General features: G+C 43.0%; 1 protein-coding gene and 1 non-coding gene across 2 annotated transcripts; both read left to right on the top strand.

Moving 5' to 3' along the window:
• Positions 1–50290: 50290 nt before the first annotated feature.
• Positions 50291–51221, top strand: LOC123163119 (uncharacterized). Its single transcript, XM_044580876.1, has one exon. It carries the CDS (start codon positions 50362–50364, stop codon positions 51022–51024), a length of 663 nt encoding a protein of 220 aa, XP_044436811.1. The 5' UTR covers positions 50291–50361; the 3' UTR covers positions 51025–51221.
• A 131-nt stretch (positions 51222–51352) lies between these two features.
• TRNAF-GAA (transfer RNA phenylalanine (anticodon GAA)) lies at positions 51353–51425 on the top strand. The gene has a single exon. It is a non-coding gene; the product is annotated as a tRNA-Phe (tRNA).
• The last annotated feature ends 20664 nt before the right edge of the window (positions 51426–72089 follow it).

Here is a 72089-nt window from a genome sequence, read left to right as displayed (position 1 = left end):
CGTTCAGCTCGGTGACGTCCCACGAACTCACGATCCAGTAGAGCTTCAAGGGAGAGTTCCCCCAGCATGACGGCGTGATGAAGGTGTTGATGAAGCTACGGACGCAGGGCTTCGCCTAAGCACTGCTATGATATGACCGAGGTGGATTATGGTGGACGGGGGCACCGCACACGGCTAAAGATCAATGATCAACTAGTTTCTTGGGGTGCCCCCCGCCCCCGTATATAAAGGATCTAGGGGGGAGGCGGCCGGCCAGGAGGAGGGCGCGCCAAGGGGGGAGTCCTACTCCCACCGGGAGTAGGACTCCTCCTTTCCTAGTAGGAGTAGGAGAAGGGGGAATGAGGAGAGAGGGGGGAAGGAAAGGGGGGCGCTGCCCCCCTCCTTGTCCAATACAGACTAGAGGGGGAGGGGCGCGCGGCCCTACCTTGGCCGCCCCTCCTCTTCTCCACTAAGGCCCATGAGGCCCATTATACTCCCTGGGGGGTTCCGGTAACCCCCCTGGTACTCCGGTATATTCCCGAACTTGCCCAGAACACTTCCAAAGTCCAAACATAGTCATCCAATATATCGATCTTTATGTCTCGACCATTTCAAGACTCCTCATCATGTCCGTGATCATATCCGGGACTCTGAACTACCTTCGGTACATCAAAACACATAAGCTCATAATACCGATCGTCACCGAACGTTAAGCGTGCGGACCCTACGGGTTCGAGAACTATGTAGACATGACCGAGACACGTCTCTGGTCAATAACCAACAGCAGAACCTGGGTGCTCATATTGGCTCGTACATATTTTACGAAGATCTTTATCGGTCAAACCGCATAACAACATACGTTGTTCCCTTTGTCATCGATATGTTACTTGCCCGAGATTCGATCGTCGGTATCTCAATACCTAGTTCAATCTCGTTACTAGCAAGTCTCTTTACTCGTTCCGTAATGCATCATCCTGTAACTAACTCATTAGTCACATTGCTTGCAAGGCTTATAGTGATGTGCATTACCGAGAGGGCCCAGAGATACCTCTCCAACAATCGGAGTGACAAATCCTAATCTCGATCTATGCCAACTCAACAAGTACCATCAGAAACACCTGTAGAGCACCTTTATAATCACCCAGTTACGTTGTGACGTTTGGTAGCACACAAAGTGTTCCTCTGGTATTCGGGAGTTGCATAATCTCATAGTCATAGGAACATGTATAAGTCATGAAGAAAGCAATAGAAACATACTAAACGATCAAGTGCTAAGCTAATGGAATGGGTTAAGTCAATCACATCATTCTCTAATGATGTGATCCCGTTAATCAAATGACAACTCATGTCTATAGCTAGGAAACTTAACCATCTTTGATTCAACAAGCTAGTCAAGTAGAGGCATACTAGTGACATTCTATTTGTCTATATATTCATACATGTACTAAGTTTCCGATTAATACAATTCTAGCATGAATAATAAACATTTATCATGATATAAGGAAATATAAATAACAACTTTATTATTGCCTCTAGGGCATATTTCCTTCAGTCTCCCACTTGCACTAGAGTCAATAATCTAGATTACACAGTAATGATTCTAACACCCATGGAGTCTTGGTGCTGATCATGTTTTGCTCGTGAGAGAGGCTTAATCAACGGGTCTGGAATATTCAGATCCGTATGTATCTTGCAAATCTATATGTCTCCCACCTGGACTCGGTCATGGATGGAATTGAAGCGTCTCTTGATGTGCTTGGTTCTCTTTCAAAATCTGGATTCCTTTGCCAAGGCTATTTCACCAGTATTGTCACAAAAGATTTTCATTGGACCCGATGCACTAGGTATGACACCTAGATCGGATATGAACTCCTTCATCCAGACTCCTTCATTTGCTGCTTCCGAAGTAGCTATGTACTCCGCTTCACAAGTAGATCCCACCATGACACTTTGTTTAGAACTGCACCAACTGACAGCTCCACCGTTCAATATAAACACATATCCGGTTTGTGATTTAGAATCGTCCGGATCAGTGTCAAAGCTTGCATCAACGTAACCATTTACGATGAGCTCTTTGTCACCTCCATAAACGAGAAACATATCCTTAGTCCTTTTCAGGTATTTCAGGATGTTCTTGACCGCTGTCTAGTGATCTACTCCTGGATTACTTTGGTACCTCCCTGCTAAACTAATAGCAAGGCACACATCAGGTCTAGTACACAACATTGCATACATGATAGAGCCTATGGCTGAAGCATAGGGAACACCTTTCATTTTCTCTCTATCTTCTGCAGTGGTCGGGCATTGAGTCTGACTCAACTTCACACCTTGTAACACATGCAAGAACCCTTTCTTTGCTTGATCCATTTTGAACTTCTTCAAAACTTTATCAAGGTATGTACTTTGTGAAAGTCCAATCAAACGTCTTGATCTATCTCTATAGATCTTGATGCCCAATATATAAGCAGGTTCACCGAGGTCTTTCATTGAAAAACTTTTATTCAAGTATCCTTTTATGCTATCCAAAAATTCTATATCATTTCCAATCAACAATATGTCATCCACATATAATATTAGAAATGCTACAGAGCTCCCACTCACTTTCTTGTAAATACAGGCTTCTCCAAAAGTCTGTATAAAACCATATGCTTTGATCACACTATCAAAACATTTATTCCAACTCTGAGATGCTTGCACCAGTCCATAAATGGATCGCTGGAGCTTGCACACTTTGTTAGCATCTTTTGGATTGATAAAACCTTCAGGTTGCATCATATACAACTCTTCTTCCAGAAATCCATTCAGGAATGCAGTCTTTACATCCATTTGCCAAATTTCATAATCATAAAATACAGCAATTGCTAACATGATTCAGACGGACTTAAGCATCACTACGGGTGAGAAAGTCTCATCATAGTCAACTCCTTGAACTTGTCGAAAACCTTTTGCAACAAGTCGAGCTTTGTAGACAGTAACATTACCGTCAGCGTCAGTCTTCTTCTTGAAGATCCATTTATTCTCGATGGCTTGCCGATCATCGGGAAAGTCAACCAAAGTCCAGACTTTGTTTTCATACATGGATCCTATCTCAGATTTCATGGCCTCAAGCCATTTTGAGGAATTTGGGCTCATCATCGCTTCCTCATAGTTCATAGGTTCGCTATGGTCAAGTAACATGACCTCCAAAATAGGATTACCATACCACTCTGGTGCGGATCTTATTATGTTTGACCTACGAGGTTCGGTAGTAACTTGATCTGACGTTTCTTGATCAATATCATTAGCTTCCTCACTAATTGGTATAGGTGTCACAGGAACCGATTTCTATGATGAACTACTTTCCAATAAGGGAACATGTACAATTACCTCATCAAGTTCTACTTTCCTCCCACTCACTTCTTTCGAGAGAAACTCCTTCTCTAGAAAGGATCCATTCTTAGCAAGGAATGTTTTGCCTTTAGATCTGTGATAGAAGGTGTACCCAACAGTCTCCTTTGGGTATCCTATGAAGACACATTTCTTTGACCTGGGTTCGAGCTTATCAGGTTGAAGCTTTTTCACATCAGCATCGCAGCCCCAAACTTTAAGGAACAACAACTTTGGTTTCTTGCCAAACCACAGTTCATAAGGCGTCGTCTCAACGGATTTAGATGGTGCCCTATTTAACGTGAATGCAGCCGTCTCTAAAGCATAACCCCAAAACGATAGCAGTAAATCAGTAAGAGACATCATAGATCGCACCATATCTAGTAAAGTATGATTACGACGTTCGGACACACCATTACGCTGTGGTGTTCTAGGTGGCGCGAGTTGCGAAACTTTTCCGCATTGTTTCAAATGTAGGCCAAACTCGTAACTTAAATATTCTCCTCCATGATTAGATCGTAGAAACTTTATTTTCTTGTTACGATGATTTTTCACTTCACTCTGAAATTCTTTGAACTTTTGAAATGTTTCAGACTTATGTTTCATTAAGTAGATATACCCATATCTTCTTAAATCATCTGTGAACGTGAGAAAATAACGATACCCACCGCGAGCCTCAATATTCACCGGACCACATACATCAGTATGTATGATTTCCAACAAATCTGTTGCTCACTCCATTGTTCCGGAGAACGATGTTTTAGTCATCTTGCCCATGAGGCATGGTTCACAAGTACCAAGTGATTCATAATCAAGTGATTCCAAAAGTCCATCAGTATGGAGTTTCTTCATGCGCTTTACACCAATATGACCTAAACGGCAGTCACACAAATAAGTTGCACTATCGTTATCAACTCTGCATCTTTTGGTTGCAATATTATGAATATGTGTATCACTACTACTGAGACTCAATACAAATAGGCCACTCTTTAAGGGTGCATGACCATAAAAGATATTACTCATATAAACAAAACAACCATTATTCTCAGATTTAAATGAATAATCGTCTCGCATCAAACAAGATCCAGATATAATGTTCATGCTTAACGCTGGCACCAAATAACAATTATTCAGGTCTAAAACTAATCCCGAAGGTAGATGTAGAGGTAGCGTGCCGACGGCGATCACATCGACTTTGGAACCATTTCCCACGCGCATCGTCACCTCGTCCTTAGCCAATCTTTGCTCAATCAGTAGTCCCTGTTTCGAGTTGCAAATGTTGGCAACAGAACCAGTATCAAATACCCAGGTGCTACTGCGAGCACTAGTAAGGTACACATCAATAACATGTATATCACATATACCTTGTCATCCTTCTTATCCGCCAAATACTTGGGGCAGTTTCGCTTCCAGTGACTAGTCCCTTTTCAGTAGAAGCACTCAATCTCAGGCTTAGGTCCAGACTTGGGTTTATTCTCCTGAGCAGCAACTTGTTTGCTGTTCTTCTTGAAGTTCCCCTTCTTCTTCCCTTTACCCTTTTTTTTGAAACTGGTGGTCCTGTTGACCATCAACACTTGATGCTCCTTCTTGATTTCTACCTCCGCAGCCTTTAGCATCGCGAAGAGCTCGGGAATTGTCTTTTCCATCCCTGGCATATTATAGTTCATCACGAAGCTTTTGTAGCATGGTGGCAGTGACTGGAGAATTCTGTCAATGACACTATCATCAGGAAGATTAACTCCCAGTTGAATTAAGTGATTATTATACCCAGACATTCTGAGTATGTGTTCACTGACAGAACTATTCTCCTCCATCTTGCAGCTATAGAACTTATTGGAGACTTCATATCTCTCAATCTGGGCATTTTCTTGAAATATTAACTTCAACTCCTGGAACATCTCATATGCTCCATGACGTTCAAAACGTCGTTGAAGTCCCGGTTCTAAGCTGTAAAGCATGGCACACTGAACTATCGAGTAGTCATCAGCTTTGCTCTGCCAGATGTTCACAACGTCCGGTGTTGCTCCTGCAGTGGGTCTTGCACGTAGCGGTGCTTCCAGCATGTAATTCTTCTGTGCAGCAATGAGGATAATCCTCAAGTTACGGGCCCAGTCCCTATAATTGCTACCATCATCTTTCAACTTAGGTTTCTCAAGGAACGCATTAAAATTCAACAGAACAACAACACGGGCCATCTATCTACAACAACATAGACAAGCAAAATACTATTAGGTACTAAGTTCATGATAAATTCAAGTTCAATTAATCAAATTACTTAAGAACTCCCACTTAGACAGACATCCCTCTAATCATCTAAGTGATTACATGATCCAAATCAACTAAATCAGTTCCGATCATCACGTGAAATGGAGTAGTTTTCAATGGTGAACATCACTATGTTGATCATATCTACTATATGATTCACGCTCGACCTTTCGGTCTCAGTGTTCCCAGGCCATATCTGCACATGCTAGGCTCGTCAAGTTTAACCCGAGTATTTCTGCATGTGCAAAACTGGCTTGCACCCGTTGTAGGTGAATGTTGAGCTTATCACACCCGATCATCACGTGGTGTCTCGACACGACGAACTTTGGCAATGGTGCATACTCAGGGAGAACACTTATACCTTGAAATTTAGTGAGAGATCATCTTATAATGCTACCGTCAATCAAAGCAAAATAAGATGCATAAAAGATAAACATCACATGCAATCAATATAAGTGATATGATATGGCCATCATCATCTTGTGCCTTTGATCTCCATCTCCAAAGCACCGTCATGATCACCATCGTCACCGGTGCGACACCTTGATCTCCATCGTAGCATCATTGTCGTCGCGCCAACTATTGTTTCTACGACTATCGCTATCGCTTAGTGATAAAGTAAAAACAATTATAGGGCGATTGCATTGCATACAATAAAGGGACAACCATATGGCTCCTACCAGTTGTCGATAACTCTGTTACAAAACATGATCATCTCATACAATAAAATTTAGCATCATGTCTTGACCATATCACATCACAACACGCCCTGCAAAAACAAGTTAGACGTCCTCTACTTTGTTGTTGCAAGTTTTACGTGGCTGCTACGGGCTGAGCAAGAACCGTTCTTACCTACGCATCAAAACCACAATGATATTTCATCAAGTTAGTGTTGTTTTAACCTTCAACAAGGAACGGGCATAGCCACACTCGATTCAACTAAAGTTGGAGAAACTGACACCCGCTAGCCACGTGTGTGCAAAGCACGTCGGTAGAACCAGTCTCGCATAAGCGTACGCGTAATGTTGGTCTGAGCCGCTTCATCCAACAATACCGCCGAATGAAAGTATGACATGCTGGTAAGCAGTATGACTTGTATTGTCCACAACTCACTTGTGTTCTACTCGTGCATATAGCATCTACGCATAAACCTGGGTCGGATGCCACTGTTGGGGAACACAGTAATTTCAAAATTTTCCTCCGCACACGCAAGATCATGGTGATGCATAGCAACGAGAGGGGAGAGTGTTGTCCACATACCCTCGTAGACTGTAAGCAGGAAGCGTTATGACAACACGGTTGATGTAGTCATACGCCTTCACTATCAGCCAATCCTAGTACGAAAAACACGACACCTCCGCGATCTGCACACGTTCAGCTTAGTGATGTCCCACGAACTCACGATCCAATAGAGCTTCGAGGGAGAGTACCATCAGCACGACAGTGTGATGATGGTGTTGATGAAGCTACCGATGCAGGGCTTCACCTAAGCACCGCTAGGATATGACCGAGGTGGATTATGGTGGAGGGGAGCACCGCACACGGCTAAAGATCAATGATCAACTTGTGTCTTGGGGTGCCCCCCACCCCCGTATATAAAGGATCTAGGGGGGAGGCGGCCGGCCAGGAGGAGGGCGCGCCAAGGGGGGAGTCCTACTCCCACCGGGAGTAGGACTCCTCCTTTCCTAGTAGGAGTAGGAGAAGGGGGAAGGAGAAGAGAGGGGGGAAGGAAAGGGGGGGGCGCCCCCCTCCTTGTCCAATATAGACTAGAGGGGGAGGGGGCGCGCGACCCTGCCTTGGCCGCCCCTCCTCTTCTCCACTAAGGCTCATGAGGCCCATTATACTCCCCGAGGGGTTCCGGTAACCCCCCCGGTACTCCGGTATATGCCCGAACTTGCCCGGAACACTTCCAAAGTCCAAACATAGTCATCCAATATATCAATCTTTATGTCTCGACCATTGCGAGAGTCCTCGTCATGTCCGTGATCATATAAGGGACTCCGAAATACCTTTGGTACATCAAAACACATAAACTCATAATACCGATCGTCACCGAACATTAAGCGTGCGGACCCTACGGGTTCGAGAACTATGTAGACATAACCGAGACACGTCTTTGGTCAATAACCAACAGCGGAACCTGGATGCTCATATTGGCTCCTACATATTCTACGAAGATCTTTATCGGTCAAACCGCATAACAACATACGTTGTTCCCTTTGTCATCGATATGTTACTTGCCCGAGATTCGTTCGTCGGTATCTCAATACCTTGTTCAATCTCGTTACCGGCAAGTCTCTTTACTCGTTCCGTAATGCATCATCCCATAACTAACTCATTAGTCACATTGCTTGCAAGGCTTATAGTGATGTGCATTGCCGAGAGGGCCCAGAGATACCTCTCCGACAATCGGAGTGACAAATCCTAATCTCGATCTATGCCAACTCAAAAAGTACCATCAGAAACACCTGTAGAGCACCTTTATAATCACCCAGTTACGTTGTGACGTTTGTTAGCACACAAAGTGTTCCTCCGGTATTCGAGAGTTGCATAATCTCATAGTCATAGGAACATGTATAAGTCATGAAGAAAGCAATAGCAACATACTAAATGATCAAGTGCTAAGCTAACGGAATGGGTCAAGTCAATCACATCATTCTCTAATGATGTGATCCCATTAATCAAATGACAACTCATGTCTATGGCTAGGAAACTTAACCATCTTTGATTCAATGAGCTAGTCAAGTAGAGGCATACTAGTGACATTCTATTTGTCTATACATTCACACATGTACTAAGTTTCCGGTTAATATAATTATAGCATGAATAATAAACATTTATCATGATATAAGGAAAATATAAATAACAACTTTATTATTGCCTCTAGGGCATATTTCCTTCACACTGGTGCTTTAATTGAGAGTTCCGCCGCGTCGTCACTAGAAGGTTTTGATGGCTCCATTAATCATCTAGAAGGATGCAGTCTAGGGTGAGGTTTTTCTCCTCGGACAGATCTTTGTATTCGGTGGCTTCGCACTGCGGGCCAACTCGCTTGGCCATCTAGAGCAGATTGACAGCTACACCCCTGGCCATCAGGTCAGGTTTGGAAGCTTGAATTACTTTGCCGACATCTGAGGAGACTTGATCTTCGACAGATTCGAGCCCATGACAGCCGTTCCCTGCCGCCTCAATGAACATGACCTAAATCTGTCATTGGGCCGTGCCCAGATAGCGCCTGTAATTGCCCCGGCCCTAGGTCCGGAGCAGTCTGCATCGCCCGAGGACGGGAAGCTCAACCCCGCCACAGAAGCCGCAGACTCATCGGCGTCAGAGCCACACACAGATCTGATCTCGAGCGGGGCCTGTGTTACCAGAACCTCGGATTCGTGTTCGGCCATAAGTTCCGAACCGTGTGCGTTCGCACCCATCGAACCTGATCAGGTGCCAACCGTTGAGTTCAGCTCCGCGGATATCTTCTGGCACTTGCCTCTAGGAGATTTACTAAGCTCGTTAAAACCCTCTCCTTAACGGGAGGCTCTCAGCCGAACTATATCCGGCTTAAATTGGAAGCGGATGACAAATTTTTTTGCTTCCCACCCACCACCCACTTCATAGCCACTATCGAAGATTCAACCGATCTACTTGACTACGCCTCCGAAGACTTTGATGGGATGGACCTCGAAGCCAGAAAAAATCTAGACCAAAACCCACCCGTAATCGGGCGGTGGACGGCTACGTCTTCATACGATATATATATGGTGGACACACTTCAAGAGAAGAAGGCCGGTGGTGATAATGATAAGCCTGTCGATGAACCTCCCAAGCAACAGCGTCAGAAGCGCCGACCTCGATCCAACAAAGGAAAAAATAGCAACATTGTCACTAACGACAGTGATAATCTAGACCAAGCAGAAGACCTCACAGACACAACGATGGAGCAGGACAAGCAAGAGGACTACATGCACAGTCCGGGGTTGTGGTCCGAACACAGCGACACCTAAGAAAGCAATTATCAACCTGTCTCCGAAGAGGAGATCAGCTCGGGCGACGATGAATTCGTCATCCCAGAAGAACCCTTAGAACAAGAGCGCCTACATCGGAGGCTCATCGCCACCGCAAGGAGCCTGAAGAAGTAGAAGCAGCGCCTTAAAGCCACACAAGATACACTCAATGATAAATGGAACGAAGTGCTAGACGCTGAGGAAAAATATGGCTGTAATCGCCAAACAAAGGGCTATCCTAAGCGTAAATTGCTGCCCGAATTCAACGACGAGGCTGTTGTGCCCATGCCACCGAAGAACAATACCGCTAACAAGCTATACCAACCACCTCGTTGATGGGACAGAGTGGCTAGCAATGGCATACACAAGCCCGCACCCCCTCCCCGTAAAGGAAGAGAGGCCGTGGCTCAGGGCCAGAAACACAATTTACGTGAAGACCTGAACGAAAAGGATGGCAAAGCCAAATCCATCTACGGATCTAGGGACCGTGCCCCCATGTGGGACTGTGGTTATCAAGCCAAATATGCCGGCATATACAAGTTCAGAACCGATGCCGAACATTACAACCGTCAGACCCACGCCATGACACAACCAAATACAGGGGTGTCGTGCACCTCCTGTGCTTCACCGATGAGGTGTTGGATCACGAATTTCCAGCAGGGTTTAGACCCGTAAATATTGAGGCATATGATGGAACGACAGATCCTACTGTTTGGACAGAAGACTTTATTCTTCACATCCACATGGCTCGCGGAGATGATCTCCACGCCATCAAATACTTACCCCTCAAGCTGAAAGGGCCAGCTGGGCACTGGCTGAAAAGCCTCCCAGAAAACTCCATTGGAAGTTGGGAAGAACTTGAGGATGCTTTCAGGGCCAACTTTCAAGGGACCTATGTCTGGCCCCTGGATGCTGACGATCTAAGTCACATAACCCAACAACCCGGGGAATCAACCCGAAAGTTGTGGAATAGGTTTCTCACCAAGAAGAACCAAATCATCGATTGCCTGGACGGCGAAGCCTTAGCGGCCTTCAAGCACAGTGTCTGGGGTGGATGGCTAGCTAGACACCTCGGCCAGGAAAAGCCAAGGACAATGGCAGCCTTAACCACACTCATGACCCGTTTTTGAGTGGGCGATGACAGTTGGTTAGCCAGTAGCAGCACGAGTGACCTTGGCACATCCGAAGTCAGGGATGGCAATGGAAAGCCACGACACAACAAAAACAAACGTCACAACAATGAAGGAAGCCCAGATGATACAACGGTAAACGCCGGATTCAGCGGCCCCAGACCCAGTCAACGGAAGAAGCCATTTAAAAGCAATAGAGATGGTCCATCCAGCCTGGAATTTTTTTAGATAGGCCCTGTCAGATCCATGGCACCTGAGGGAGTCCCGGACTAGGGGGTGTCCAGATAGCCGAACTACCATCATCGGCCGGACTCCAAGACTATGAAGATACAAGAATGAAGACTTCGTCCCGTGTCCGGATGGGACTTTCCTTGGCATGGAAGGCAAGCTTGGCGATACGGATATGTAGATCTCCTACCATTGTAACCGACTCTGTGTAACCCTAGCCCTCTCCGGTGTCTATATAAACCGGATGGCTTTAGTCCATAGGACGAACAACAATCATACCATAGGCTAGCTTCTAGGGTTTAGCCTCCTTGATCTCGTGGTAGATCTACTCTTGTAACCCACATCATCAATATTAATCAAGCAGGACGTAGGGTTTTACCTCCATCAAGAGGGCCCGAACCTGGGTAAAAACATCGTGTCCCTCGTCTCCTGTTACCATCCGCCTAGACGCAAAGTTCGGGACCCCCTACCCGAGATCCACCGGTTTTGACACCGACATCACCCCCGCTAAACCTGTGAACCATACCAACCGCAATTGTTGGGTCTTCAAGCAGGCTGACAAGTTTACCACCGAACACAAGGGGAAGGGACCTCGGAGAAAGGATGAGGATGAACCTCGCCAGCCGAACACAGGTGGGGGGGGGGGGGTAGAAGAAATTTGCACCGGAGATCAAAACAATGAACATGATCTATGTCACTCATATCCCGAAGAGGGAGCGCAAACGCGCACTCCGAGATGTCTATGCCGTTGAGCCCGTTGCCCCCAAATTCAACCCATGGTCGGCCTATCCGATCACCTTTGATCGCAGGGATCATCCGACTAGCATCCTTCGCGGGGGTTCGGCTGCCCTAGTGCTCGATCCAATAATTGACGGATACCACCTAACTCGAGTCCTTATGGATGGCGGCAACAGTCTCAATTTGATATATCAGGACACTGTCTGCAAAATGGGGATAGACCCGGCAAGAATCAAGCCAAGCAGCACGACCTTTAAAGGAGTCATATCGGGTGTAGAAGCCCGCTGCACGGGCTCTTTAACATTGGAGGTCGTATTCGGCTCTCCCGATAACTTTCGAAGCAAAGAGCTCATCTTCGACACAGCTCCGTTCCGAAGTGGCTATCACGCACTACTCGGAAGAACAACCTTTGCCCGCTTCAATGCAGTCCCGCATTACGCTTATTTAAAGCTCAAGATGCCTGGACCGCGTGGCGTAATCACAGTCAATGGAAATACGGAGCGCTCTCTTCGCACGAAGGAGTACACTGCGGCCCTAGAGAGGCTGTGACTGTGATTACAAAGCGTCCTATTTAAGCCGAATAGCTCATCGATCGTTAAGACCGCGAACACAGCTAAACGTGTCCAGCGCCCGCCTCAGCGCGGCAGCTCAGATAAATCCGAGCTTGATTAGCAGTTATGCCCCCATCGACTACCCCATAAGGCGATAGCATACGTGCCTCGTGTACACGATTATATCCTTAAAATTCCTTGGGCGGTGCTGGGGGTACACTGCATAACAATAGTCGATAGTTCGGCTTGACCCTATTCGGACTCTAGAAATTATCTTTCAAGGTTCATCAAATGAACTAGCTCTGTTTACGGCCACACTGGATTCCTTTTACAGGTTTTTCCTTTTTCTACAGACGGCCATCACATCCCCCCCCCTTCAAGGACTCATCACAAAGGAGAAAACGGCGCAAACGTGCAACAGGGCCCCACACTAAGGTTTCTTTTTAGATCAAGACCCTGTGTAAACCTTTTGTCTCTTTTTGTTTCACACTTTTCTGGCACTTAAAATGTCCAAGGAAGTTATCAGCACTATCTGTACCGGAAGGGCATATTATGGAAGCAACTTGGTTCATATTGTACTTGGAGTTTTATTCTCTCACCATCTGCGTTCTCCCCATGTCAGATTGCCGACTGTGCCTTGACACCAGGGTCCATTACCAGGGGCTGTATTCAGCCCGGTATATGTTGAAAAGTCCAGACACCTATAGGGAGTGTTTGATGTCACGAGTTTGGCCTTATATGCATCAGCTCCGAATCATGTCTTTGGGCAATAGTTGGGTTACCCGGCTCCTGTGCTTACTACCTTACGTTCCGCTCGATCGGCTAGGGTAGTAAATGGAGAACTACTGCGATTGTGTCCTGATTCGTCCGGATGAGCACCTCAGTAGAGAAAGCCAAAAACTGACTGTCATGATGCAGCAAGAGCTGGTCAACCACTCGAGGACTCACCGGAATCTTCGCAATTCCTTCCGTATTACACGAAGGACCGTTCTTTTGGTCATGTATGAAAATGCGCTGTATTCGGATAACTGCATACATACCAGGAGCTATATCATAGCCCCATCGTCAAACTCCTATGGCTAAGTGAAAGTGTTAAAGCCCTATAGTCCGATTGCCTGGTTCGCCGCATTGACACCTCCTTAATGGACCAAGACGTTGGGTCAAGAGTGATCAAGTGCTTTTTCCAAACACCCCTGTGTTATATGCGAGGGGGCTGAAGTCGATGACTGGTAAACTTTTAGATTATATATATAAAAACGGCCACACAGGAGGCACTAAAAACTTTTTAGGCAAAAGTTTAAATATCCCTAATATATCATAGCATTGTTTTTACAATTTTGATACATTTTACTCGAACATAATATCTTTCGAGCACTGACCCTCTATCAAGCGGGCACCCTGTAAGACATCTTCAAAGTAATGCTCTGGCATGTCCTTGCCCTCGGGTGGACTCTTTGTTGCAATATCGGTGGCCTTCATCTTCGCCCAGTATGTCTTGACGTGGGCAAAGGCCATCCGTGCACCTTCTATGCATGTTGACCGCTTGACAGCGTCGATATGCGACACCGCATGAACAAGTCGTTGCACCAAACAAAAATAACTATTCGGAATTGGTTCTCTAGGCCACAACCGGACCACAACGACCTTCATGGCAAGTCTGGATATCCTGTGGAACTCTGCCCATTGGGCCATCTGTTTGTTCAGCAACAGCGTATGCTTTGGCATGCTGAATTGCGACCAGAAAAGCTTTTCTGCCGCATGTCCTTATTACACTTGGAAAAACTGTGTTGCATCAGAAGCACTCTTCGACAAGTCCAAAAACGCGTCTCGAGAACTCCACATTCGATCAAGCGGTGCATACGTCGGATCGCCGAATTTAGTTTGCAATAAGAAGGGCTTACCAGCCACGATCTCCCCAGCTTGCCGGATCTCCTCCCGAGCCGCTCTAGACTCGGACCGTGCTTCCCTCGCCTCTTGTAAGGCCTTCTCAAGATCGGCCACTTTGGTTTGGCTATCTTTCTCAAGAATTTCGCATCGGCTAGTGGTATCCTTTAGCTCAAGCGCCATAGTAGATATTCTCTCCTCGCACTGGCACTGAGCAGCCTGTTCGGCTTTTAATTCAGCAGCTGCCTTTTCGGCAGCCGCATTACTCACCCTGGCTTTCTCCTTGACTCGGGAAAGCTCATCCCGAAGGGTCTCAACGGCGGCGGCACCATCTATAGTTACACATATTACAATTCTCAGCGTCATGCTCATATTTATAATACTTGCATATACTGACTGCCCCGAAGACATACCTTGCGCCTCGTCGAGCCGCCTGTTCATGAGCATGATGTCATCATCCGCCACATCAAGTTTCCGCTTCAGCTCGACAACCTCTGTAGCTCGGGCAGTTGCCAAGGATGAAACAACTTGTGTTCCAATTAGTAAAATCATTTCTTGAGCATATCAACCTTTTTTGATCCTCTGATTGCCTCCATTTGGATGTCAACCAGAGTCTCAGGGGCTACTATCTATACACAGGCGCATTTTGCGTTTACACCATAATTAAAAATATTACATTACGCACCTTGAAGCCCCTTAGCAGGCTTGTAAAAGCTTCATTAAATCCGCTTTTCGCGGATAGAACTCTCTCAACTACCGTACCCATCAAGGTACCTCTGAGACAGGCGCATGTTGCAGTGTGTCCATCAATGTATCCGACGCCTCCGGATCCCTGGAAGCAGCTGTAGGGATACAGACTCCCTTCAATGGAATATGTTCACTTGACCTTTGAGTCATCTCTGGCTGTATATCGGATAGTCCGGGGCTTCTATTGTTCGTCCCCGTGGGAGCCGAACACCCCGGGCCCTGGGCGGCCGAAGTATCACCTTCTGGCCTAGTCTTCATTATCCCTTGCACCACTTGTTGACTGGGAGAGATCCTTCGAGATGACACCTCGGGGTCGTCCACCCTATGGGGCGGGGAAATCTGTGGAGGCGCTTCGCTCTCCATCATCTCCGGAAGAAGATCCCCCGAGGAAGAGGACTGTTGAGGGAGGCTGCATGCCGAACTGCAAAACATATATTTTAAATATTACCATTGCAACCAGGAAAAGAACGGGGTATGTTTAAAACACCTTTATTCACTTACGATTCAGCTAAAGGCTTGTCCTTATGGAGGAACTGCGTAGCAACATCACCTCCCGAACCAGAACCCCCTAACAGGGATTTCTTCCCTCGCTTGGAAGCCTTTATCTTCAAGTCTTTAGAGGCGGTCCTCCTCTTACCATGGGGAGAGGGGATGTCAGTTTCCCCTTCCCTTTCATCTTCGGAAAAGGGAGTTCCAATCTCCCCGGATGCGGTGCTTGGTGTACCTCTAGAATGGGGGCCACTACGGACCTTCTTACTCCTCTCCTTGTCTTCCTTCGACGGCACTTGATAGGGTGCCGGAGCCAGCATCCTTGTTAACACCGGATTTGCTGAGTATTCGGGAAGAGGGGCAGAACACCTAATTCTCCCTGCCTTCTTTATCCAGCCCCGACCGAGTATAGTTTTCTCAGTATATTGTTATGAGAAATTTAACTAAACTGTGTTCCGGAGTCGAGTGCTTACTGAGGTATCCAGGTGGTTGCAGTCGAGGCCTGCATCCTTTGTAGTGTCTGGAGACTGTTTTTGTGATCCGAAGAATATTTTATACATCCCTTCGAGCGTCGTGCCGAAGAAGTGTTGACGGGTTCGCGGTCCTTCCAGATTGAACTCCCACATGCGGAGAGGCTGTCGTTGGCATGGTAGGACCCAACGGACTTGCATTACTTGGATTACCTTGATAAGACTGGTGTCCTTCTCAGTAAGGCTCTGAATGCAGCTTTGCAATGTATGCACTTCATCAAGTGATCCCCAGTCCAGCCCCTTACTAATCCACGATGCAAGCTGTAATGGAGGACCAGATCGGAATACGGGTGTAGCCGCTCACTTTTTACCACGGGGTTCCATGATATAAAACCACTCCCGTTTCCATAGGTCGGAAGTTTCTGTGAAGGAACCCTTTGGCCAAGAAATATTGGTAAGTTTGCTTATTGTAGCACCTCTGCACTCTGCGTGTCTCCCGTCGACCACCTTCGGCTTCACATTAAAGGTCTTGAGCCACAAGCCGAAGTGTGGGGAAATACGGAGGAAGGCCTCGCACATGATAATAAATGACGAGACGTGAAGGAAGGAGTCCAGAGCTAGATCATGAAAATCTAGCCCGTAATAGAACATGAGCCCTCGAACAAAGGGATGAAGAGCAAACCCTAGCCCTCGGAGGAAGTGAGGGATGAATAGAACTCTCTCATTGGATCTGGGAGTAGGAATAACCTGCCCTTGAGCAGGAAGCCTATGGAGGATTTCTGCGGTCAAGTATCTTGCCTCCCGGAGCTTTGTGATATCCTCCTCTGTGATAGAGGAAGCCGCCAACTGACCTTGAAGGCTGGGTCTGGACATGATTGGGAGGCACAAAGCAATTGGATTGAACCTTGGGTGCTGGAGCTTGAGGTGGGAGAGGTTGAGGAAAGGATTAGCGTAGAAGAGAAAGGACGGGTCTTAGCCCCTTTATAGAGGCAATGAATATCAAGCGCCCCCTCTTAGGCCTTAAAAACTGCCTATTCCCAAGGAATCTTGCCAACAGAAACGGTTGGGTTATCCACACCTGTATTGATGAGAATCCCGCAATAAGGGGACATGATCTCTGCTTTGACAAGACGTGCCAATGAAACCGCCTCTCGAAAGATGGAGCGGTGGGCTAAAAACGGTTCAAATAATAACCGAGCGGCGATGTGATGCCATGCTACAAAAAATTGTCAGGGGATTGGACTCGTGAAGTATTATACTCTCTACGGTTGTGTGTGGTATTTGTTTTGCAGAGCCGGACACGTTTCTTGTGTTCGAAGGGAGACTTGGAGTATTCGAAGGAGGAACCCGCCTTGCAATGCCGAAGACAATCTGCATGCCGGACACCTCGTCATTAAAGCCTGGTTCAGGAGCTACTGAGGGAGTCCCGCATTAAGGGGTCCTCGGACAGCCGGACTATTTACGTGGGCTGGACTGTTCAGCTATGAAGATACAAGACAGAAGACTTCGTCTCGTGTCCGGATGGCAATCTCCTTGGCATGGAAGGCAAGCTTGGCGAACGAATATGAAGATTCATTTCTCTATAACCTACTTTGTACAACCCTAGTCCTCTCCGGTGTCTATAAAAACCAGAGGGCTTAGTCCGTAGAGGGGGAGATATACACAATCATAATCATACAAGCTAGACTTCTAGGGTTTAGTCCTTACAATCTCGTGGTAGATCAACTCTTGTAATACTCATATTCATCAATATCAATCAAGCAGGAAGTAGGGTATTACCTCCATAGAGAGGGCCCGAACCTGGTTAAACATCGTGTCCCCCGTCTCCTATTACCATCGACCTTAGACACACAGTTCGGGACCCCCTACCCGAGATCTACCAGTTTTGACACCGACAGCAGGTCTGTGTCAGCCTCGAGCTTGACAGCGAGCGGCCCGAGCTCCTCCGGCTCTCTCTTGACTGGAGTGAGCCGCGAGCTCAAGGCGCCCGCGGACGAGCTCCCCGCGGCAGAGGTGCCAGAGGAGGCACGACAATGGACCGCGAGCTCACGCTCGTACTCGTTGAGCTCGCGGCGTTCGAACGCCGATGACGGCTGATTGCTTGTATCTGCGTTGGTATTTCCCCCAAGAGGGGAGGATGATGCAGCACAACAATGGTATATATCCTCTGTTATGAAATCAAGGTATCAATCCAGTAGGAGAAACCACCCATACTATGTAAGCAGTGCCTTCACACAAATAACAAAAATTTGCAACCCAACACGTAAGAGAGGTTGTCAATATCTCCTCGGTATTGAGATAGATTAAATTGTATAAGATTGGATAAATAGATCTAACAGAAACACAAAATAAAATAAGTAAAGAAAAAGTGCATCAAGGTATTTTTAGATTAATAGATCTAGAAATAATATTATAGGAAATAGAGCCGGGGGTCGTAGATTTCACTAGAGGGTTCTCTCGGGAAAATAGCATACGGTGGGTAAACAAATTACTGTTGGGCAATTGATAGAATAGAAAATAATTATGACTATATCCAAGGCAGATCATGTATATAGGCATCACGTCCAAGATTAATAGACCGACTCCTGCCTGCATCTACTACTATTACTCCACACATCGACCACTATCTAGCATGCATCGAGTGTATTAAGTTCATGACAAAATGGAGTAATGTAATAAGAACGTTGACATGATGTTGACAAGATCTATTCATGTAGGAATATACCCCATATTTTTATCCTTAATGGCAATGATACATGCGTGTCATGTCTCCCTGTCACTGAGATTGAGAACCGCAAGATCAAACCCATCACAAAGCATCTCTTCCCATTGTAATAAAAATAAATCTAGTTGGTCAAACTAAACAAAGTTTCATAGAAGAAATACAAGGCTATAACAATCATGCATAAGAGAGTTCAACAAAGACTCAAATAATATTCATAGATAGGTGTAATCATAAACTCACAATTCATCGGATCCCAACAAACACACCACAAAAATGAGTTATATCAAATAGATCTCCAAGAACATCGAGGGCAACATTGTATTGAAGATCAAAATGAGAGAAGAAGCCATCTAGCTACTGCCTACGGACATGTAGGCCTGTGGTAAACTACTCACGCATCATTGGAGGGGGAAGGGTGTTGATGAAGAACCCCTCCGTAATCATTGACCCCTCTGGCAGGTGTCGGAAAAGGCTTCTAGATTGGATCTTGTGGTTCTAGAACTTGCGGTGGTGGAAACGCTAATCTCTCGACTCCCTTAGGGTTTCTGGAATATTAGAGTATTTATAGAGCTGAGAGGCGGTGGAGGGGGTGACTGTGGGCCCCACTACCAACCAGGGCACGCCTGGGGGCCCTGGCGCACCCTGGTTCCTAGTGGGCCTCACAGGGCCCCTTTGGTGCACATCTTGGGCCTCCCGGGTGTCTTCTGGGCAGAAAAAATTCTCCAAAAAGTTTTGCTGCATTTGGACTTCGTTTGATATAGATATTCCGCGAAGTAAAAAAACAAGCAAAAATAGCAACTTGCATTAGGCACCATGTCAATAAGTTAGTCCCAAAAAATTATATAAAGTTGCTATAAAATGAATATAAAACATCCAAGATTGAAAATATAATAGCATGGAACAATAAAAAAATTATAGATACGTTGGAGACGTATCAGCGGCCGGCTCCCATAGTTGAGCCACTTCCGTGCCACCCGCTTGCATGTGCTGTTGGAGATGCGGTGACGGCGACACTCCGCGTCATCCCCACCACTGCCGTAGCCGTCCATGGGCCAGTTAGGGTCGCTAGGGCATTTTTTAGGCTCATCGACGGCGAGAAATTGGGGTGGAGGGGGAGGGCAATCGCGGCAGAGCGGCGGTGGAGGCGTATAGGGTTTGACCCGTATCCAAGCGGTGAAACCGCATAAATAGCGGTGGAAAGGGTCTTTTTCTGGGCCACGGTAAAAAAATTACGGTTCGGGCTGATACATCTCCAACATATCTATAATTTTTGATTGTTCCATGCTATTATATTACCTGTTTTGGATGTTTATGGGCTTTATTTTACACATTTATATCATTTTTGGGACTAACCTACTAACCGGAGGCCCAACCCGTATTACTGTTTTTTGCCTATTTCAGTATTTCGAAGAAAAGGAATATCAAACGGAGTCCAAACGGAATGAAATCTTCGGGAGCGTGATTTTTGGAACGAACGTGATCCAGAGAACTTGGAGTGCAAGTCAAGAAGCAATCGAGGCGGCCAGGAGATAGGAGGGTGCGCCCCTATCTCCTGGGCCCCTCAAGCAGCCACCGATGTACTTCTTCCTCCTATATATACCTACGTACCCCGAAAACATCCAGGGATCCACCAAAGAAATATTTCCACCGCCGTAACCTTCTGTATCCGCGAGATCCCATCTTGGAGCCATAGTCGGTGTTCTGCCGGAGGGGGAATCCACCACGGAGGGCTTCTACATCAACACCATACCCCTTCCTATGAGTTGTGAGTAGTTTACCACAGACCTTCGGGTCCATAGTTATTATCTAGATGGCATCTTCTCTCTTTTTGGATCTCAATACAATGTTCTCCCCCTCTCTTGTGGAGATCTATTCGATGTAAACTTTTTTGCGGTGTGTTTGTCGAGATCCGATGAATTGTGGGTTTATGATTAATTTTATCTATGAGAAATATTTGAATCTTCTCTGAATTCTTTTATGTATGATTGAGTTATCTTTGCAAGTCTCTTTGAATTATCAGTTTGGTTTGGCCTACTAGATTGATCTTTCTTGCCATGGGAGAAGTGCTTAGCTTTGGGTTCAATCTTGCAGTGTCCTTACCCAGTGACAGAAAGGGTTGCAAGGCACGTATTGTATTGTTGCCATCGAGGATGAAAAGATGGGGTTTATATCATATTGCTTGAGTTTATCCCTCTACATCATGTCATCTTTCTTAATGCGTTACTCTGTTCTTATGAACTTAATACTCTAGATGCATGCTGGATAGCGGTCGATGTGTGGAGTAATAGTAGTAGATGCAGGCAGGAGTCGGTCTACTTGTCACAGACGTGATGCCTATATACATGATCATGCCTAGATAATCTCATAATTATTTGCTTTTCTATCAATTGCTCGATAGTAATTTGTTCACCCACCGTAATACTTATGCTATCTTGAGAGAAGCCTCTAGTGAAACCTATGGCCCCCGGGTCTATATTTTATCATATAAGATTTCAATCTACTTTTATTTGCATCTTTACTTTTTGCATCTATATTATAAAATACCAAAAAATATATTTATCTTATCATATTATCTCTATCAGATCTCACTTTCGCAAGTGGCCGTGAAGGGATTGACAACCCCTTTATCACGTTGGTTGCGAGTTCTTTGTTTGTTTGTGTAGGTTCATGGGACTTGTGAGGAGCCTCCTACTGGATTGATACCTAGGTTCTCAAAAACTGAGGGAAATACTTACGCTACTGTGCTGCATCACCCTTTCCTCTTCAAGGAAAACCCACGCAAGCTCAAGACGTAGCATGGGCCCAAGATACGAAGTCTGTTCTGGCAAGAAAAACGGGCCGAACCTGTAAACTCATTGGAATTATACGGGTTCAGCCCTTTTATGGGGTCTGCTAGAGATGCTCTTATCTACTTGATTGAGTTGGAGGGCGTTTATACTCAGATTCTGTATGTGATTTCTTCTCCTTTTCTTTATATATATTTAGTCACATACAACAATCATCTTGCATGGTTCATAAAAAGGACACGCTCTTGATTACTACAGGTCCCCAACCCCCGCCTTTGGCCATCGGCCATCGGTGGCCACCAGCCATCCCTGGTGTGTGCCACTCCGACAGCACCAGCCACCTCTCCCCTTGCGGTCCTTCAGTTCTCATAGAAGGTGGTACCAAGATGGCGCTCTCATACCTTCATTTTCAGCTAGGACTTGAGTTTGAAGAAAAGTGCGCAGAAGCTTTGGGTCTCAGGTAAATCATCTTGAAGGTGGATCATGTAGAGAATTCTTTCTGGTGGCTCAGTTTTCCCATTCAAAATTGCGATTAAATATCGATTCTGTTGGCTTGATCCTCCAATCTTGTTTAGGAGGGAATGCGACTCATTTTAATGTGGTTTTCTTGAGGCAATGGAGTTTCAAATTCTTAGTGGCATCTTAAGATGTTGGTTTTGCAATTTACAATGGAGGAAATATTGCAAATAATTTGTTCAATGTTTATTTCTTCCTCTGGGGGAACAGAGGTCCAAATTTCCAGAGAGAATTTGATCTTTACTATGAAGAACAGGAGAAAGAGTGGACTCAAGTAATGCATTCCAAAGCTCAAAGAAAATCTTTTGCAGAGGTTGTTCGATCTCCAAGATTTTTCAAAGATCAAAATCTGGATCTGAATTCCAATTCAAACGTGATTATTTTGCACAACCGCAATAATATTTCAGTTTTCAAGCGTCTTGAATTCCCCAATAATGAGACGCGTAATGGGTCTTCAAATTTTGACCCCAAGGCGGGATCAAAGGGTTTTCAAAATTCTGGGCTGCAGCGCTTAGGTCAGCCTTAAGCCCAAAAGGCCTTCTACAATAGATGTATGATGACGGGCCATAGAAGACCCAGCTGTGGGAATAAAATTCGTTGTAGACACTATAGTGGTTGGGCCCATATTGCTGCTAACTGCTGGTCAAAGATTAAAGATGGTAACAAGACCTCCGCCACGGGAAATCCTAAATCATATGCGGGAATTCCAATTTCGTCATTAAAGGAAAAGTTTCCCATTACTTAGAAGTGGCAACTGAAGGTTACAATTGATTTGGATGAGCAAGTGTGCATTCAAGATTGAGAGGGTATCTCACGTAGCCTAATTAGGGGAAAGCAAGGGGTGGCCTCTTCGCATTCTACTCCCCTTACCGCACCTACCAGAAACCCGTCTCTGCTCTCCTATGCTCCACCGCCTGCTCCTTCACTACTGCAGGATGCTGCTAACGCGACACTACGATCAGAGACCCTTTGACGAAACTGTGTGCGACGCATTAATCGTAGACGGTGGTGTAAAAGAACCATAGCAAAGGTGCAAAACATTTGCGATTGCGGAGCCATCAAACACGGTTCAGATTTTAGTTACGTGTGCGATGAAGGGCACACAGTTAGTCCATTTGAACTGTTTGCGATGAGGCAGAACAATAGAAACAGGCAGCCATATGAATGTGTGTGCGATATACGGCATACAGTTCGTTCTGATGAACTATTTGCTATTAGGGAGTGCAACATAAACAGTTAGCCAGATCAAGGTGTGTGTGATATACGGCATATGGTACACTCGGACAAACTGTTTTCGATTAAGGAACACAACAAAAACGGTTCAACTTAACAAGATGTGTGTGCGGCATACAGTTCACATGGATGAACTGTTTGCGATGAGCAAAAGAACACAAATGAGTCCTGTAAACAAGATGTGTGTGATACGTGGCAAACAGCCGACTCGTATGAACTGTTTGTGATGAGAAATTACAACACAGACGGTTAATACTGTAAGTTCCTGTGCGATTCTGCATGTATAAAATACTTTGAAAAATGCAAACTAGTTGCTTGCGGTGGCTAGGATTATCACGCACAATGCGTCTGCGAGTACTCGTGTGCGATGATTAGTAAGTTACACATATATTTCCTTATGTTAACATGTGTGTGAATTTACAATATGGACAGTTAATATGCAAATGCCTTCTAGACATCGGGCACACGCTTAAACTCAAAGAATTGTGTACGATACTAATACTTTCCATGAAAATTTAACAACTTTGCTAACAGCATTTGAGTAACATATATATAGTGGTTACACTATTTGACAAAAGGAGGATCTTCGTAACACGGTTTTGACAACCATATGGTCCATATCTAGATACTTAACATAGTAACAACTATCACATTTTAAGAGGCTAACGACCAACAACTATATGGTCCATATCTACATACTTAACATAGTAACAACTAGCACATTTCAAGAGGCTGAGGGCCAACAACCACAACTATCCGCTGGAAGCAGCTTGATCACGGCGACTCAACATCTCGTCAATGAAAAGGAAGAGCCCTCCTGCGCCTTGATAGAGCATGAGTAGAACAGTGTCTCCAATTTTCCAATATGGATGCATTGCCATGATAAGAGAGAACTTGTTAATTTGAATGGTTCCATTTCTGCGGGAAATACAGTACCTTGCAATCACTTTGGCGTTATTAGCAGGCACAAGTATAATTCGACCACGCCGGAAAATCGAACCAGGAACTGCTACAGGGGGCAATATCTGTTGAAATGTAGAATAGAAACCAATTGTAACATATTGTTGAAGATATATATAGTTTATGAGCATCAACATTAAAATAAGACTTTTTACCAGCGTTTTGTGCACACAATTGGTCTTGTTCAATGTGTGCACCATATGTATAATTAATCCCATCCAAAATTGAGCATTCATATGATGTGCTATCTCTGTCGGATTATCAACAAAGTTTATGACATGCTTCAAGTCCTTTCAGTGAAATTTGGTACTCTTAGTAACATACTGATTGTTCACTATGCATCCAACATATCCCGCTTAAAAGGTGGAAAGGTATTATTTATTCAGAACATAGTAGAAGAATATACAGTGCGCATAATTTGGTAAATTGAATTTGTTACTGCCTAGGAATGGAGTTAGAAAATTAAATCACAATTGGTTGCTTAAATATTGATTAATTAGTCAGAACAAATACCCTAGTTTTGCTAAGTAACATGACATCATGGAGAAAGTTGAAATGACACTAACTCGATCAGACTTTTATTGACTGATGCCGTTGGGGAAGTAAACATCCATGTTAATTAGACCAGGCTGTGGTGCATGCACTAGAATTTTATTGCCAACTTTCAGTTCATAACACTTAGACATTTTTCTCCAAAGGTCTGCATTAAAATAGGAGTGACCATCTTTATCAAGTTTTACGCTAACCGTCATTTTATGTCCATGCTGCGTTGTCAATATGACATCCTGGGAGTCATCAATAAAGTAAAGCCCAAGATTTCCTTCTACTCCTGTTCTTGCAAAGCAAGGGATGTAGTGCTTGAAATGAAAATTAAGATCACAAATTAGATATATTGAAATAACAGAGCAAGATGCAAATATGGGAGTAACTGATAGAACAGATCAATATATAGATGAAAGCAAAGTACAAATATATAAAATTAAAAATAGATAATGTAACAAAGATTTGATGCAAATATATAGATAATGTAGCAATGGTATATGTTCACAAATTTAGGCCATGCCGACCTTGGTAGGTTGAGATTGAACATACCGAGCGCTCCCTAAAGTCATCTGGAATGGTGAGATAGAACTTCATTTCCGACTGGCCATGACCACACTTGCCCGATTTGTGCTCGCACTGTGGGCACATGAATGAACACCCACAAATCAGCTAGAACAAAAATGATTCCACAGCGATTTCCGTTGGTTGATTAACAACGACAGACGAACTACGATAAGAGATGAGTGAATATTTCACTAAGTTGATTAGCTTCTCCATGAGAAAAATTCCCGGACCAATCCCGCAGAAAACCCCAGTCGACCAGAGTCTAGAATGTTGGTGTAGATAGGCGGAAAAAAGAAGTAGGGGCGAAATCTCGTGCCGTTTGGAGCGCGACATCCGCCCGCCGACAGCAGCGCCATTGAGCTTAGGGTGGTCGCCGCGATAGAAGTTGATGAGGTGCAGAGTTGCGGAGGAGTCCGTGACGAGTGGGTGGGGACGGACGGGGCAAGGGTTTTCTTTTTTCCTTTTGCATGTGTGAGTGAACACACATGGTTCGCAGAGGCGACGGAGATGAATTATGTGCGATACTAAATCACCGTGATTGAATGGGAATCCAAATTTCCTTTGTCCTTTGTCCATGAGTTTTTTTCTACGATGAACATAAACCCTGCTAATCACCGTGTTCAAATTTGGCACTTTTCCGGGTTCATTTACAATATTTAGGGGATTATGTGCATTTTCTAGGCATTAATGCACATAATTTAAATTCAAACAATCGGTGCTTGAAAAGATGCACAGAACGGTCTGGAAAACCATGATCGTTCTATTTAGTAAATTCTCATGCCTTTTACAAGGAATGGGTAGATATTTCAAGGAAATGTGTTTACTGGGTACTATACAAAAATGAAATACATGCTTGGGAAACATGACCCCTGGTGTGGTGCCATGGTATGGCCTCACCATGCCCTGGTAAAAAATTGAGAATGTATGTCTTATCTCGTCATGCACGCCATTCATAAATTGAAGCATCACCAAGGAAATTTCATGGTTTCGAGTGGAATCAGCAAGATTGAAGGGGCCGGGAATCCAAATTTCCTTCCTAGCTTGTCATTCAGTTTTTTCTACAATCAACATACCCCCTCGAATGCAACGTTCTCAAATTTGGCATTTTTCCGGGCTCATTTACCATATTAGGGAATTATGTGCATTTTCTAGGCATTAATCCACATAATTCAAATTCAAACAATCGGTGCATGAAAAGGTGCACACGAACGGTCTGGAAAAACCATACTCGTGGTATTTAGTAGATTCTCAAGCCTTTTACAGGTAATGGGCAGAGATTTCAAGGGAATGCGTAGCAATAGTCAACCACAAACGCGTCATTTAATGGGTTAGCAACTATAAAAAATGAAATACGTTCTTGAAAAACATGACTCTTGGCATGGTGCCATCATGGTATGGCCTCACAGTGCCATGGTTAAAAGCTGAGAAGGTTTGATTAATGTCGTCATGCACGCCCTTCATAAATCGAACCATCACCGAGGAAGTTCCATGCTTTCGAGAGGGAAATCACCAAGATTGAAGGGGAATCCAAATTTCCGTCCTAGTTTGTCATTCAGTTTTTTCCAACGATCAACATACTGCCTCAGATGCAACGTGTTCACGTTTGACATTTTTCCGAGCTCATTTACCATATTTAGGGGGTTATTTGCATTTCTAGGCATTAATGCACATAATTCAAATTCGAACAGTCGGTGCATGAAAAGGTGCACAAGAACAGTTTGGAAAACCATGCTCGTGCTATTTAGTACATTCTCATGCCTTTTACAAGGAATGGGCAAATATTTCAAGGAAATGTGTGGCAATAGTTAACCATAAATGTGTCGTTTACTGGGTTAACAACTATACAAAAATGAAATACGTGCTTGGAAAACATGATGCCTGGCGTGATGCCATGGTATGGCCTCACCGTGCCATGGTAAAAATTTGAGAATGTTTTCCTTATGTCGTCATGCACGCCTTTCATAAATCGAACCATCACCAAGGAAGTTTCATTGTTTCGAGGGGGAAATACCATGATTGAAGGGGGATCCGAATTTCCTTTGTCCTTTATCCATGAGTTTTTTTCTACGATGAACATACACCCTGCAAATCACCACGTTCAATTTGGCACTTTTCCGGGTTCATTTACCATATTTAGGGGATTATGTACATTTTCTAGGCATTAATGCACATAATTCAAGTTCAAACAATCGGTGCATGAAAGGGTGCACAAGAACAGCTTGGAAAATGATGCTCATGTCGTTTAGTAAATTCTCATGCCTTTTACAAGGAATGGACAGATATTTCGATGAAATGTGTGGCAAGAGTCAACCACAAACGTTTGTTTATTGGGTTTTCAACTATAGAAAAAATGAAATAAATGCTTGAAAAACATGACGCCTGGCATGGTGCCATGGTATGACCTCACCATGCCCTGGTAAAAATTTGAGAAGGTTTGGCTTATGTCATCATGCACGCCCTTCATAAATCGAACCATCACCGGGGAAGTTCCATGCTTTCTAGAGGGAAATCATCAAGATTGAAAGGGAATCCAAATTCATTCTTTGCCCTAGAGTTTTTTCTACGACGAACATACACCGTGCAAATCACCATGTTCAAATTTGGCATTTCCCAGGCTCATTTACCATATTTAGGGGATTATGTGCATTTTCTAGGCATTTGGCGCATATAAATCCAATCCAGCTACAGCTGCACGGATATGATGTGAGGGACGTGGATTGCCATTCGATCATGGCGCATCCTACGGTGCACACATGCGATCTGCATGGCTGTGGTTCCGGGTAATCATAATGCAACACACAATAGCCTCAGCGCGCACTGTTTCCGCAAGCGACGGAGATGAACCATGTGCGATAATGAACGAGCAAAATTGTAAGGGAAGCCAAATTTCCTTTGTAGTGTGTCATTGAGCTCTTAAAAACCACCGCACTATACGGCTGCCCGACTCCTCCGTCCCAGAGCTCTCTCCAAGCGTCATTCATGGCACCGCGGTGCACAGTAACTAGTAAGGAAGTGACGGCATCCCGCCGCGCCGCATTCCTCGCTGCCCACGACCGCACACATGGTAAGGAAGCGATGACATCTTGCTGCACCGAGTTCATCGCCATTGGAGGCCACACAGTTATGTGGGTGGACTTTGAGGCTGCCATGGCTGAATGGGCGATGAATTTAGAGGCGGCCAAAGCCACACAGGAGGATCGGAAAAGGCAGAAAGCAGTTAAGAAAAGAGAGTCCCGCCGCAGCAAGAAAGAAGAGTCCGCACACCATGGTGAGGAGAGCTTGGTGGAGATCGAAGCATGGTGGGCTGCCGCCTACAAGGCCGGGAAGGAGAACGCCGGCGTCTGGCCAGCATGCCCTGATGGCAGCATGTGAGAAGTATTTTCAGTTTGTAGTATTAGAGCAAATTACCGGTAGTACTTTAATTTTGTAGTATTAACATACAATGTCAGTAAGAGCATCCTTTGAGGGCTTTGAGTGTTGATTAGCATGTGTTCCCGTGTGCGTTTTTTTGCGTTAATCATTAGAAGATCACAAAACACATGATTTCTATGCCATACCTATGTGCTTTTTCGTTAATGATCCATAAGTCAGTTACCTGTGCGATGGTTCCTAATAAACCAGGCGTACCATTGACCGAAAAAATCAACTACATGTGTACATTTTTTTGGAGACGGGATCTCCAATTTTTTTGTTTTCTCGCACAGGAGTATTTTACCCGCTTCGTCTGTGTTGTGTGTTTCCCCCCGCCCAAGTTTTGAGTTTTGCAGCGAAATTTTGATTAGGCGCGCGATTTTAGAATATATTTCTCCAACCACATCCCCACCCATCAAATTTCCTCAGTATCTCCCCCATCCCCCCTCCCCCCGCGCCTCCGCCTACCAGCAGCTCAAATCTCTGCCACCGCAACCACAGCTTCAACCACATCTATGTTCTGCTCGGATCCAGTCAGGCAACCCACCGATCTCTATCACGGCCCCGCCTGATTGCTTAAATGGCGCCTGCAAAACATCCTCATGCCTCCAAATCCCCACCGCTCCTACCTCTAGAGCATCGCCGCACAAGCCCAACCACATATCACGTGGAGGTCGAGCAGATGATGGCGGGTCCATGGTGCGATGGCCATTGTGCGTGTTGACCCGGAGGAACACCTCGCCTCCGCCGCCACCAACATGGTGCAGGCTCTGGCCGAGAAGAAGTGCCCCGATGACTACCCCCCAAGACTTAACAGGTATGATATGACCAGCTAAATCTTACCAATACCACTTGCAATGGCTATGTCTTGTACGATTGATGTATTAAGCATGTTAGTGCCTTGTTTATTTCAGTACTGCACACTGTGTGATGTTCAAGTATTAACCGCCCAGTTCAATTTCACCAATACCAGCAACAAACTTACAATACATGACTCAGGATATCACTAGCGATGCTGCCCATTTGCTATTTTTGGTGGACGCTAACCCTGTTGTACTTAACATGCATGTCCATGTACTTACGTAGGGTCATAATGGACGATGTTGTTGTTTTTCGTCGAGGCTAGCTGCATCCCATGTCTTACAGTATTTCACATCATTTGTGCAATTGCAGTTTAATTTCTACCATTTACTGGTTGCCTGTAGGTACACCTGTAGGTACACATGTCAGTGGCACTGATCCACGCTTCGACCCAGATGAACAGCTTGCCTACGCCGCACTGACTTTGGGCGGGCTCTGGCCAAGATGAAGTTCCCCAGCAACTACCTCTCAGGACTTACCAAGTATGTACTCACCAGTTCAATTTTACCAATACCAGTTGCAATTAATGGTTCTGTTTTGTACGGTTGATGTATTAAGCAGTAAGCATGCCTAACACGTTTTAGCTACTTTCCCTACCCTTTTGTAGACAACTAAGCCATTATCTGCTCTGGCAGCACCTGCCTTGTGGCGTTTAACTCTGCCAATTGCATTTTTATCAGTACCGATTTCAATGGCTATTAAGCTTGTTGCAATTAACAGTTGAATCCAGTTTTAAATAGTTGTATTTCAATGGCTACAAACTTATAAAACATGACTTAGGATGTTGTTAAGTCTGTTGCAATTAACAATTGTATCCATTTTTTAATATGTCCCTTTGCTACCATGCTACTCTCTACAATGAAGATATACTAGAGATGCTGCCCATTTCTTATTTTTGGTGGATGCTAACCTTGTTGTACTTAACATGCCTATCCATGTACTAACGCAGGGCCATAACGAGCGATGCTGTTGTTTGCCATCGAGGTTAGCTGCATCCCATGTCTTACAGTATTTTACATCATTTGTGCAATTGCAGTTTGGCTCCTAACATTTACTTTCTTCTTGTAGGTACACATGTCGGGGGCACTGATCCACACTTCGACCCAGAGGAAGAGCTTGCCTCCGCCGCCATTGACTTTGGGCAGGCTCTGGCCAGGATGAAGTGCCCCAGCAACTAACTCTCAGGACTTACCAAGTATGAACTCACAAGTTCAATCTTACCAATACCAGTTGCAATTAATGGCTATGTTTTGTACGGTCGATGTCTTAAGCATCTTGTAGTAAACATGCCTAACATGTTTTAGCTATTTTCCCTACCTTTTCTATAGACAACTGGGCCATTATCTGCTCTGGCAGCACCTGCCTTATTATGTTTAACTCTGCTAATTGCATTTTTATCAGTACCGGTTTCAGTGGCCATTAAGCATGTTGCAATTAATAGTTGTATCCATTTTAAACAATTGTATTTCAATGGCTACAAACTTACAAAACATGAATTAGGATGTTGTTAAGTCTGTTGCAACTAAAAGTTGTACCCATTTTTTAATCCGTCCCTTTGCTACCGTGCTACTCTTTCACAATCAAGATATCACTACAGATGCTGCCGTTTTTTAACATTTGCTATTTTTGATGGATGTTAACCCTGTTGTAGTTAACATCGGCTTTCCATGTACTTACACAGGGCTACAATGGGCGATGCTGTTGTTTGTCGTCGAGGTTAGATGCATCCCATGTCTTATACACCATATATTCCTAAATTTGAGTATTTTTAGAGATTCCAATATAGACTACATAAGGAGCAAAATGAGTGAATCTAGATTCTAATCTAAACTATATCTATAATTCTATATACATCCGTATGTAGTTCATATTGAAATCTCGAAAAATACTTGTACTTAGGAATGTAGGTAGTTGTATTTTACATCATTTGTGCAATCACAGTTTAGCTTCTAACATTTACTGGTTGCTTGTAGGTACATATATGAGCGGTACTGATCCACGCTTCGATCTCTTTTGCGTATGGGGCAATGAGATATTCATAAACAAGCATCAAGTAAGGAAACTAAGAAAGATTGTTAGGCGAAAGAAACGGGTGATGGGAATTAAGCTCTTTATTTACACTTTGTCCAAGACAACAACGAACTTTAGGATGGTAAGTAATGTGTTGCCTTTTCCCCTTACCCACAACAAGTTACTCTATTAGACCTCATGATATGATATTTTTCTCTTTTCAGTGGTTTCTAAAGCTATTTACTGATGATTACCTTGCAAACGACATGACCGGAGTGGAGGCAACTAAGGTTAAAGTATATAATTCATGTTATCATGATAATGCTCTAGAAGTCTTCCTGAAGGCGGTGAAGGATGGGCGGGCGATCGTCACAAGGGGTTGGAAAAAAGTTGTTCATGCCTCTGGCATGCAGGAAGGCACATTATGGGCATTTCGCTTCTTCAACACCATCGGCGGTCAAAATGATTTAGACTTTTCTCTTCATGTTTACCGCCTGCAAATATTTTGGTTCATCATAGTTAATTGCTGTCCAATCCTGTAATTACTGAGCATATGGTATTGACAATTTTATTTATGGATTCATTGGCAAACCATTGTGCTGATAATTTGAATTACACATTTCATATTTCAAAATTTCCAATTTGAATAATAAATTAAAGCCAAAAAATGTACATGAGCGAATAAAATAATTTGCACACGGTTAGAAAGAAAACAACGCGTGTGATGAAAAAAGAAAACAGACGGTTCTTTGACGTGAAATGTTTGCGATGCCGGATGGATGCACACACGGTTTCATCTCATATGCGGGTGTGATTCATGGTAATACGGCAAACGTTTCAAACCAGTGTGCGTGTGTGATAGGAATACGAATCGCACACAGTTATGAAAATGTAAACGTTAGCGTTAGTAGAGGCACCACACACATTTTACATTCTTGAATCGTGTGCGATAACGTACCTATCACAAACATATCAGGAGATTAAATGTTGATGTCCACCTTTTTCACACGACTATAGTGGCGTAATCATTTGGGGTGTCTCTCTGATCAGAGACTTAACTTTGAAATGTAATGTGTGGGACTGGGGTGGCTTGTCATACGTTTATTCTATGGCGATCATCAGTAGCCACTCACCCATCCCCGACGGTTTCTGGGTTGTGCGGGAAGGACCACCCTATCGCCCACACTTACTTGGCGACGGTTCCAAATGACATCGCGGAAAGGGGTTAAAAACCGTTTGTATAGCACCTTACGGTACCAGTGCTTTGTCGACCGCCCAAGAGGCAATGGCCACCTTCCCCTTTGACCCAACGTTGTTTCTTCCGGAAGGTCTCCAAGCTCTGCATGTGGAAGGTCGTCCTGCCCATGTTCGGGTCGTTAGCAAACATTTTCATGATGAACATGAAAATTTAGGGATAGTTCATCTCATGATGCCCATAATTAAATGATGAACATGCCGGAGGGAAAAGTTCATTTCAGTATGTTAGACAAATCCTTCAAGATTTTCTGCAATCCAAACGGATGGGGGTGCTGGAGATTTCAAAATGCCCGATTGGTTAGGCTTATGTTAAGTTGGAATCTGTTCTTGATTTAAACACTTTGATCAGAGAGGGGCCGCACAGATTTGATGACATTAATATTGTTGTTCAACATCATGATGAAGGTATGAACTGGTGAGGGATCATCTTAATAGAAATGTTTGGCTGATTCTGGGGGGCTTTCATCAAGATCTCAGAAACTTCACTGAAATTGCTAATGTTGTCAAGAGTTTTGGCAAACTTATCACTTGGGACAAATTTAAGAGCACTAGGGCAACCATTATTGTCAAAGTCAGAGTGGAAGATCTTAGTTTCATTCCTACTAGTATTATCCAATCCAATGTAGATGATTTTTTGGGAGAATCCTGGGCTGTCCTAGTGGTCATTTTGCAGCAAGAACTACTAGGTGGGGGACCTCCAGATGAAGTTCCTGTCCCCCTGAGGAAAACCCACACCCAATGCCAAATGTGGGACATTTTAACCATAACCAAGATCTGGTGGTGGGTCCTATGGCTCTGCACTTGCCTCTAAAAGTTGTAGAAGAAGAAGAAGACAATGACTAGGAAGATGGACATTGGGCACTTCAAGGACAAAATGATAATCTGGTGGATGTTGAGATCAAAGGTGGTGAGTTTCTAGAATTACATGGTTTGATGGAACCTTTGCAGATGGATGTGCATGCCCCACTTGTGGTGGCTCAAGAAAATCTGCAGGGAGAAAGTGGTGTTAGCTCTACTGGATTGGCTGGTGGGCCTCAAATTCAAGTACATATGGGCCTTGATTTAAATATTATTCCTAATGGCCCAGGAAAATACATGTCCCTGAACTTGCTTTGGGCCTTGGCTTGCCTGCTCAAGAGGTGGTATTTCAAGGAATTGAGCATGATGGGCCTGATTTGGCCCTTGATCCCCTTGCCTTCGAAGGCCTTCATGTAATTGAGGATCTGGATAAAGAGAACTTCATGTTCGAGCTAATGAATGCTGAACTTCACACTGATATAAAGGTTGTTGTTATCAATTCTCACATTACCCCTCAGGGTCATCCTCTGCTAAGCGTTGATGAAGTTAGTAAAACAATGGTTGCTGTCATGGAGAAGAAGCTTGAGTTACAAACGATCCTATAGTGGATGAGAACATAAATATTATCCCTCCTTCAATGGCACTGTTGAAGGTGAAAAACTTCAACTCATCTACCCAATTGAAAAGGAGCTTATGGAAAGTGTTGATGCCTCTTACAAGACCCAAGGTGAGACCATACTGCCTCCACTTGCAAATGAGGGTGACTCCAGCTCTAGTTCTATGTCAACTCTCCCAGGATTCAATGAGAAAGGGAAATTTCTTAATGAAAATATTGGCATCTCTGATGTTTCTGAATCTGTTCTTCAAATAATGGCCACAGGGGATCAAAATGCCCTAGATGGTATGGAATTGGATGCTCTGGGAAAGGATGGTACGGAGTTTTGGAAAGATAACTTCACCCCTAAATTTGAGTCTGATAAGGTAACTTGAATTCCGGCAGATTGGGTGAATTTCATGCTAATTGCCTTGTTATCTCCGGACAAGTTTGAATGGGTCAAAGATTTCCTTAATTCTGAAATGTGGAAAATTATTGTCTTGGGCACTGAGAACAAGTTAAAAATTCCATTTGTTATTCCTGAAGCATGCATTAGCATTAAAGGTCCTAGTTGCCAGTTCATTAGTGCATCTTCAGAAACAATAAGTGCATCTGAGGAGGCTTATTCCACTCCTAACAGCGAACTAAATATGGATATTGAACAGGAAAAAGAAGTAGAGAAGGCTTCTACCACAAGTGTTTACCACATCAACAGGAAGAGAAACTATAAAGCACCTTTGGTGGTGACTGAGGTAAGAAGGAGTATGAGGATTATGGATTTGCAAAAAGGTTTCAAAAAGAGAGTTGTTCCTAACAAAAATTGTGTGGCATGTTATGCTGATCCCCCAGTACTTTCTGGTAAAATTGTTTAAAATCTTAACACCTCATTCTATAAGGTACCTCACAAGGACACAACCCTGGATATACTACAGACCAAGAATAACAAGAAGAATGGAGCCAAGGAAGGAGCAAGCTCCAAGGTTGTTGAAGATGGAAAATGAAAGAGTTTTCTTCAAGCATGCAAGAGTGGCACCAAGGATGGTGTTATGTAAAAAGTTTATCTTATTGTAAGACTGAATCTGTATTCAGTAGAACTATGGCTGTAAGGACTATGGATGGAGATGTAGAACCAATATTTTGGGTGACTCTTCTGAGATGTGATGTGACACAATATTACTGCTCTTCTCTACCCGAGGTTTTCTGCCTGAGGATCTAATCATTTCAATATGGATAGACAATGGAAAATATTAAACTAGAACATTAGAGGATTAGGTGATAAAGCTAAGGGGCTAGCTTTGGCCAATAAGATTGAAGAAACACAATGTGATATCATCTGCTTAGAGGAAACCAGGAAAGAAACATTTGACATCTCATTTCTCAGAATTTTTTCCCTAAAAGGATCGGCAAATATTTTTGTCCCGTTGATAGGAGCATCAGGAGGCATTCTGATTGCATGGAATGATAATGTTTTCTAGGGAGAAGTGGTTTTTGAATAAACACACATTATCAGTACATTTTACTTCATATCATAACACAAGCTCCTGGTATCTCACAAATGTGTATGGCCCATGCCAAGCAGAGCATAGATCAAACTTTCTGGACTGGTTAGCTAATATTCAAATGCCTCGGGATGAAGATGGCTAATTATGGGTGACTTCGACTAAATCAGATATCCAACCAACAGATACAAGCCAGGAAGAGATTATTAGGATATGCTAAATTTCAATGAAGCCATTAGCAACCTAGGGATTGTTGAAATACTATTCAAAGGGAGAAACTACATGGAGTAATATGCAAGAGACCCACTTGAGAAATTAGACTGGTGTTTCTCTTCAGAAGCTTGGACCTTAAACTATCCTAACACAATTGCTACTTGTCTAGCAAAACCAATTTCAGATCATACTCCTTACTTAATCCAAGTGGGCACTCAAATTCCCAAATCAACAATCTTCATATTTGAAAATTACTAGATGAAGATGGAGGGTTTCAAGGAGACAGTTAAAAGAATTTGGGAGCAACCAGTGGCAGCCTCCTGATACGTCCATTTTGCATCATGCTTTTATGTTGACATTTATTGCATTATGGGTTGTTATTACACATTATAGCACAATATTTATGCCTTTCTCTCTTATTTTACAAGGTTTACATGAAGAGGGAGAATGCCGGCAGCTAGAATTCTGGGCTGGAAAAGGAGCAAATATTAGAGACCTATTCTGCACAACTCGGAAAGTCCTGAAACTTCACAGAGAGTCATTTTGAAATTAATAAAAAATATTGGGTGAAGAAAGCACCAGAGGGGGGCCACCTGCCATCCACAAGGGTGGGGGCGTGCCCTACCCCCTGGGCGTGCCCCTGCCTTATGGGCCACCTGGCAGGCCCCCGATGCCAATCTTCTACTATATGGTGTGTTTTGACCTGGAAAAAAAATCAGAAGTAAGCTTTCGGGATGAAGCGTCGCCGTCTCGAGGCGGAACCTAGGCAGAACCAATCTAGGGCTTCGAAGGAGCTGTTCTGCTGAGGAAACATCCCTCCGGGAGGGCAAAATCATCACCATTGTCATCACCATCTATCCTCTCATCGAGGAGGGTCAATCTCCATCAACATCTTCACCAGCACCATCTCCTCTCAAACCCTAGTTCATCTCTTGTATCCAATCTTTGTCTCAAAACCTCAGATTGGTACCTGTGGGTTGCTAGTAGTGTTGATTACTCCTTGTAGTTGATGCTAGTTCATTTATTCGGTGGAAGATCATATGTTCAGATCCTTAATGATAATTAATACTCCTCCGATTATGAACATGAATATGCTTTGTGAGTATTTACGTGTGTTCCTGAGGACATGGGAGAAGTCTTGTTATAAGTAATCATGTGAATTTGGTATTCGTTTGATATTTTGATGAGATGTATGTTGTCTTTCCTCTACTGGTGTTATGTGAACATCGACTACATGACACTTCACTATGATTTGGGCCTAGGGGAAGGCGTTGGGAAGTAATAAATAGATGATGGGTTGCTAGAGTGAGAGAAGTTTAAACCCTAGTTTATGTGTTGCTTCGTAAGGGGCTGATTTGGATCTATATGTTTCATGCTATGGTTAGGTTTATCTCAATTCTTCTTTCATAGTTGTGGATGCTTGCGGGAGGGGTTAATCATAAGTCGGACGCTTGTCCAAGGAAGGGCAGCACCCAAGCACCAGTCCACCCACATATCAAATTATCAAAGTAACGAACGCGAATCATATGAGCATGATGAAAACTAACTTGACAATAATTCCCATGTGTCCTCGGGAGCACTTTGCTTTATATAAGACTTTGTCTAGGCTTGTCCTTTGCTACAAAAAGGATTGGGCCACCTTGCTGCACCTTAGTTACTTGTTACCCGTTACGAATTATCTTATCACAAAACTATCTGTTACCGACAATTTCAGTGCTTATAGAGAATACCTTGATGAAAACCGCTTGTCATTTCCTTCTACTCCTCGTTGGGTTCGACACTCTTACTTATCGAAAGGACTATGATAGATCCCCTATACTTGTGGTTTATCAAGACTCTTTTCTGGCGCCGTTGCCTGGGAGTGAAGCGCCTTTGGTAAGGAAACATCTATATAGTGTGCTAAAATTTACTGTCATTTGTTACTAAGGAAAATAATCCTTTGAGGGGCTTGTTCGGGGTATCTTCACCTCGATCGAAAGAGAAAAGAGTTTCTCCTCAACCTACTGCACCTACTGAAAATATTTATTATGAAATTCCTTCAGGTATGATAGATAAACTACTAACTAATCCTTATGCAGGAGATGGAACATTACATCCTGATATGCACCTAATATATGTGGATGAAGTTTGTGGATTATTTAAGCTTGCAGGTATACCCGAGGATGTTGTCAAGAAGAAGGTCTTCCCTTTATCTTTGAAGGGAAAGGCATTGGCATGGTTTATGCTATGTGACGATATTGGATCATGGAACTACAACCGATTGAAATTGGAATTTCATTAGAAGTTTTCCTATGCATCTGGTTCATCGTGATTGGAATTATATATATAATTTTTGGCCTCGTGAAGGAGAAAGTATCGCTCAAGTTTGGGGTAGGCTTAAGTCAATGTTATATTCATGCCCCAATCATGAGCTCTCAAGAGAAATTATTATTCAAAAAATTTATACTCGGCTTTCTCATAATGATCGATCCATGCTTGATACTTCTTGTATTGGTTCTTTTATGAAGAAGGATATTGAGTTCAAATGCAACTTATTGGAAAGAATTAAACGCAACTCTGAAGATTGGGAACTCGATGAAGGTAAGGATTCAGGTATAAACCTTAAGTTTGATTGTGTTAAATCTTTTATGGATACCAATGCCTTTCGTGATTTTAGCTCTAAATATGGACTTGACTCTGAGATAGTAGCTTCTTTTTGTGAATCATTTGCTACTCATGTTGATCTCCCTAAAGAGAAGTGGGTTAAATATCGTCCTCCCATTGAAGTAATAATAGTAGAACCTATTAAAGTTGAAGAAGAAACTATTACCTATAATGTTGATCCTATAGTTCCTACTGCTTATATTGAGAAACAACCTTTTCTTGTTAGAATAAAGGATCATGCTAAAGCTTCAAACGTGGTTCATAAGAGTTATACTAGAACACCTACACCCCTTGAACAAGTTAAAGTTGAACCTAGTATTGCTATGGTTAAAGATCTCTTGGTTGATAATATTGATGGGCATGTTATTTATTTCTGTGATGAAGCTGCTAGAATTGCTAAACCCGATATTAAAGATAAACATAGAACTGGTGTGGCATGCCTGTTGTTTCCATTAAAATTGGAGATCATTGTTATCATGGCTTGTGTGAGTGGGTGCTAGTGTGAGTGTAATTCCTTTTACCTTATATTAAGAAATTATGAATGATATTGCACCTGCTGAGATAGAAGATATTGATGTTACTATTAAGCTTGCCAATAGAGATACTATATCACCAAATGGGATTGTTAGAGATGTTGAAGTCTTGTGTGGGAAAATTAAATACCCTACTGATTTTCTTGTTCTTGGTTCCCCACATGATGTTTTTTGTCCCATTATATTTGGTAGACCTTTCTTGAATACTGTTAATGCTAAGATAGACTGTGAAAAGGATATTGTTACCGTTGGTTTAGAGGATATGTCTCATGGTTTTAATTTCTCCAAATTTCATAGACAACCCCATGATAAAGAATTGCCTAGTAAGGATGAAATTATTGGTCTTGCTTCTATCGTCATGCCTCCTACTGGTCCTTTAGAACAATATTTGCTAGACCATGAAAATGATATGTTTATGAATGAAAGAAGGGAAATAGATGGAATATTCTTTAATCAAGGACCTATTTTGAAACACAATTTTCCTGTTGAAATCTTTGGGGATCCTCCTCCACCAACAGAGATCTCGTCTTTGAGCTTAAACAATTACGTGATACTTTGAAATATCCTTATCTTGATGAAAAGAAGATATATCATGTTATTATTAGTGCTAACCTTTCAGAGCATGATGAAAATAAATTATTTAAAATTCTGAAGAAGAACCGTGACGCTATTGGATATACTCTTGATGATCTTAAGGGCATTAGTCCCACTCTATGTCAACACAAAATTAATTTGGAACCTGATGCTAAACCAGTTGTTGATCATCAACGACTGTTAAATCCTAAGATGAAAGAAGTGGTAAGAAATGAAATACTAAAGCTTCTGGAGGCAGGTATACTTTATCCTATTGCTGATAGTAAGTGGGAAGTCTCGTTCATTGTGTCCCTAAGAAGAGATGTATTATTGTTGTTCCTAATGATAAGAATGAATTGATCCCACCAAGAATTTTTACAGGTTATAGAATGGTAATTGATTTCCACAAATAAATAAAGCTATTAGAAAAGATCATCACCCTCTACCTTTATTGATCAAATGCTAGAAAGACTATCCAAACATACACATTTTTGCTTTCTTGATGGTTATTATGGTTTTTCTCAAATACCCGTGTCAAAAGATGATCAGGAAAATACCACTTTTACTTGCCCTTTCGGTACCTTTGCTTATAGACGTATGCCTTTTGGTTTATGCAATGCACCTGCTACCTTTCAAAGATGTATGACTGCTATATTCTCTGACTTTTGTGAAAAGATTGTTGAGGTTTTCATGGATGATTTCTCCATTTACGGAACTTCTTTTGATGATTGCTTAAGCAACCTTGATCGAGTTTTGCAGAGATGTGAAGAAACTAATCTTGTCTTGAATTGGGAGAAGTGCCACTTTATGGTTAATGAAGGTATTGTCTTGGGGCACAAAATTTCTGAAAGAGGTATTGAAGTTGATAAAGCTAAAGTAGATGCTATTGAAAAGATGTTGTGTCCTAAAGACATCAAAGGTATAAGAAGTTTCCTTGGTCATGCTGGTTTCTATATGAGGTTTATTAAAGACTTCTCTAAAATTTCTAGGCCTCTCACAAATCTCTTGCAAAAAGATGTTCCTTTTGTTTTTGATGATGATTATGTAGAAGCATTTGAAATACTTAAGAAAGCCTTGATTTCTGCACCTGTTGTTCAACCACCTGATTGGAATTTACCCTTTGAAATTATGTGTGATGCTAGTGATTATGCTATTGGTGCTGTTCTAGGACAAAGAGTTGATAAGAAATTGAATGTTATTCATTATGCTAGTAAAACTCTAGACAGTCCCCAGCGAAATTATGCTACTACTGAAAAGGAATTTTTAGCAGTTGTTTTTGCTTGTGATAAGTTTAGATCTTATATTGTTGATTCCAAAGTAACTGTTCACACTAATCATGCTGCTATTAAATATCTTATGGAAAAGAAAGATGCTAAACCTAGACTTATTAGATGGGTTCTCTTGTTACAAGAATTTGATTTACATATTATTGATAGAAAGGGAGCTGAGAACCCCGTTGCAGACAACTTGTCTAGGTTAGACAATGGTCTTGATGACCCACTTCCTATTTCTAATAGCTTTCTTGATGAACAATTAGATGTCATAAATGCTTATCATAATACTCCATGGTATGCTGATTATGCTAATTACATTGTTGCTAAATTTGTACCACCTAGTTTCACATACCAGCAAAAGAAACAGTTTTTCTATGATTTAAGACATTACTTTTGGGATGACCCACACCTTTATAAAGAAGGAGTATATGGTGTTATTAGACGTTGTGTACCTGAGCATGAATAGGAACAGATCCTACGCAAGTGTCACTCTGAGGCTTACGGAGGACACCACGCTAGAGATAGAACTGCACATAAGGTATTGCAATCTAGTTTTTATTGGCCCACTCTCTTCAAGGATTCTCGTAAGTTTGCCTTGTCTTGTGATGACTGCCAAAGGATTGGTAATATTAGTAGATGTCAGGAAATGCCTATGAATTATTCACTTGTTATTGAACCATTTGATGTTTGGGGCTTTGATTATATGGGACTTTTTCCTTCCTCTAATGGGTATACACATATTCTAGTTGCTGTTGATTATGTTACTAAGTGGGTAGAAGCTATTCCAACTAGTAGTGATGATCATAACAATTCTATCAAGATGCTTAAAGAAGTTATTTTTCTGAGGTTTGGAGTCCCTAGATATTTAATAACTAATGGTGGTTCACATTTTATTTATGGTGCTTTTCGTAAAATACTTGCTAAGTATGATGTTAACCATAGAATTGCATCTCCGTATCATCCTCAGTCTAGTGGTCAAGTAGAATTGAGTAATATAGAGATTAAATTGATTTTGCAAAAGACTGTTAATATATCTAGAAAGAATTGGTCTAAGAAACTTGATGATGCATTATGGGCTTATAGAACTTCTTATAAAAACCCTATGTGTATGTCTCCTTATAAAATGGTTTATGGAAAGGCTTGGCACTTACCTCTTGAACTAGAACATAAAGCTTATTGGGCAATGAAGGAGCTCAACCATGATTTCAAACTTGCCGGTGAGAATAGGTTGTTTGACATTAGCTCACTTGATGAATGGAGAACCCAAGCCTATGAGAATGCCAAGTTATTTAAAGAAAAAGTTAAAAGATAGCATGACAAGAGGATACAAATGTGTGAGTTTAATGTAGGTGATCATGTTTTTCTATACAACTCTCGTCTAAGATTTTTTGCAGGAAAGCTTCTCTCTAAATGGGAAGGTCCTTACATTATTGAGGAGGTCCATCGTTCCGGTGCCATCAAAATTAACAACGCCGAATGAACAAATCCAAAGGTGGTAAACTGTCAAAGGATTAAAAAATATATCTCAGGTACTCCCATAAATGTTGAAACAAATATAATTAATACCATAACACCGGAGGAGTACATAAGGGATACTTTCCAGAACGTTCCAGACTCCGAAAAGGAATAGGTATGTGGTACGGTAAGTAAACTGACTCCAAAACTGTTCTAATAACAATTTTTCTTTGTTTTGGAATATTTAAAATATTAGGAAAATTAAAAGTCGTCGGAAAGAGATACGAGGATACCCCAAGGGTGGAGGGCGCGCCCTACCCCCCTGGGCACGCCCCGCTGCCTTGTGGCCATCTCGTGTGCCCCCCGGACTCCGTTTTCTTGCACAATACTTCTTTTGGTCGGTAAAATTTCATTATATAATCACCCGAGGGTTTTGGCCAACCTACCATGACAAAATCCTTTGTTCTTGTTTCGAGTTGTTTTTCTGACAGATCTAGATCACCATGACGTCTCCAAGTGCCCCCCCAAGGACAATTTTTTCGAGACGGTCATCAACCCTTACCTCGCGGAGGTGCTGCAACATCTTCAAACCTTTGAGATGCGTGAGGGGGTGCTGCACATCCGTGATGTTGAGGGCTGAAGAAGACCGGAAGCATGGAGACAAGACTCGAGGCAAATGGAGCAGCAAGTTTTCAAGTGTCAAGGGATGGTGGAACATGGACTCAACGCTAATCACTTGATGATCGTGGAGTTCACCAACAATCACAAGTTGGATGCCAAGAACATCGGGGAGGCCATCTTAAAGCTTCATGAGAAAATCGAGCATCTCCAAGCCCAGATCTATGACCTGCAAAACCAAAACTGTGAGTACGAATACATATTTAAGAGGATGAGTTTGGCTGCAGATTTTAGGATCCCGGAGACTCGTTCATGTTTCTATGATGGTGAGCCTATGCCTTGGAAAACGGATGACAAGCCTACTACATCAACAACTCCATCACCACCACCGCCGAAGAAAGAATCCTAAATACATGGGTATGGGCACTCTCCTTGGCAACTGCCAAGCTTAGGGGAGGTGCCCGGTATCATATCACCATCACACCTTTACTTTTATCGTTTTCTTAGTTCAATCCTTTTGGTTATATTTAGATCCAGTAGAATAAAGTTTTAGTATGATCTAGCTTTGAGTTTTGTTTTGATCTCTATCTATGTAATCGAGTTCGTGAGTCATATATAATAAAGAGTAGTTTTTTTGAGTAGAGAGCTTCGCTTTCTTGCTATGATCTTGAGGGAATTGAAGAAAGAACAACAAGAAAAAAAATCATATATTGATCTTATGGAGATTAATGACTTCAGATATAAAGAGTATGATGAATAAATTTTGTTGAGAGTTGACAAACATAATTTTGGTCATTGTTGCAATTAATAGGAAGTAATAAAGAAAGAGAGGTTTTCACATATAAATATACTATCTTGGAAATCTTTTGTAATTGTGAGCACTCATTAAATTATGACATGCTAAAAAGTTGGTGTTGGACAAGGAAGACAACATAATGGGTTATGTTTTCTTATATCCGAATAGAAGTTATATTGTCATGGATCCTCCAACTTGTTGAGCTTGCTTTTCCTCTCATGCTAGCCAAATTCTTTGCACCAAGTAGATATACTACTTGTGCATCCAAACATCCCTTACACCCAATCTTGCCATGAGAGTCCACCATACCTACCTATGGATTGAGTAAGATCCTTCAAGTAAGTTGTCATTAATGCAAGCAATAAAAATTGCTCTCTAAATATGTATGATGGAGGTTTTCATAAAGTATTATTGTTGACATTACCCTTGAGGTAGAAGGTTGGGAGGCGAAACTATAAGCCCCTGTCTTTCTTTGTGTCCGATTGAAGCTTTGAACCCATAAGTATTGTGTGAGTGTTAGCAATTGTGAAAGACTAAATGATAGTTGAGTATGTGGACTTGCTGAAAAGCTCTTATATTGACTCTTTCCGACGTTATGATAAATTGTAATTGCTTCATTGACTGAGATCATAGTTTGTTAGTTTTCAATGAAGTTTTTGATTCATACTTTACCTTGTGAATGAATTGTTACTTTAGCATAAGAAATTATATGACAATATATGTTGTTATTCTAAAGATGATCATGATGCCCTCATGCCTGTATTTTATTTTATCGACACCTGTATCTCTAAACACGTGGAAATATTTTTCGATTTCGGCTTTCGCTTGAGGACAAGCAAGGTCTAAGCTTGGGGGACTTGATACGTCCAATTTGCATCATGCTTTTATGTTGACATTTATTGCATTATGGGATGTTATTACACATTATAGTGCAATACTTATGCCTTTTCTCTCTTATTTTACAAGGTTTACATGAAGAGGGAGCAAATATTAGAGACCTATTCTGTACAACTTCAAAAGTCCTGAAACTTCACAGAGAGTCATTTTGGAATTAGTAAAAAATATTGGGCAAAGAAAGCACCGGAGGGGGCCACTTGCCATCCACAAGGGTGGGGGCGCGCCCTACCCCCCTAGGCGCACCCGCCTGCCTTGTGGGCCACCTGGCAGGCCCCTGATGCCCATCTTCTGCTATATGGTGTGTTTTGACCTGGAAAAAATCAGAAGGAAGCTTTCGGGATGAAGCACCGCCGTCTCGCGGCGGAACCTGGGCAGAACCAATCTAGGGCTCCGGCGGAGCTGTTCTGTCGGGGAAATATCCCTCTGGGAGGGGGAAATCATCGCCATCGTCATCACCATCGATCCTCTCATCGAGAGGGGGTAAATCTCCATCAACATCTTCACCAGCACCATCTCCTCTCAAACCCTAGTTCATCTCTTGTATCCGATCATTGTCTCAAAACCTCAGATTGGTACCTGTAGGTTGCTAGTAGTGTTGATTACTCCTTGTAGTTGATGCTAGTTGGTTTATTCGGTGGAAGATCATATTTTGAGAGGCTTAATGATAATTAATACTCCTCTGATTATGAACATGAATATGCTTTGCGAGTAGTTACATTTTTCCTGAGAACATGGGAAAAGTCTTGTTATAAGTAATCATGTGAATTTGGTATTCGTTCGATATTTTGATGAGATGTATGTTGTCTTTCCTCTAGTGGTGCTATGTGAACATCGACTACATGACACTTCACCATGATTTGGGCCTAGGGGAAGGCATTGAGAAGTAATAAGTACATGATGGGTTGCTAGAGTGACAAAATCTTAAACCCTAGTTTATGCATTGCTTCATAAGGGGCTGATTTGGATCCATATGTTTCATGTTATGGTTAGGTTTACCTTAATTCTTCTTTCATAGTTGCGGATGCTTGCGAGAGGGGTTAATCATAAGTGGGAGGCTTGTCCAAGGAATGACAACACCCAAGCACCGGTCCACTTACATATCAAATTATCAAAGTAACGAACGTGAATCATATGAGCATGATGAAAACTAACTTGAACATAATTCCCATGTGTCCTCGGGAGCGCTTTGCTTTATATAAGAGTTTGTCCAGGCTTGTCCTTTGCTACAAAAAGGATTGGGCCACCTTGCTGCACCTTAGTTACTTTTGTTACTTTTTACCCATTACGAATTATCTTATCATAAAACTATGTGTTACCGATAATTTCAGTGCTTGCAGAGAATACCTTGCTGAAAACCGCTTGTCATTTCCTTTTGCTCCTTGTTGGGTTCGACACTCTTACTTATCAAAAGGACTACGATAGATCCCCTACACTTGTGGGTCATCACCTACAATAGTGCTCAAAGAATTAAAACAAAATTTAAAAGGCTTAGAAAAGGTATTAAGATCTGGGCAAAAAACCTTTCAAATCTCTCCAAAAGAGTATTAAAAATGACAATGCTCTAATCCTTATATATGATACACTAGAAGACTATAGATCCCTTTCTACTACAGAATGGAATGGAAGGAATATTATGAAGGATCATCTGAGAAAACTTCTAGAATATCGAAACATCTATTGGAAGTAGAGAGCCACTATAAGATGGGTCAAATTTAGTGATGAAGTCACAAAATTCTTCAAAGCAAAAGCCACCATCAAATACAGAAGCAATCATATTGGAATATTGAGAGGTGAAAATCAACAAGAGCACACTGAGCACAATACAAAAGTAGCTATACGTTGGAGATCCTTCAAACAAAGACTGGAATTACTTCTGTCACTGAAAATCCTTTTCATCTACCAAGCTTATTGCAAAATGAATTTCAGTTGTCTAAACTTCAGCTGCCTTTTACCAAAGAAGAAATTGATTTGGTAATAAAGGAGATGCCAATTGACAAAGCACCTGGTCCTGATGGCTTTAATGGAAACTTTGTTAAAAATTGTTGGGACATTATCTCAGAGGATTTTTATGATCTAATTAAGGATTTGTACAATGGCACAGTTGACCTGCAGGCAATCAACGGTTCCTTCATCACACTCGTTCCAAAAAGAGACAACCCCTAAGTGCCAATGACTTTAGACCAATCTCTTTATTGAATTGTTCTATTAAAATCATCACCAAACTACTTGCAAATAGACCGCAGAAAGTGATTTTGCAATTGGTTCACAAGAATCGATATGGATTTCTAAAATCTAGATCCATCCAAGATTGTCTGGCCTGGCTTTTGAATTCATTCATCAATGCCAGCACTCAAAGAAAGAATTGATTATTCTTAAGCTAGATTTTGAAAAGGCTTTTGATCTCATTGATCATAATTCCATCATAAATATTTCTCAAAGCTAAAGGTTTTGGTCCAAGATGGATCATGTGGATGAAAATGTTGTTCAATTCTGGTTTTTCTTCTGTGCTTCTGAATGGAATTCCTAGAAATAATTTAAATGCAAAAAAGGAGTCAGACAGGGAGACCCACACTCCCCCTTCTTTTTGTTGGCTGCTGATTTACTGCAAACAGTCCTAATCAAAGCTATGGAAGCCAATATGATCCAGCACCCTCTACCTTCCACATCAAACAAGGATTTTCCTGTCATTCAATATGCTGATGACACAATATTGGTTTTACCAGCAGATCATAGACAGGTAATGCAGGTGAATAATATCCTCAAGCACTATGCTGCACAGACAGGACTGAAAATCAATTATAACAAATCTATGTTGGTCCCTTTGAATGTGCAAGAAGAAAATTTGGCTATTTTGCTCAGAGATCTTGGATGCAAAAGGGAGCTTTCCATTCACCTACTTAGGACTTCCTATTAGTTCTAACAGACTGAAAGTTGAAGCTTTTACCCATATCTGTCCAAAAATTGAAAGAAGACTGAGTGGTTGCTCTACCCTTTTATCATATGATGGTAGATTCTTACTGGTTAAGGTTGTCTTCTCCGCTCTACCAATATTCTTCATGAGCACTCTAGAATTATAAGGAGTATCATTGAACAAATCAACAAATATTTGAGACACTTCTTCTGAAGAAAATATGGGCAAGAACAAACTGGACCTGCTCTCATTGCTTGGAATGAAGTCTGTCAACCAAAAGATCAGGGTGGACTTGGAATTCTAAATATCTCTATCCATAAAAAGACACCCATGATGAAAAATTTGCACAAGTTCTTCAACAAAGAAGACCTGCCTTGGGTAAACCTGATCTGGGATACTTACTACAACACAAACTTACGAGGGCGGAAAATTGAGGGATCTTCCTGGTGGAAAATGCATCTGAAACTACTGCCATTATTCAAAGATAACTATAAAAGCAAGATGGGCAATGGCAAATCTATATTACTTTGGCATGACAAATGGATGGACATACCCCTTCAGAATTAATGCCAGAACTGCATTCACTTGTAAGGGATGAATTCCAATCAGCTGCCTCTTGGATTGATGAGAATGACCTTCAACAACTATTGCACACACCACTGTCAGAGCAAGCATATGGGCAACTCCTTGAACTTTAAAACTTAATGCAAATTCAATGGCCAGCCACAAATACAGATAGTTGGATTGGAACTGGGCAGAATAACAAGTATTCTTCCATTAATATGTACAGATCAATCTGCTGAAGAACTGAGGACAACCCTTTATTTAAAAAGATATGGAAGACTGCAAACAGACTGAGACATAAGACATTTTTCTGGCTTCTTCTGCATGACAGCATCAACATGAGAAACCTGCTTAATAGGAAAAAAAAATGTTCCTAGAATGTTACAACTGTGTGTTTTGCAATGAGGCCACTGAGGAGACTTTGAGGCATTTGTTTTGGGACTGTGACTTCTCACAAGACTGCTAGAATAACCTGTTTCCATCAAGAAATCGAGGGATCTCCTGCTTTGATGGCATCGTGCTCACTCAGAATCTACTGCCAAGAGAAATAGCGTTGGACATCATCATTCAAGGATGTTGGCAAATTTGGACACAAAGAAATGGAAAAGTCTTCAGAAAAGAAGTGTCGAGTGTCAACTGCTGGAAATATAGGTTGAAGGAAGATCTCCTTCTTTTACTGTACAGAATCAAAGCAAAGAACCGTCTCATTCATCAAGACTGGATCGCCGCACATCTATGAAGTTTGCAGTCCTAAATAATTATCAACCATAGATTCTCTTTGTTCCACAAAAAAGGAATCGGATAAATGTAGATCTTTATTTCTAGCTTTTATCTTTTGTAAATATCTCTATATTAGTGGAAAATATCTCTATACAATTGTTCTACGGTTGGTGCTTAAAAATATGGTTCATAAAAAACATATGCATGGTTTAGATTGAACTGTATGTCGTTTTGCTGCAAACTAAGCATAGTTTAGATGGTTAGGTTCCTTGTTTCGCTTGCATATATTCTGGATTTTTGTCAGATTTTCTGGCGCTACTCTCTTAGTGGTGTATGGTGTTCCTGTTGATTACGAGGTGTTCTTAAAAAAACAGATTATACCGCGTCGTTTTGCTTGTTGGACCAACTAAAACATGTAAGAACATGATGATAAATTAACTTCTTCAGACTGACAGTTAGGTACGCGTTTACTTTCTTTTCCCAGTAAGAAACGCGCTTACTTGGACAGATATAAATCCCCTTCATTTATTTATTCGAAATCAGCTCAACACCAACACCAGTAACTATTTAAATCCAGACGTAGCAATTAGGAAAGTGGACGAGTCAAATATGACATGTCTGGTTCAGGTTCAACTGTATAATCTTTAAGCTTGTTAGACCAGCTAGAACTTCTACATCTAACAAATTTGAATAAGAACATTAAAGACTATTGAGACAGAGACACATAGATTTGGTCCGGTGTGCTTACTTAGCTATGAATAACTTCTCTGCTGTTTCATTTTGCATTGGTGTTAACCGCAAGGAACTCTAAATCTCTAATAATCAGCACTATAGATGTATCCAGATAACCGGTAGCTATCCACAACTAGCGTTTGGGTGAGTCATAACTGACATATGCCTGGTTCAGGTTCAACTATATGTCGTCATGCTTGTTAGACCAACTAATAAAACAGAAAAAACATGATGATAAATTAGCTTCTTCATACAGACTGTTAAGAGTAAGCTTACTTTTCTTTTGGGCCCCCTTAGCCAGCGAACGTTCGCCAGGAGGGGTTTATGTGTGGCGTGGCATTTTCTTCAGAGGAACATGGCATTTTCTGGCAAAAAGTACGAAATGCCACTCTCCCCCAGCGAACGTCAGCCAGATAAGATTTCCGCTTCTTTTCTGGGGAGGAACACGATTAGTAGGATAGATTTATTTATTCGAAATCAGCTCAACGTAATAACCAGTAGCTATTCAAATCCAGACTTGGCACATCACACACAAAAAAATCCTAGCAATTAGGAATGAGAACGGGTCAAATATGGCATGCCTGGTTCAGGTTAAAGAGACACGTACACGGTTTTTATGTTTAGTAGTAATATTCATATTTGTTTCCACAAAGACAGAGACATATACACTTGTCTATACTCTTGGTCCGGCGTGCTAACTTAGCTATAAATAACCTCTCTCCTGTTTCATTTTGCACTGCAGTTATTAACCGCAAGGAACCCCAAATCTCCAACCATCATATCTGAAGTTCTCAACACCATAAGCCGAGCGCCCGGGGACAAAACCATGACTATCCTCTCCAAGGATGCTCCTGCGGAGATCTCCCACCCCGCCCACCCCGAGCACAAGCTGAAGCTGATGGCCACCGGCGCCGCGGAGTTCCAGTGCAACGTCTGCAAGGAGCTAGGCGCCGGGGACCGGTACACATGCCGACCCTGTGACTTCGACCTCCACAGCGACTGCGCCCTGGCAGAGGCCACGCTGGTGCACCCATTGCTCAAGGGCAGAGAGTTCCAGCTCCGCCTCGAGCACCCGCGCCACAGCGACGCCGGCGGCAGGACATGCGGCGCCTGCGGCGGGAAGGTGCTCGGGCTGCACTACCACTGCGCCGCCAAGAAGGGCATGGACCTCCACCCGTGCTGCGCGGCACTGCTGCTGGTGATCCCTCAGGAGGAGCTCACGCTGGAGCTTCGGAAGGAGGCGTCTCACCGGTGCAGCAGCTGCCGGGAAAGAGGCAGGAGCAGGGCCTGGTTCTACCGTTCCACCTGCAAGACCGTGTACCTGCACGTCGCCTGCGTCAAAGAGATTGCTCGCCGGAACCGTGGCGCCGGCGCCGGCGAGAGCACTGATCCATTCGCTTCCGTTAAGGAAGCGGCGCTGCAGATCTACCGCGCAAAGGACGAGAGCGAGTTGGAGCGCGTCATTCTCGAGCTGGTTCTCGGAGGTTGATGCTGCAAAGCTTTTCTCCCAGAAGAAAATTTGCAGGTTAATTAAATAATTTGGTGCTCAATTTGGTAATGAGCGAACGGGACTATTCCATAGTTTGTAGTACTTATTACTACTGTTTCGTCATAGAGATTTCCATGTAAAAAACATTGTCATGTACGTAAGTATTATATAGCGAGAAGTCTATGCTACGGTTTCAAGGGATGTGTAATACTGATCTTCATTGAATGTGATCGCTGCTACGTTGAGATTCTCGGGCTTGCAGGAGGAACAAAATTTAAAGAGCGTGGGTATCTGTATAAATAAGTTAATTTCACACAGAAAACATCAAGCGGGGATAGCTCAGTTGGGAGAGCGTCAGACTGAAGATCTGAAGGTCGCGTGTTCGATCCACGCTCACCGCATACTTTTTTATCTCCTTAATCTCGTTATTAATAGTAGGTTTCTGATTATTTACTTGAATACTTTTTTGTCTCCCTAATCTCCTTATTAATAGTAGGTTTCTGATTATTTACTTGACTTTCAAACATATCTTGTTTTGAGGATAATAGTAGGTTTCTGATTATTTGCTTGACTTTCAAACATATCTTGTTTGAGGATTTATTCAGCTCATGCTTTCAAACAATTCAGTCAACAACTAATAAGAGGGTCATTATTGTTTGGCTTCAACAAGACAATGTTAGAGGATCTATTCCATAGTTTTGTTAGATCCACATGTGTCCTTTCCATGCTCACATCTTATTTTTGCCAACAACAACATAAATCTTCTTTTCACTTTTTTGTCTCCCTAATCTCGTTATTGTGAAGGCTAAATAATGGTGTATCATAGATCTGGCGGTGAGGCCCAAGGTGAGAATGGGTTCGATCCCGGTGGTGCTCGTAGGTGGTGAGGTCCTTCCCTCCGCGGGTGCGGTGATTGGTGGTGGTGGTTGAGACATTACTTCATTGTTAGGCAGCGCAGTGTCGAGGGCCACGGGCATGGTGTCGTGCGAGGGTGCTCGTCGATGACTGTTGAGAGTCGCGGAGTTGTGCCCCCCCCCCCCGGTCCACCGAGACTGGCTGGGGTCACAGGGTAGGGGCCCTACGGTGGTGGTGCCGTCCCAAACTTCGTGTCTGATGCCGGGCAAGGAGTGGAAGGAGCTGCCTTTTACTCCTCCAACTATGGTTGTTACACTATGTTGTCGTTGGTGGGTGACATGGATGCCAGGGAGGCGGCTCCGGATGGCGGTTCGTATGGTTGGCTCTCCGGCAGGCACCATGATGGCGACTGTGGTTTCCTTTTCAGTCGTGTGGGCGACGATCGGGGGAACGGTTGGTGGCTCGTGCACGTCCCCTGTTGGGCGCCACCCAGATCTGGAATTGGGGCATGGGCATGTCGCGCTCGCCCTGGGGGGAGGAGGGGGCTCATGGTGACAAGGATAGGGTGTCGAGCGAAAGCTTCGAGTTTTTGCGTCGGCGCCGCTCGCGGGCGCCGCTATCTTCTTGAAGACATCGTTGTGGACCTCTCTCCGCGTTAGAGTTCTGAGTGTAGACCCTTGTCCAGTGTGGCTAGGCAGTGACGATGCTTTGCGTCATTCCCCCTCTTGAGGGCGTTGTCGAGGAGCTTAGATGTCCTAGGGGTTGTTCTCAGTTTCTCCTATGTTTTCCTTCGATAGTGTAGTCGCTTGCCTTCTACGCGATCCAGGTAGCTTAGGATCTGCTTTGTAAGAGGGTTACCTCATCATTTTGTATCATTCGGCCATGTATTTTGTTCTGTTCGCCTTTATTTATAAAGGGGGCAAAGCCTGTTTCGGGAGATCTCGCGGTGTGGTGGGCTGAGAATGATGTAATGGTGTGGTGGGGAGAACAATGAGATGAGCAGGTGGGAAACAAACAGAGTGCGGCAATGTGTATGTTGAACTATCGATATGTCACAGTTAAGCGTTGGGTATGGTGTAATAAGGGCACTGGTAGTCGTCACTGGCCGACTGCTAAGAATGGTCGGTCAGTGATAAGTACATAGACTGACCGGCTACCATGCGTGACTGGTCAATGTAACGTATCTAGGGCATAAATATTTTAGTTTTCTAATAATTGATAATAGAGTGCAGAACACATTGATCTAATCTTGGGGGGGGGGGGGGGGGGTGCAAGTTGTTGTTAGTGAAATTCATGTCATTTTCAGGGTTTTTTGCACCCATGAACAACTTTACTTGTATATCGGACATGAGAGAGAAGGTGTCGGTTTCGCTTGTTTACAAGTTAGGACAAACTAATAAGACCATTTTAAGAGAAACCTACTTTTGAAAATATTTGTGCACCCAAAGAACTAAAAAAATGAAAATTGATTTTTTAAACTTCATCACAAACCGGCCTACTGTACGTCCCATCTGTGATGAGCATAATTGGCTACCAGTCTTTTATACCTTTTGTTTTATCATGTTTGATTAATTGACAATAGATTTTTTAGAGAGAACGTGATCTAATCTTGGGGTGTACAGGCTAATTGTTCTTATGTGAAATTCCTATTACTTTCAGGTTTTTTTGCCCGTGTGTACAAAATTTACTTGTATATCGAACATGAGGGATAGGGGGCCAGTCTCGTGTGTGTATAAGTTAGGTGTATCATTTGATAATATAATATTTAAGACATAATTAGGGTAAAGGAGGACAAACTCAATATATATACATACATATATATTACACAAAGCTAAAATGATAAGATAAAATATATAACACAAAATACATATAACTGAAAATAATTAAAATATAAGAACTATCTACACTATCTACTATTTCTTCTTCTCTTCCTCCTCCTCCTCCTCCTTGGCGCGAGAAGCGAAGTCCTGGGCCCTCTTGATTTGTCTCTTGACCACTTCCACCACCTCACGACATCTCGACTTCTAGGCCCACGACAACCTGCACATCCTCAGTCTAGCGGTACACGACATGGAGGCGGTCGGGGCTGATAACTACTTTCGCAGTGGTGCAGACCATGACCTCTATGTTAGACTGCACGGGGGACTTTTTGGAGTAAGCGATAAAATGCTCGAGCTTACGAGTTTCTCCTTTTGGCAACACTCTTCAGCCATAATGACATTTTGAATTGCCCAAATCTCGACTTGGGTGGGGGAATGCGGCTGAAAGTTCAAATGCTACACAGTCCACAGGGACTGCCCGCACTCTAGATTAGTAACTTGGCCGCGTGGGTTTGCCATGTTCTAGACAAATGGAGCAAGAGGCTACGTCGGTGAGGTGGCTGGAGTGGGGGTGGGGGAGGTAAGTGAAAGTGCATTATATCGACTAGAGGAGGGTGAATAGGCGATTTTTACAAATTCGTCACTGAGGAATTTCTAGGTGAAGAAATTCCTAAGCAACGACACAATAGCAGCGGAATAAGTACTCAGGTATAAGCATAACAGAGCAACATCATAGTCATCATGATGAAATGAAAACAAGCATAGAGTACAGATAGCGTGAAAACCGGATAAGCAGGCTGAAGACTATGTGACTGAAGAAATTGGATTGAGGAAATAGATAAAGTCTTCAGTCAAAGTCTTCAAACAATAATGATTAGGTTCATCAACACATGAATGAGGAAATAAAAGGGTTGAGGAAATAGAACCAGTTGGCTTGGTGAAGATAATGATTTGGTAGACCAGTTCCAACTGTTGTGATAGTTGTACGTCTGGTTGGAGCGGCTGAGTATTTAAAGTCGAGGACACACAGTCCTCACCGTATTCTCCTTGAGCTAAAGTCACACAGACGTCGCCCAACACTCATGGTAAGTCTTCACAGGTGACTTCCAAACCTTCACAGACTTGGTCACTCGGTGATCCACAATTCCTCTTGGATGCTCAGACCATGACGCCTAACCATCTGGAGGATACATAGTCCTCAAAGGTAACAAGCGTCGGTTCCACACAGGAACAATCTCTTCAGTGATGCTCAATCACTTTGGGTTTGTAGGTGTTTGGGTTTGGGTTTTGGGTTTTCCTCACTTGATGATTTTCGCTCAAAGTCCTCGGAGGATGGGATGCTCTCAATGACAAGTGTCAGTTTCTCGCGAAGCAGCCAACCAGCTAGTGGTTGAAGGGGGCGGCTATTTATAGCCTAGGGAGCAGCCCGACATGATAAGACATAAATGCCCTTCAATGATATGACTGTTAGGTGGAAGATATTTTTGGACAGCTCGCGCATAGCACATCAACGGTCGGATATTTGTGGTTTGAATTCCTTAGGGCTATCATGTTCCTCACTGGCGAATTCCTAACTCCTTAGTCAAAAAAATTCCTCAGAGACCAGAAGATCTTCGTCTCTGTCACTGAAGAAATTGACTGAACTGATATGAGATTTCTAATGGCTTCACTCGAAAGGATTGGGTAGGTGTAGGATTTTGAGACGAGCTTCACATGGAAATCAGTTTCCTTAGTATAACCTCGGCCCCCTTTAACAATACGGTGTTTCCTATGACTCAAGAAGGAGAAAATGAAACCACGAAAACAAAAGTCTTCACCCTTCATAATCCTCGCATGAATATCCAAGTCTTCAAGGTCACACCAATTTCTTCAGTTTCAAAATCTTCAGGAGAACCAAAGTCTTCAGCTGAAGACATACATTTTTATGGGTCGACTTTCATCGTAAATATCAAACTCCTCATCGACTTATAGAGCCTGTGTACACTCACAAACATATTAGTCCCTTAACCTATAAGTCTTCAATACACCAAAATCACTAAGGGGCACTAGATGCACTTACAATCTCCCCCTTTTTGGTGATTGATGACAAATAGGTTAAGTTTCCAACGGGGATAACCATATCAATTGAAAGTGCTCAATATTGAGGAATTTGATTGCAAGATATAGAAGAACTCCCCCTGAAGATGTGCATATGTGAAGAATTTGCTTTCAAAAAGCAATGCACATTGTAGAGTTATATCATGGAGATCTCCCCCTATATCTTGTAATTCATGCACGCATTTAACATATCGAATGAAGAATGTGAAATGCATGATGAAATATGGTGTCTGATGTAATTCAACATGCGTGCATTAACATATATGAGGAAATAGCATGCAGAAAAACAGAGCAAAAGTATCAGGCCACCATCGGACTTAAGTTTACAACTCGATCCAACAAATACTTCAGAAGAGTGAGAGTTGTAACTTAGCAAAAAATGCCCATATATAGACCCGCTTGAAGACTAACTCAAATTTCTCCCCCTTTGTCATCAAATGACTAAAAGGGACGAAAAGTGAGGACTAACACCCCTGAAGAATTTCTTCATGATGTCGATGGAGGAGCGTTAGCGTTGTTGGGGCCGTCCGTTGTAGTAGGGCCTGCTACAGTGTCGTCCAAATCTTCAACTTCGTCCGTCTCGCGCGGTGAAGAATATGAACTGACGACCAACGGAGGAACTTTGACCTTCTTGAATTTCTTCGAAGGTGGCTGAGACCAGTCAAAGTCCTATTTGAAGTCCATCTTCTTGAGTTCATCATCGGTGTAGACATGTGAAAGAATAGCCCAGGTGCGATCGAAGACTTGATGCAGATAATAGTGATTCTTCTTCACAGTATTTTGAGTGACTGTCATGTTGTGAAGAATAGTGCCAAACTGACACTTGACCCACTTGTGATTTCTGTGCACCTTCTGATGAAGACTTAGAAGCAGCTCACGATCAGTTATCACACACGGAGCTGTTGCCTGTGGATTTTGCTTTGAAGCATTTGCGGCGGTATCATGTGTGGCAGAGTCATCATTAGTGGAATAGGATGTTGCCTTTCAAAACTGTCCATCCAAAGGACGAGTGCCTTCATCCATAACTGCAGCCTTGCCCTTCTCATCAATTGAGGAAATAGTCTATTTGAGGACTTTGATCGAGGGCAAATAGCTGATATGATTTTGAAAATCAGCCTTGTAGTGAATTGAAGTCCTTGATCTGATGAATTTCATGATCTAGGGAGCGTAAGGCTTCAATTCAAAAGGTGACAAAGTAGCATTTGGCCAAAGTCCTCATGAAGAAATCATGATAGTTGATTGGAATACCATGCATGATGTTGAAAAGCAAGTTCTTCATGATGCCAACAACTTCTTCTTCTTTAGAATTGTGGCCTTTAATGGGACTCGGGGTTTTAGCCATAATGCGATAGACAGTCCTTGGCACATACAGGAGATCCTTAACAAGGAAATTTGTCCTTGGCACTTGGCCAGCCTTCAAAGGCTTCATCAGCACTTGCATCAGATGATTTGACAGTTTAGGTTCCTCATATAGCTTCAGAGCTCCTTCAGTGGGCGGAATGACTGGGACGGCATGAAGCAATTCAGAGGCCGGAGCTTTGTGATGAGTATTGTCAGTCATCCAGTCCAACACCCATGAATTCACATCGTCAACATTGCCTGTCAGACGTAGAGTGGCATAGAATTGAAGAATTAGCTCTTCATTCCAATCGCAGATGTCGACGCAGAAATATGAGCATAAATGATGCTCAGCAAAGAAGTCATCAACCTTGAACTTCTGCTTCTTGGAGTGAGGATTCTGTGGCTTGGGATGAAGATTTATAGTTGAAGTCTTCACATCCATTTCAAGCGCAGCCTCTGGAACAACAGTCTGAGGAATCTCTGGAGCAGTTTCTTCTGTTGTCTTCTTCTCAATTTCATCAGCACCAGTGGCTGGAATTTCTTCGGGAATGGAGTGAAGTGAAGCTTGAGCTTGATCAGAGCCCATGTGGGTTTCTTCAGTATGCACAGGGGACTGAGGAATTTGCTGTAGAGAAGTGAACAGAGGAGAATTGGGATGATGACTTTCCCAAAAATCATCATTCATCACTGGAGTCGTAGACCCGATGTCCACATCCTCTTTGCCAGTTTCAATTTCTTCAACACCGACCTCTTCAGCAGTGAACTGAGGCAGCGACGATGATACCTGTAGCGGTGAAGGGATATTATCCACTTCAATTTCTTCATCCAACTGCTCTGACATAGCAGCAGAAGGATCTTCTTCATCAATGTCATCATTGATGACATATTTTTCACCAAAAGGAACAATTTTCTTTGATGGCATGAAATTCAGTGGAACAACATCAATGGGGTTCTCAAAAGAGCTTGTCAAAGTCTTCACTTTCTTCGGAGCTGAAGACTGTGAGGCATCTGATGCTTTCCTCTTCTTAGCTGCTGCCCTTTCAGTAGCCTTTGTTTTCTTCGCTCCTGATGCAGAAGGAAGGATGGTGCTTTTCATCTGTGAAGATTGTGCAGGAGGAGCATATGAAAGGGGCACAGATTCTTCAGGCACAACTGTGTCAGTTGCCATGGTATGTTCAGATTCTTCAGGCGCAGCGACAGATTCTTCAGCTGGACTGGTTTGTTCTTCAAGTGCAACATTGGTGGTTTTGTCGGTCTCTGATGATTTGAGCCAGTTCTTCATCATCAGCTTCGTCTTCAGATGACGGAACATCAAAGGCGACCTGCTTCTTGTGAGGACTTGGCCTTGTGCCGCGTCCAGCAGTGGCCTTTGTCTTCAGCAGCTACGGCTGTGTTGAGGAACTTGCTGAAGCCCCTGAAGCAATTGAAAAGCCTATAGTCCATTGGCACGTGGCAAGATGCACTAGTGCTGAGGACTTTGTTGGTGCAACTGAGGCTTTTCTTGAGAAAAAGACCCTAAGGGTTTCAAGGAGCTGGGCCGTGAGGGCATTGAGGAGCTGGGCCGTGAGGGCATTGCAGAAGAAGATGGATTCACATCAGATTTCTTCTTCATAGCCTTCTTAGGCTGACTAGCAGAGGGTTCAAAAGCAGCAGAAGCAGCAGAATCTTCGTTGAATTTCTTCACTGCCTCCTTTGCTACTTTAGCCAATTTCCTTTGGCGCTTGGCCCATTCTTTTGGAAATTCCTCACCTCTTCTGATGCTTGAGGGATCGGCTTGTTGGCCTGGTGCCAGTGGAGGTCTTGGGCATGGAGGATTTACAGCAAATTTCTTCATGTACTTGGGAGTTACATAGCGGTAATCCCTCCATTCCCGTGCCTATCTTTGTTCAATCCACTGAATGCGCACTTTGCGCTAATTTTTATTCTCCTTGCCATGAGTGTCCTCATCAGGAGTGCAGTAGCCTGCATAGATATCTTCAGGGATTTCAAACACTGTGTTTTTCTCAGGCCTCTTGCCTCCCTTTTGAGGACGCTTTTCTTTAGCCATTTTCTTCAGCTGAGGATTCTGAACAATAGATATCTCTGAGGAAGTATGCAGTTTTTTTCCGAGGAATGCTGCAAATGAGTTAAGTTGATGAGAACCTAGTGATTCAGCAACAGAAATGTGTACCTGTGAACATAGTATAGGTGCGAAGAATTTGAAGAGGTCATATGCGTTCTCAGAATTTGTTTTTAAATGGAATCAAGTTTGAGGAATTTGACCAAGGAGTCTTGAAGAATTTCACTAAGAGTTCTTGTCTTAGGTTCCAGAGTTGTATAGATTGGAAATCCACACAATTGAGTAATCTTGAAGAAAAGTACATCTTAGAGAGAAAGATCAAGAACAGATGCAACTGTAGTGTTTAGGAATATGAAGATTGAAGAATAAACACCTTTTGAAGATTTTGTGTAAATCATCAGAATCAATAAGGGAAGTAAAAGCGAGTTTTATTTACCCTTGACGAAGAACGCAACAAACAGAGAGATAAACTGGAGAAGCTCGTCCGTTCAGATCTTCCACGCCCTAACTTGGCGGAGGAAGACAACTATGGCGACAGCACAGGTGAAGATTTCCGCGGCCGGCGCGAGTACAACGGCGACGAGGTCGAGGCAGCTAAGCTCTTCCTCACCGGTGATGATGGAGATTAGCGGCGGCGCTAGGTCAGAGAGCTTGAGCGGTAGAGGGAGAGGTCGAGCGGATTAAATGAACTGAGGTGCAAGGGGAGGGGTATTTATAAGGAAGTGAAAAACTGTTCATCCGAAGAATTTGGACGAACGTGCCCCTGACCCTTCCCATCCTAGCGACATGCGTAACCCACGTACAGAGAGGTAGAGATCATGTGAGATCGTGGGTGAGTTGTTTAATCCAGTCATGGGATGCGGAAAGATTTGAGCGACAAAAGCCGAAAAAATCAGATATGAAAATTTTAATGTTTCATTCGCAAATTCTTCAGTTGTCAAAGACACAGTGAAGATTTTTAACGGGATTCAAATAGAACGCACATGAAGAATTTGTGAACAGACTGGGTTGAGTTTAGCATAGAGGGGGAATGAGTCCGATCACATTCACTTAGTTGAAAAAGCAACTTGAAGAATTAGCTATAACTGAATGTTGTAGAGGACATGAAAAAGTCAAATACACACACACACACACACACACACACACACACACACACACACACACACACACACACACACACACACACACACACACACACACACACACACACACATATATATATATATATATATATATATATATATCAACGAAGAACAATGATAGAAAGACGGAGGAAATTGCAAAGTGCAAATTGAAGATTCTCAACTTTGGTTGGTGGCGTAACCCACCGTATAAGAATGATGATTTCAGACACCGCGTACAATTGTCGTAGGGTTCTGAGAATCATATTCTTCATTAATTTCTTCACACTTAGAGGGTTAGTCTTTATTGATTGAAGAAAAACATTACTTCGTGTGTTGCACATCTAAGTCATCAAATTTGCATAAGTGTTAGGATGTGTGTCCTTTTCAAAGAACATTCTAAGATTCTAAGATATTTAGCTCACACCGCAAATTGCTAAATCTCTTCTCATCCAAGGGCTTTGTGAAGATATCGTCCAGCTGATCTTCAGTATTCGCGTGGTCGATGGAGATGTCGCCCTTCAACACATGATCAGAAAGAAAATGATGACAAATCTAGATGTGCTTTCTCTTCGAGTGCTGAACTGGGTTGTGAGCAATCTTCATAGCACTCTCATTGTCACAGTAGAGTGGCACATTCTTCACATTGATGCCATAGTCCTTGAGGGTTTGCTTCATCCATAGCAATTAAGCACATCAAGATCCAGCAGCAATGTACTCAGCTTCAACAGTACAGTGTGATATGCAGTTCTAATTCTTCGAGGACCAACATACCAAGGATCATCCGAGGAAATGACATGTGCCTGATGTTAACTTGCGGTCCACCCGATCACCAGCATAGTCAGAGTCAGAATATCCAATGAGATCAAAAGAAGAGCCCTTGGGATACCTTAATCCAAGTGTTGGAGTGTGAGCTAGATATCGAAGAATATGCTTCACAGCCTTATGGTGTGATTCCTTCGGTGTAGCTTGAAATCGGGCACACATGCAAACACTAAGCATAATATCCGATCTAGATGCACATAGATACAATAAAGAGCCAATCATGGAGCAATATACCTTTTGATTGAAGTCTTTACCATTTTCATCGGTGCATACATGGCCATTTGTGGGCATAGGGATTTTGACGCCTTTGCAATCTTGCATGCCGAATTTCCTCAACACATCCTTGAGGTATTTCTCGTGGGATATGAATATGTCATTGTGTTGTTGACGAATTTGAAGACCTAAGAAGAATTTCAACTCTCCCATCATGGACATTTGATATCCCTCACTCATCATATGGGCAAATTCGTCATTGTAACGTTGGTCAGTACAACCATAGATAATATCATCAACGTAGATTTGGCACACGGATAATTCATCATCATATGCTTTGGTGAAAAGAGTTTGGTCAAGTGAACCGGGTTTGAAGCCTTTCTTCACGAGGAATTACTTCAATGTATCATACCATGCCCGAGGTGCTTGCTTGAGGCCATAGTGGGCCTTGTTGAGTCTGTAGACGTGATCTGGAAACTTTGTATCCGCAAAACCTTGTGGTTGAGCAACATATACTTCTTCCTCAATCTTACCATTGAGGAATGCACTTTTAACACCCATTTTATGTAAGATGATATTATGATGGTTAGCATAAGCAAGCAATATGAGAATAGCTTCAAGTCTAGCAATAGGTGCAAAAGTTTCATTGAAATCAATCCCTTCAATCTGTGTGTAGCCATGAGCTACAAGATGAGCCTTATTCCTCACCACAAGGTCATTTTCATCTTGTTTGTTGTAGTAGATCCATTTGGTGCCAATGATGTTGTGCTTGCGTGAGTCTGGTTGCTTGACAAGCTCCGACACATTGTTGAGCTCGAATTGATGCAATTCATCTTGCATATCTTGAATCCACTTAGATTCCATGAATGCTTCATCAACTTTGGTGGGCTCTATGATAGAGACAAACACAAAAAGCCCACAAAAGTTAGACAAATGTGATGCTTTTGAACGCGTGAGAGGACCTGGTGCGTTGATGTCATTGATAATTCTCTCAATCTGCACTTCGTTTGCAACGTGAGGATGAGCAGGTTGACGACTTTGATTAGGCCCAACAATTTCTTCAGGGCCATTTTCTTCAGTAGCACCAGCGTGATTTTCATCACGATCCGGAATGACTTCTTCAGCAGATTCTTCGGTAGGAATGACATCCTCAGTAGCCTTGAACTTGATGGATTCCTCAGGTGACATTTCAACTAGCACAGGAGGTAGGTGCTCTCTTTGCGAGCCATTAGTTTCATCGAACTGCACATCTACAGTTTCAACAACCTTGTGATGATAGGTGTTGAAGACTCTGTAGGTGTGCGAGTCCTTTCCGTAACCAAGCATAAAACCCTCATGTGCTTTCGGTGCAAATTTAGAGTGGTGGTGAGGATCTCTAATCCAGCATTTAGCACCGAAGACTTTGAAATAACTTACATTGGGTTTCTTGTCAGTGAGGAGTTCACATGAGGTCTTTTTGAAGAATTTGTGAAGATATACCCTGTTGATTATGTGGTATGCAGTATCAATAGCATCTGGCCAAAAACACTGTGGAGTCTTGTATTCATAAGCATAGTGCAAGCCATCTCAACAAGAGTTCTGTTATTGCACTCCACGACACCGTTTTGCTGAGGAGTATAGGGAGCAGATAACTCTTGAGTAATACCAAGTATATCAAGATATTCATCGAGACCAGTGTTCTTGAACTCGGTTCCATTATCACTCCTAATATGCTTGATCTTCACACTGAAGTTCGTAGATGCTCTTGAGGAAAATTGTTTGAAGACTTCCTGCACTTCATTTTTGTAAGTGATGATATCACTACAAAAAAAAGACACATCCGTGACATTTTGGGCCGAACGAATTTTTTTCCTGTCATACTTATGACACTTCTATGACGATAACTGTGACAAAACCCGATATAATCATATATGTGGTGGGCTCCTACTTCTATGACAAAAAATCATGACAGAAAATGGGCTTTTCGTCTTGGGCGGGCCGGAGACGCAGCTGCATGACATTCTTTGGGCCGTCCATGACGGAAAAAACCGAGGTAGAAGCGAGGGCGAGGAAAATATCGGGATGTTCCCGGTTATGGTGGGTGGTCAGGGCCAAGCGATGCGTGTTTCTCTCGTACACGTATGCGCGTGTGTGCGAGGCGTTGGGCTCTAACTGAACCCGAGCGAGGCCTTGGGCTCTAACTGAACCCGAGCGATTGCACTGCAAGCTACGCGTTACTGAACCCAAGCGATCGATTGATGGCTGATAACTGAACTTGATCGAGCGATTCCTTCGCTTCTGCTGCTAACTGAAGCCGATCGGTGCTGCCTCTGGATGAACAGTGAGCGTTGCGAGGGGGGTGGATGAACAGTGAGTGGTGGGGGTGGATGAACAGGACCCCGATCGATCGAGCCAGTTGGGGCTGGATGAACAGGACCCTGTGGAGGGCTTGATGAACAGGACGACCCCTTGAGGGATGGATGAATAGTAGATGGTGGAGGGGTGGATGAACAGTAGCCCGTGGAGGGGTGGTTGAATAGGAGCCCATGGAGAGTGGTGGTTGAACAGTAGCCGGTGGAGTAGCGCGCGGTGGAGGCTGGATGAACAGGAGCCCGTGGATGAACAATCGCAGGTGGAGGCTGGAGGAGGTTGACGGTGGATGAACAGTAGCCCGTGGAGGCTGGAGGAGGTCTCCGGTGGAGATGAACAATATCCCGTGGAGTCCCGTTTTGCGGTATGCCACACCCCTCCTGATGAACAGGACCCCCGTTTCAACCGTAGCACTCCAACACAAGTCCGTTTCCTCTGTAGTGCGGTACGCCACACCCCTCCCGATCAACAGGACCCCGTTTCGACTGTAGGAGGTCCAACACAAGTTCATTTCCTCCATTTTGCGGTACGCCAGACCCCTCCCGATGAACAGGACCCCGTTTCAAACGTGGCCGGTCAAACACAAGGCCGTTTCCTCCGTTGTGTGGTATGCCAGGCCTCGTTTCCATTGCCTGTTCCGCCCAAGATGGTTGTCTCCCACGCGTTCTGTTGCCTCCCGATGAACACGAGCAATCCGTTACCTCCCCATGAACACGACGCATACCGTTGCCTCCCCATGAACATGACGACGACGCAGTTTCTCCATTCCAACCCAACCATGTACACGAGCCCTGGCCGTACGTATGCGCGAGTAGGCGTTCGAGACCCCGCCCGTATGTATGTATGTGGCCGTATTTACTTTCTTGCACCCTGGCCATTGTACGTACGTGTACATGCTACGTGCGTGCCTCTACTACGACACGTGCGCGCCTCTACATCGACCAGTATGTACATACACGTTCGCGACCGGAATGACAATGCTATGTACGCTTCGACCAGGTGGGTCCCGACTTTCAGACGATTCCTTGTGTGCGAAGTGTTGGGGAACGTAGTAATTTCAAAAAAATTCCTACGCACACGCAAGATCATGGTGATGCATATCAATGAGAGGGGAGAGTGTGTCCATGTACCCTCGTAGACAGAAAGCGGAAGTGTTATAACAACGCGGATGATGTAGTCGTACGTCTTCACGGCCCGACCGATCGAGCACCGAAACTACGGCACCTCCGAGTTCTAGCACACGTTCAGCTCGATGACGATCCCCGGACTCCGATCCAGCAAAGTATCAGGGAAGAGTTCCGTCAGCACGACGGCGTGGTGACGATCTTGATGTTCTACCGTCGCAGGGCTTCGCCTAAGCACCGCTACAATATTATTGAGGACTATGATGGAGGGGGGCACTGGACACGGCTAAGAGATCTCAAGGATCAATTGTTGTTGTGCCTAGAGGTGCCCCCTGCCCCCGTATATAAAGGAGCAAGGGGGGAGGGGGCGGCCGGCCTAGGAGGGGGCGCACCAAGGGGAGTCCTACTCCCACCGGGAGTAGGACTCCCTCCTTCCTTGTTGGAGTAGGAGAAGGGGAAAGAGGGGGAGAGGAAGAAGGAAAAGGGGGTTGCGCCCCTTGTCCAATTCGGACCAGAGGGGGGGGCGCAGGCCTCCTTCCTTTTGGCCTCTCTCCTCTATTCCCGTATGGCCCAATAAGGCCCATATATACACCCAGGCGAATTCCCGTAACTCTCCGGTACTCCGAAAAATACCTGAATCACTCGGAACCTTTCCGAAGTCCGAATATAGTCGTCCAATATATCGATCTTTACGTCTCGACCATTTCGAGACTCCTCGTCATATCCCCGATCTCATCCGGGACTCCGAACTCCTTCGGTACATCAAAACTCATAAACTCATAATATAACTGTCATTGAAACCTTAAGCGTGCGGACCCTACGGGTTCGACAACTATGTAGACATGACCGAAAACCGTTTCCGGTCAATAACCAATAGCGGAACCTGGATGCTCATATTGGTTCCTACATATTCTATGAAGATCTTTTATCGGTCACACCGCATAACAACATACGTTGTTCCCTTTGTCATCGGTATGTTACTTGCCCGAGATTTGATCGTCGGTATCTCAATACCTAGTTCAATCTCATTACCAGCAAGTCTCTTTACTCATTACGTAATGCATCATTCCGTAACTAACTCATTAGCTACATTGCTTGCAAGGCTTATAGTGATGTGCATTACCAAGAGGGCCCAGAGATACCTCTACGACAATCGGAGTGAGAAATCCTAATCTCGAAATACGCCAACCCAACAAGTACCTTTGGAGACACCTGTAGAGCACCTTTATAATCACCCAGTTACGTTGTGACGTTTGGTAGCACACAAAGTGTTCCTCTGGTAAATGGGAGTTGCATAATCTCATACTCATAGGAACATGTATAAGTCATGAAGAAAGCAATAACAACATATTAAATGATCAAGTGCTAAGCTAACGGAATGGGTCAAGTCAATCACATCATTCTCCTAATGATGTGATCCCGTTAATCAAATGACAACCCATGTCTATGGCTAGGAAACATAACCATCTTTGATCAACGAGCTAGTCAAGTAGAGGCATACTAGTGACACTCTGTTTGTCTATGTATTCACACAAGTATTATGTTTCCGGTTAATACAATTCTAGCATGAATAATAAACATTTATCATGATATAAGGAAATAAATAATAACTTTATTATTGCCTCTAGGGCATATTTCCTTCAGTCTCCCACTTGCACTAGAGTCAATAATCAAGTTCACATCACCATGTGATTTAACACCAATATTCACATCTGTATGTGATCAACACCCATAGTTCACATCGTCATGTGACCAAAATCCGAAGGGTTTACTAGAGTCAATAATCTAGTTCACATTGCCATGTGATTAACACCCAATAAGGTATGATCATGTTTTGCTTGTGAGAGAAGTTTAGTCAATGGGTCTGTCACATTCAGAGCCGTATGTATTTTGCAAATATTCTATGTCTACAATGCTCTGCACGGAGCTACTCTAGCTAATTGCTCCCACTTTCAATATGTATCCAGATTAAGACTTAGAGTCATCTGGATCAGTGCCAAAACTTGTATCGACGTAACCCTTTACGACGAACCTTTTGTCACCTCCATAATCGAGAAACATATCCTTATTCCACTAAGGATAATTTTGACCAATGTCCAGTGATCTACTCCTAGATCACTATTGTACTCCCTTGCCAAACCAGGGCAGAGTATACAATAGGTTTGGTCCATAGCATGGCATACTTTTATAGAACCTATGACTGATGCATAGGGAATGACTTTCATTCTCTTTCTATTTTCTGCCGTGGTCTTGATTTGAGTCTTACTCAATTTCATACCTTTGCAACACAGGCAAGAACTCTTTCTTTGACTGTTCCATTTTGAACTACTTCAAAATCTTGTCAAGGTATGTACTCATTGAAAAAACGTATCAAGCGTCTTGACTATCTCTATAGTTCTTGATGCCCAATATGTAAGTAGCTTCACTGAGGTCTTTCTTTGAAAAAATCCTTTCAAACACTCCTTTATGCTTTGCAGAATAATTCTACATTATTTCCGATCAACAATATGTCATTCACATATACTTATCAAAAAGGTTGTAGTGCTCCCACTCACTTTCTTGCAAATACAGGCCTTTCCAAAAGTCTGTATAAAACCATATGCTTTGATCAACTCATCAAAGCGTATATTCCAACTCTGAGATGCTTGCACCAGTCCATTGATGGATCACTGGAGCTTGCACATATTTTTAGCACCTTTCGGATCGACAAAACCTTCTGGTTGCATCATATACAACTCTTCTTCCAGAAATCCATTCAGGAACACAGTTTCGATATCCATTTGCCATATTTCATAATCATAAAATGCGGCAATCACTAACATGATTCGGACAGACTTAAGCATCGCTACGGGTGAGAAAGTCTCATCGTAGTCAACCCCTTGAACTTGCCGAAAACCTTTTGCAACAAGACGAGCTTTGTAGACAGTTACATTACCATCAGTGTCAGTCTTCTTGTAAATCCATTTATTCTCGATGGCTTGCCGATCATCGGGCAAGTCAACCAAAGTCCATACTTTGTTCTCATACATGGATCCCATCTCAGATTTCATGGCCTCAAGCCATTTTGCGGAATCTGGGCTCATCATCGCTTCCTCATAGTTCGTAGGTTCATCATGGCCTAGTAACATGACTTCCTGAACATGATTACCGTACTACTCTGGTGTGGATCTTACTCTAGAAGACCTACGAGGTTTGGTAGCAACTTGATCTGAAGTTTCATGATTATCATCATTAACTTCCTCACTAATTGGTGTAGGAATCACTGGAACTGATTTCTGTGATGAACTACTTTCCAATAAGGGAGAAGGTACAATTACCCCATCAAGTTCTACTTTCCTCCCACTCACTTCTTTCGAGAGAAACTTCTTCTCTAGAAAGGATCCATCTTAGCAATGAATAACTTGCCTTCGGATCTGTGATAGAAGGTGTACCCAATAGTTACCTTTGGGTATTCTATGAAGACACACTTCTCCGATTTGGGTTCGAGCTTATCAGGTTGAGACTTTTTTCACATAAGCATGGCAGCCCAAAACTTTAAGAAATGACAACTTTGGTTTCTTGCCAAACCACAGTTCACAAGGTGTCATCTCAATGGATTTTGATGGTGCCCTATTTAAAGTGAATGCAGCTGTCTCTAATGGATAACCCCAAAACGATAGTGGTAAACCACTAAGAGACATCATAGGTCGCACAATATCCAATAAAGTGCGATTATGACGTTCGGACACACCATAACGTTGTGGTGTTCCAGGTGGTGTGAACTGTGAAACTATTCCACATTGTTTTATATGAAGACCAAACTCGTAACTCAAATATTCATCTCCACGATCAGATCAAAGAAACTTTATTTTCTTGTTACGATGATTTTCCACTTCACTCTGAAATTCTTTGAACCTTTCAACTATTTCAGACTTATGTTTCATCAAGTAGATATACTCATATCTGCTCAAATCATCTTGTGAAGGTCAGAAAATAACGATACCCGCCACATGCATCAATACTCATTGGACCGCATACATCAGTATGTATTGTTTTCAGAAAGGCACTAGCTCGTTCCATTGTTTCGGAGGACGGAGTTTTAGTCATCTTGCCCATAAGGCACGGTTCGCACACATCAAATGATTCATAACCAAGTGATTCCGAAAATCCATCTTTATGGAGTTTCTTCATGTGCTTTACACCGATATGACCCAAACGATAGTGCCACAAATAAGTTGCACTATCATTATCAACTTTGCATCTTTCGGAATCATATTATGATTATGTGTATCACTACGATCGAGATCTAATAAACTATTTTTATTGGGTGTATGACCATCGAAGGTTTTATTCATGTAAACAGAACAACAATTATTCTCTGACTTTAAATGAATAACCGTATTGCAATAAACATGATCAAATCATATTCATGCTCAACGCAAACACCAAATAACATTTATTTAGGTTTAAAACTAATCCCGAAAGTATAGAGAGTGTGCGATGATGATCATATCAATCTTGGAACTACTTCCAACACTCATTGTCACTTCACCCTCAACTAGTCTCTGTTTATTCTATAACTCCTGTTTCGAGTTACTAATTTTAGCAACCAAACAAGTATCAAATACTCAGGGGCTACTATAAACACTAGTAAGGTACACATCAATAACATGTATATCAAATGTACCCTTGTTCACTTTGCCATTCTTCTTATCCACCAAATTTTCAGGGCATTTCCGCTTCTAGTGACCATTTCTTTTGCAGTAGAAACACTCAGTTTCAGGCTTTGGTCCAGCTTTGGGCTTCTTCACGGGAGTGACAACTTGCTGCCATTCTACTTGAAGTTCCCTTTCTTTTCCTTTGCCCTTTTCTTGAAACTAGTGGTCTTGTCAATTATCAACACTGGATGTTCTTTTCTTGATTTCTACCTTCGTCGATTTCAGCATCACGAACAGCTCAGGAATCGTTTTCATCATCCCTTGCATTATAGTTCATCACAAAGTTCCAGTAACTTGGTGATGGTGACTAGAGAACTCTGCCAATCACTATCTCATCTGGAAGATTAACTCCCACTTGATTCAAGCGATTGTAGTATTCAGACAATCTAAGTACTTGCTCACTAGTTGAGCAATTCTCCTCCATCTTTTAGCTATAGAACTTGTTGGAGACTTCATATCTCTCAACTCGGGTATTTGCTTGGAATATTAACTTCAACTCCTGGAATATCTCACATGGTCCATGACGTTCAAAACGTCTTTGAAGTCCCGATTCTAAGTCGTAAAGCATGGTGCACTAAACTATCAAGTAGTCATCATACCGAGCTTTTCCAAACATTCATAACGTCTGTATATGCTCCTGCAATAGGTCCGTCACCTAGCGGTGCATCAAGGACATAATTATTCTGTGCAACAATGAGGACAATCCTCAGATCACGGATCCAATCCGCATCATTGCTACTAACATCTTTCAACACAATTTTCTCTAGGAATCGTATCAAAATAAACATATGAAAGCAACAACGCGAGCTATTGATCTACAACATAATTTGCAAAATACTACCAGGACTAAGTTCATGATAAATTTAAGTTCAATTAATCATATTACTTAAGAACTCCCACTTAGACAAACATGTCTCTAGTCATCTAAGTGATCACGTGATCCAAATCAACTAAACCATGTCCGATCATCACGTGAGATGGAGTAGTTTCAATGGTGAACATCACTATGTTGATCATATCTACTATATGATTCACGTTCGACCTTTCGGTCTCCGTGTTCCGAGGCCATATCTGTATATGCTAGGCTCGTCAAGTTTAACCTGAGTATTCCGCGTGTGCAACTGTTTTGCACCCGTTGTATTTGAACACAGAGCCTATCACACCCGATCATCATGTGGTGTCTCAGCACGAAGAACTTTCTCAAGGGTGCATACTCAGGGATAACACTTCTTGATAATTAGTGAGAGATCATCTTAAAATGCTACCGTCAATCAAAGCAAGATAAGATGTATAAAGGATAAACATCACATGCAATCAATATAAGTGATATGATATGGCCATCATCATCTTGTGCTTGTGATCTCCATCTCCAAAGCACCGTCCTGATCACCATCGTCACCGGCACGACACCTTGATCTCCATCGTAGCATCGTTGTCGCTACGCATCTATTGCTTCTACGACTATCGCTACCGCTTAGTGATAAAGTAAAGCAATTATAGGGCGTTTGTATTTCATACAATAAAGCGACAACCATATGGCTCCTGCCAGTTGACGATAACTTCGGTTACAAAACATGATCATCTCATACAATAAAAACAAGTTAGACGTGATGCTATATTTTATTGTATGAGATGATCATGTTTTCAGCCCACAGCTCACTTGTGTTCTACTCGTGCATATAACATCAACGCATAAAACCTAGACTCGGATGCCACTGTTGGGGAACGTAGTAATTTCAAAAAAAACTCCTACGCACACGCAAGATCATGGTGATGCATAGCAACGAGAGGGGAGAGTGTGTCCACGTACCCTCGTAGACCGAAAGCGGAAGCGTTATAACAACGCGGTTGATGTAGTCGTACGTCTTCACAGCCCGACCGATCAAGCACCGAAACTATGGCACCTCCGAGTTCTAGCACACATTCAACTCGATGACGATCCCCGGACTCCGATCCAGCAAAGTGTCGGGGAAAAATTCTGTCAGCACAACGGCGTGATGACGATCTTGATGTTCTATCATCACAGGGCTTCGCCTAAGCACCGCTACAATATTATCGAGGACTATGGTGGAGGGGGGCACCGCACACGTCTAAGAGATCTCAAGGATCAATTGTTGTTGTGCCTAGAGGTGCCCCCCTGCCCCCGTATATAAAGGAGCAAGGGGGGAGGGGGGACCGGCCTAGGAGGGGGCGTGCCAAGGGGAGTCCTACTCCCACCGGGAGTAGGACTCCCTCCTTCATTGTTGGAGTAGGAGAAGGGGAAAGAGGGGGAGAGGAAGAAGGAAAAGGGGGCTGCACCCCTTGTCCAATTCGGACCAGAGGGGGGGGGCGCAGGCCTCCTTCCTTTTTGCCTCTCTCCTCTATTCCCGTATGGCCCAATAAGGCCCATATATACTCCCAGGCGAATTCCCGTAACTCTCTGGTACTCCGAAAAATACCCGAATCACTCGGAACCTTTACGAAGTCCGAATATAGTCGTCCAATATATCGATCTTTACGTCTCGACCATTTTGAGACTCCTCGTCATATTCCCGATCTCATCCGGGACTCCGAACTCCTTCGGT

This window comes from Triticum aestivum, chromosome 7B (genome assembly GCF_018294505.1).
Source record: "Triticum aestivum cultivar Chinese Spring chromosome 7B, IWGSC CS RefSeq v2.1, whole genome shotgun sequence".
NCBI lineage: Eukaryota > Viridiplantae > Streptophyta > Magnoliopsida > Poales > Poaceae > Triticum > Triticum aestivum.
Note: the sequence above shows the minus strand (reverse complement) of the source record. Positions and strands in the feature narration are given on the sequence as shown.

Excerpts from the sequence above, each read along its gene's own strand:
- LOC123163119 (XM_044580876.1), top strand. The coding sequence starts at position 50,362 with ATGACTATCCTCTCCAAGGATGCTCCTGCGGAGATCTCCCACCCCGCC.